This window comes from Heptranchias perlo, unplaced genomic scaffold (assembly GCF_035084215.1).
Source record: "Heptranchias perlo isolate sHepPer1 unplaced genomic scaffold, sHepPer1.hap1 HAP1_SCAFFOLD_517, whole genome shotgun sequence".
NCBI lineage: Eukaryota > Metazoa > Chordata > Chondrichthyes > Hexanchiformes > Hexanchidae > Heptranchias > Heptranchias perlo.
Genome location: NW_027139534.1, coordinates 5,774 through 76,643, shown reverse-complemented (window position 1 = coordinate 76,643; position 70,870 = coordinate 5,774). Strand labels below are relative to the sequence as shown.

At 55.3% G+C, this 70,870-nt stretch overlaps 1 protein-coding gene across 1 annotated transcript; it reads left to right on the top strand.

Annotated features, from left to right (window-relative positions):
- Positions 1-34,069: 34,069 nt before the first annotated feature.
- prpf19 (pre-mRNA processing factor 19) lies at positions 34,070-64,922 on the top strand. The gene is made up of 9 exons (XM_067979821.1): positions 34,070-34,167; positions 44,604-44,753; positions 45,071-45,147; positions 52,232-52,373; positions 55,828-55,901; positions 57,392-57,454; positions 62,114-62,155; positions 63,958-64,032; positions 64,914-64,922. Exons 1-9 carry the CDS (start codon positions 34,149-34,151, stop codon positions 64,920-64,922), a joined length of 651 nt encoding a protein of 216 aa, XP_067835922.1. The 5' UTR covers positions 34,070-34,148.
- The last annotated feature ends 5,948 nt before the right edge of the window (positions 64,923-70,870 follow it).

Below are 70,870 nucleotides of genomic sequence, written 5' to 3'. Positions count from 1 at the left end.
GGAGCGTGTGTAAAAGGGTAAAACACTGGGTGGAACCGGGGAGCGTGTGTAAAAGGGTGAGACACCGGGTGGAACCGGGGAGCGTGTGTAAAAGGGTGAGACACCGGGTGGAACCGGGGAGCGTGTGTAAAAGGGTGAAACACCGGGTGGAACCAGGGAGCGTGTGTAAAAGGGTGAGACACCGGGTGGAACCGGGGAGCGTGTGTAAAAGGGTGAGACAGCGGGTGGAACCGGGGAGCGTGTGTAAAAGGGTGAGACACCGGGTGGAACCGGGGAGCGTGTGTAAAAGGGTGAGACACCGGGTGCAACCGGGGAACGTGTGTAAAAGCGTGAGACACCGGGTGGAACCGGGGAGCGTGTGTAAAAGGGTGAGACACCGGGTGGAACCGGGGAGCGTGTGCAAAAGGGTAAAACACCGGGTGGAACCGGGAAGCGTGTGTAAAAGGGTGAGACACCGGGTGGAACCGGGGAGCGTGTGTAAAAGGGTAAAAAACCGGGTGGAACCGGGGAGCGTGTGTAAAAGGGTAAAACACCGGGGTGGAACCGGGGAGCGTGTGTAAAAGGGTAAAACACTGGGTGGAACCGGGGAGCGTGTGTAAAAGGGTAAAACACCGGGTGGAACCGGGGAGCGTGTGCAAAAGGGTAAAACACCGGGTGGAACCGGGGAGCGTGTGTAAAAGGGTGAGACACCGGGTGGAACCGGGGAGCGTGTGTAAAAGGGTAACACACCGGGTGGAACCGGGGAGCGTGTGTAAAAGGGTAAAACACCGGGTGGAACCGGGGAGCGTGTGTAAAAGGGTGAGACACCGGGTGGAACCGGGGAGCGTGTGTAAAAGGGTAAAACACCGGGTGGAACCGGGGAGCGTGTGTAAAAGGGTGAGACACCGGGTGGAACCGGGGAGCGTGTGTAAAAGGGTAAAACACCGGGTGGAACCGGGGAGCGTGTGTAAAAGGGTGAGACACCGGGTGGAACCGGGGAGCGTGTGTAAAAGGGTGAGACACCGGGTGGAACCGGGGAGCGTGTGTAAAAGCGTGAGACACCGGGTGGAACCGGGGAGCGTGTGTAAAAGGGTAAAACACGGGGTGGAACCGGGGAGCGTGTGTAAAAGGGTAAAACACTGGGTGGAACCGGGGAGCGTGTGTAAAAGGGTAAAACACCGGGTGGAACCGGGGAGCGTGTGTAAAAGGGTAAAACACGGGGTGGAACCGGGGAGCGTGTGTAAAAGGGTAAAACACCGGGTGGAACCGGGGAGCGTGTGTAAAAGGGTAAAACACCGGGTGGAACCGGGGAGCGTGTGTAAAAGGGTAAAACACCGGGTGGAACCGGGGAGCGTGTGTAAAAGGGTAAAACACCGGGTGGAACCGGGGAGCGTGTGTAAAAGGGTGAGACACCGGGTGGAACCGGGGAGCGTGTGTAAAAGGGTGAGAAACCGGGTGGAACCGGGGAGCGTGTGTAAAAGGGTAAAACACCGGGTGGAACCGGGGAGCGTGTGTAAAAGGGTAAAACACCGGGTGGAACCGGGGAGCGTGTGTAAAAGGGTGAGACACCGGGTGGAACCGGGGAGCGTGTGTAAAAGTGTAAAACACCGGGTGGAACCGGGGAGCGTGTGAAAAAGGGTAAAACACCCGGTGGAACCTGGGAGCGTGTGTAAAAGAGTGAGACACCGGGTGGAACCGGGGAGCGTGTGTAAAAGGGTGAGACACCGGGTGGAACCGGGGAGCGTGTGTAAAAGGGTGAGACACCGGGTGGAACCGGGGAGCGTGTGGAAAAGGGTGAGACACTGGGTGGAACCGGGGAGCGTGTGCAAAAGGGTGAGACACCGGGTGGAACCGGGGAGCGTGTGTAAAAGGGTAAAACACCGGGTGGAACCGGGGAGCGTGTGTAAAAGGGTAAAACACTGGGTGGAACCGGGGAGCGTGTGTAAAAGGGTGAGACACCGGGTGGAACCGGGGAGCGTGTGCAAAAGGGTAAAACACCGGGTGGAACCGGGGAGCGTGTGTAAAAGGGTGAGACACCGGGTGGAACCGGGGAGCGTGTGTAAAAGGGTAAAACACCGGGTGGAACCGGGGAGCGTGTGTAAAAGGGTGAGACACCGGGTGGAACCGGGGAGCGTGTGTAAAAGGGTAAAACACCGGGTGGAACCAGGGAGCGTGTGTAAAAGGGTGAGACACCGGGTGGAACCGGGGAGCGTGTGTAAAAGGGTGAGACAGCGGGTGGAACCGGGGAGCGTGTGTAAAAGGGTGAGACACCGGGTGGAACCGGGGAGCGTGTGTTAAAGGGTGAGACACCGGGTGCAACCGGGGAGCGTGTGTAAAAGCGTGAGACACCGGGTGGAACCGGGGAGCGTGTGTAAAAGGGTGAGACACCGGGTGGAACCGGGGAGCGTGTGCAAAAGGGTAAAACACCGGGTGGAACCGGGGAGCGTGTGTAAAAGGGTGAGACACCGGGTGGAACCGGGGAGCGTGTGTAAAAGGGTGAGACACCGGGTGGAACCGGGGAGCGTGTGTAAAAGGGTGAGACAGCGGGTGGAACCGGGGAGCGTGTGTAAAAGGGTGAGACACCGGGTGGAACCGGGGAGCGTGTGTAAAAGGGTGAGACACCGGGTGCAACCGGGGAGCGTGTGTAAAAGCGTGAGACACCGGGTGGAACCAGGGAGCGTGTGTAAAAGGGTGAGACACCGGGAGGAACCGGGGAGCGTGTGTAAAAGGGTGAGACACCGGGAGGAACCGGGGAGCGTGTGTAAAAGGGTGAAACACCGGGTGGAACCGGGGAGTGTGTGTAAAAGGGTGAGACACCGGGTGGAACCGGGGAGCGTGTGCAAAAGGGTGAGACACCGGGTGGAACCGGGGAGCGTGTGTAAAAGGGTAAGACACCGGGTGGAACCGGGGAGCGTGTGTAAAAGGGTAAAACACCGGGTGGAACCGGGGAGCGTGTGTAAAAGGGTGAGACACCGGGTGGAACCGGGGAGCGTGTGCAAAAGGGTAAAACACCGGGTGGAACCGGGGAGCGTGTGTAAAAGGGTGAGACACCGGGTGGAACCGGGGAGCGTGTGTAAAAGGGTGAGACAGCGGGTGGAACCGGGGAGCGTGTGTAAAAGGGTGAGACACCGGGTGGAACCGGGGAGCGTGTGTAAAAGGGTGAGACACCGGGTGCAACCGGGGAGCGTGTGTAAAAGCGTGAGACACCGGGTGGAACCGGGGAGCGTGTGTAAAAGGGTGAGACACCGGGTGGAACCGGGGAGCGTGTGCAAAAGGGTAACACACCGGGTGGAACCGGGGAGCGTGTGTAAAAGGGTGAGACACCGGGTGGAACCGGGGAGCGTGTGTAAAAGGGTAAAACACCGGGTGGAACCGGGGAGTGTGTGTAAAAGGGTAAAACACCGGGGTGGAACCGGGGAGCGTGTGTAAAGGGGTAAAACACTGGGTGGAACCGGGGAGCGTGTGTAAAAGGGTAAAACACCGGGTGGAACCGGGGAGCGTGTGTAAAAGGGTAAAACACCGGGTGGAACCGGGGAGCGTGTGTAAAAGGGTAAAACACCGGGTGGAACTGGGGAGCGTGTGTAAAAGGGTAAAACACCGGGTGGAACCGGGGAGCGTGTGTAAAAGGGTGAGACACCGGGTGGAACCGGGGAGCGTGTGTAAAAGCGTGAGACACCGGGTGGAACCGGGGAGCGTGTGTAAAAGGGTAAGACACGGGGTGGAACCGGGGAGCGTGTGTAAAAGGGTAAAACACTGGGTGGAACCGGGGAGCGTGTGTAAAAGGGTAAAACACCGGGTGGAACCGGGGAGCGTGTGTAAAAGGGTAAAACACCTTGTGGAACCGGGGAGCGTGTGTAAAAGGATAAAACACTGGGTGGAACCGGGGAGCGTGTGTAAAAGGGTAAAACACGGGGTGGAACCGGGGAGCGTGTGTAAAAGGGTAAAACACGGGGTGGAACCGGGGAGCGTGTGTAAAAGTGTGAGACACCGGGAGGAACCGGGGAGCGTGTGTAAAAGGGTGAGACACCGGGAGGAACCGGGGAGCGTGTGTAAAAGGGTGAGACACCGGGTGGAACCGGGGAGTGTGTGTAAAAGGGTGAGACACCGGGTGGAACCGGGGAGCGTGTGCAAAAGGGTGAGACACCGGGTGGAACCGGGGAGCGTGTGTAAAAGGGTAAAACACCGGGTGGAACCGGGGAGCGTGTGTAAAAGGGTAAAACACTGGGTGGAACCGGGGAGCGTGTGTAAAAGGGTGAGACACCGGGTGGAACCGGGGAGCGTGTGCAAAAGAGTAAAACACCGGGTGGAACCGGGGAGCGTGTGTAAAAGGGTGAGACACCGGGTGGAACCGGGGAGCGTGTGTAAAAGGGTAAAACACCGGGTGGAACCGGGGAGCGTGTGTAAAAGGGTGAGACACCGGGTGGAACCGGGGAGCGTGTGTAAAAGGGTAAAACACCGGGTGGAACCAGGGAGCGTGTGTAAAAGGGTGAGACACCGGGTGGAACCGGGGAGCGTGTGTAAAAGGGTGAGACAGCGGGTGGAACCGGGGAGCGTGTGTAAAAGGGTGAGACACCGGGTGGAACCGGGGAGCGTGTGTAAAAGGGTGAGACACCGGGTGCAACCGGGGAGCGTGTGTAAAAGCGTGAGACACCGGGTGGAACCGGGGAGCGTGTGTAAAAGGGTGAGACACCGGGTGGAACCGGGGAGCGTGTGCAAAAGGGTAAAACACCGGGTGGAACCGGGGAGCGTGTGTAAAAGGGTAAAACACCGGGTGGAACCGGGGAGCGTGTGTAAAAGGGTGATACATCGGGTGGAACCGGGGAGCGTGTGTAAAAGGGTGAGACACCGGGTGGAACCGGGGAGCTTGTGTAAAAGGGTAAAACACCGGGTGGAACCGGGGAGCGTGTGTAAAAGGGTGAGACACCGGGTGGAACCGGGGAGCGTGTGTAAAAGGGTGAGACACCGGGTGGAACCGGGGAGCGTGTGTAAAAGGGTGAGACACCGGGTGGAACCGGGGAGCGTGTGTAAAAGGGTAAAACACCGGGTGGAACCGGGGAGCGTGTGTAAAAGGGTGAGACACCGGGTGGAACCGGGGAGCGTGTGTAAAAGGGTAAAACACCGGGTGGAACCGGGGAGCGTGTGTAAAAGGGTGAGACACCGGGTGGAACCGGGGAGCGTGTGTAAAAGGGTGAGACACCGGGTGGAACCGGGGAGCGTGTGTAAAAGGGTAAAACACCGGGGTGGAACCGGGGAGCGTGTGTAAAAGGGTAAAACACCGGGTGGAACCGGGGAGCGTGTGTAAAAGGGTAAAACACCGGGTGGAACCGGGGAGCGTGTGTAAAAGGGTAAAACACCGGGTGGAACCGGGGAGCGTGTGTAAAAGGGTGAGACACTGGGTGGAACCGGGGAGCGTGTGTAAAAGGGTGAGACACTGGGTGGAACCGGGGAGCGTGTGTAAAAGGGTAAAACAGCGGGTGGAACCGGGGAGCGTGTGTAAAAGGGTGAGACACCGGGTGGAACCGGGGAGCGTGTGTAAAAGGGTAAAACAGCGGGTGGAACCGGGGAGCGTGTGTAAAAGGGTGAGACACCGGGTGGAACCGGGGAGCGTGTGTAAAAGGGTGAGACACCGGGTGGAACCGGGGAGCGTGTGTAAAAGGGTAAAACACTGGGTGGAACCGGGGAGCGTGTGTAAAAGGGTGAGACACCGGGTGGAACTGGGGAGTGTGTGTAAAAGGGTGAGACACCGGGTGGAACCGGGGAGCGTGTGTAAAAGGGTGAGACACCGGGTGGAACCGGGGAGCGTGTGTAAAAGGGTGAGACACCGGGTGGAACCGGGGAGCGTGTGTAAAAGGGTGAGACACCGGGTGCAACCGGGGAGCGTGTGTAAAAGCGTGAGACACCGGGTGGAACCAGGGAGCGTGTGTAAAAGGGTGAGACACCGGGTGGAACCGGGGAGCGTGTGTAAAATGGTGAGACACCGGGAGGAACCGGGGAGCGTGTGTAAAAGGGTGAGACACCGGGAGGAACCGGGGAGCGTGTGTAAAAGGGTGAGACACCGGGTGGAACCGGGGAGCGTGTGTAAAAGGGTGAGACACCGGGTGGAACCGGGGAGCGTGTGCAAAAGGGTGAGACACCGGGTGGAACCGGGGAGCGTGTGTAAAAGGGTAAAACACCGGGTGGAACCGGGGAGCGTGTGTAAAAGGGTAAAACACCGGGTGGAACCGGGGAGCGTGTGTAAAAGGGTAAAACACTGGGTGGAACCGGGGAGCGTGTGTAAAAGGGTGAGACACCGGGTGGAACCGGGGAGCGTGTGCAAAAGGGTAAGACACCGGGTGGAACCGGGGAGCGTGTGTAAAAGGGTGAGACACCGGGTGGAACCGGGGAGCGTGTGTAAAAGGGTGAGACAGCGGGTGGAACCGGGGAGCGTGTGTAAAAGGGTGAGACACCGGGTGGAACCGGGGAGCGTGTGTAAAAGGGTGAGACACCGGGTGCAACCGGGGAGCGTGTGTAAAAGCGTGAGACACCGGGTGGAACCGGGGAGCGTGTGTAAAAGGGTGAGACACCGGGTGGAACCGGGGAGCGTGTGCAAAAGGGTAAAACACCGGGTGGAACTGGGGAGCGTGTGTAAAAGGGTGAGACACCGGTTGGAACCGGGGAGCGTGTGTAAAAGGGTAAAACACCGGGTGGAACCGGGGAGCGTGTGTAAAAGGGTAAAACACCGGGTGGAACCGGGGAGCGTGTGTAAAAGGGTAAAACACCGGGTGGAACCGGGGAGCGTGTGTAAAAGGGTGAGACACCGGGTGGAACCGGGGAGCGTGTGTAAAAGGGTAAAACACCGGGGTGGAACCGGGGAGCGTGTGTAAAAGGGTAAAACACTGGGTGGAACCGGGGAGCGTGTGTAAAAGGGTAAAACACCGGGTGGAACCGGGGAGCGTGTGTAAAAGGGTAAAACACCGGGTGGAACCGGGGAGCGTGTGTAAAAGGGTAAAACACCGGGTGGAACTGGGGAGCGTGTGTAAAAGGGTAAAACACCGGGTGGATCCGGGGAGCGTGTGTAAAAGGGTGAGACACGGGTGGAACCGGGGAGCGTGTGTAAAAGGGTAAAACACCGGGTGGAACCAGGGAGCGTGTGTAAAAGGGTGAGACACCGGGTGGAACCGGGGAGCGTGTGTAAAAGGGTGAGACAGCGGGTGGAACCGGGGAGCGTGTGTAAAAGGGTGAGACACGGGTGGAACCGGGGAGCGTGTGTAAAAGGGTGAGACACCGGGTGGAACCGGGGAGCGTGTGTAAAAGGGTAAAACACCGGGTGGAACCGGGGAGCGTGTGTAAAAGGGTAAAACACCGGGGTGGAACCGGGGAGCGTGTGTAAAAGGGTAAAACACTGGGTGGAACCGGGGAGCGTGTGTAAAAGGGTAAAACACCGGGTGGAACCGGGGAGCGTGTGTAAAAGGGTAAAACACCGGGTGGAACCGGGGAGCGTGTGTAAAAGGGTGATACATCGGGTGGAACCGGGGAGCGTGTGTAAAAGGGTGAGACACCGGGTGGAACCGGTGAGCTTGTGTAAAAGGGTAAAACACCGGGTGGAACCGGGGAGCGTGTGTAAAAGGGTGAGACACCGGGTGGAACCGGGGAGCGTGTGTAAAAGGGTGAGACACCGGGTGGAACCGGGGAGCGTGTGTAAAAGGGTAAGACACCGGGTGGAACCGGGGAGCGTGTGTAAAAGGGTAAAACACCGGGTGGAACCGGGGAGCGTGTGTAAAAGGGTGAGACACCGGGTGGAACCGGGGAGCGTGTGTAAAAGGGTAAAACACCGGGTGGAACCGGGGAGCGTGTGTAAAAGGGTGAGACACCGGGTGGAACCGGGGAGCGTGTGTAAAAGGGTGAGACACCGGGTGGAACCGGGGAGCGTGTGTAAAAGGGTAAAACACCGGGGTGGAACCGGGGAGCGTGTGTAAAAGGGTAAAACACCGGGTGGAACCGGGGAGCGTGTGTAAAAGGGTAAAACACCGGGTGGAACCGGGGAGCATGTGTAAAAGGGTGAGACACTGGGTGGAACCGGGGAGCGTGTGTAAAAGGGTGAGACACTGGGTGGAACCGGGGAGCGTGTGTAAAAGGGTAAAACAGCGGGTGGAACCGGGGAGCGTGTGTAAAAGGGTGAGACACCGGGTGGAACTGGGGAGCGTGTGTAAAAGGGTAAAACAGCGGGTGGAACCGGGGAGCGTGTGTAAAAGGGTGAGACACCGGGTGGAACCGGGGTGCGTGTGTAAAAGGGTGAGACACCGGGTGGAACCGGGGAGCGTGTGTAAAAGGGTAAAAACACCGGGTGGAACCGGGGAGCGTGTGTAAAAGGGTAAAACACTGGGTGGAACCGGGGAGCGTGTGTAAAAGGTTGAGACACCGGGTGGAACTGGGGAGTGTGTGTAAAAGGGTGAGACACCGGGTGGAACCGGGGAGCGTGTGTAAAAGGGTGAGACACCGGGTGGAACCGGGGAGCGTGTGTAAAAGGGTAAAACACCGGGTGGAACCGGGGAGCGTGTGTAAAAGGGTGAGACACCGGGTGGAACCGGGGAGCGTGTGTAAAACGGTGAGACACCGCGTGGAACCGTGGAGCGTGTGTAAAAGGGTAAAACACCGGGTGGAACCGGGGAGCGTGTGTAAAAGGGTGAGACACCGGGTGGAACCGGGGAGCGTGTGTAAAAGGGTGAGACACCGCGTGGAACCGGGGAGCGTGTGTAAAAGGGTGAGACACCGGGTGGAACCGGGGAGCGTGTGTGAAAGGGTGAGACAGCGGGTGGAACCGGGGAGCGTGTGTAAAAGGGTGAGACACCGGGTGGAACCGGGGAGCGTGTGTAAAACGGTGAGACACCGGGTGGAACCGGGGAGCGTGTGTAAAAGGGTGAGACAGCGGGTGGAACCGGGGAGCGTGTGTAAAAGGGTAAAGCACCGTGTGGAACCGGGGAGTGTGTGTAAAAGGGTGAGACACCGGGTGGAACCGGGGAGCGTGTGTAAAAGGGTAAAACACCGGGTGGAACCGGGGAGCGTGTGTAAAAGGGTGAGACACCGGGTGGAACCGGGGAGCGTGTGTAAAAGGTTAAAACACCGGGTGGAACCGGGGAGCGTGTGTAAAAGGGTGAGACAGCGGGTGGAACCGGGGAGCGTGTGTAAAAGGGTGAGACACCGGGTGGAACCGGGGAGCGTGTGTAAAAGGGTGAGACACCGGGTGGAACCGGGGAGCGTGTGTAAAAGGGTGAGACACCGGGTGGAACCAGGGAGCGTGTGTAAAAGGGTGAGACACCGGTTGGAACCGGGGAGCGTGTGTAAAAGGGTAAAACACCGGGTGGAACCGGGGAGCGTGTGTAAAAGGGTGAGACACCGGGTGGAACCGGGGAGCGTGTGTAAAAGGGTAAAACACCGGGTGGAACCGGGGAGCGTGTGTAAAAGGGTGAGACAGCGGGTGGAACCGGGGAGCGTGTGTAAAACGGTGAGACACCGGGTGGAACCGGGGAGCGTGTGTAAAAGGGTGAGACACCGGGTGGAACCGGGGAGCGTGTGTAAAAGGGTGAGACACCGGGTGGAACCGGGGAGCGTGTGTAAAAGGGTAAAACACCGGGTGGAACCGGGGAGCGTGTTTAAAAGGGTAAAACACCGGGTGGAACCGGGGAGCGTGTGTAAAAGGGTGAGACACCGTGTGGAACCGGGGAGTGTGTGTAAAAGGGTGAGACACCGGGTGGAACCGGGGAGCGTGTGTAAAAGGGTAAAACACCGGGTGGAACCGGGGAGCGTGTGTAAAAGGGTGAGACACCGGGTGGAACCGGGGAGCGTGTGTAAAAGGTTAAAACACCGGGTGGAACCGGGGAGCGTGTGTAAAAGGGTGAGACAGCGGGTGGAACCGGGGAGCGTGTGTAAAAGGGTGAGACACCGGGTGGAACCGGGGAGCGTGTGTAAAAGGGTGAGACACCGGGTGGAACTGGGGAGCGTGTGTAAAAGGGTGAGACACCGGGTGGAACCAGGGAGCGTGTGTAAAAGGGTGAGACACCGGTTGGAACCGGGGAGCGTGTGTAAAAGGGTGAGACAGCGGGTGGAACTGGGGAGCGTGTGTAAAACGGTGAGACACCGGGTGGAACCGGGGAGCGTGTGTAAAAGGGTGAGACACCGGGTGGAACCGGGGAGCGTGTGTAAAAGGGTGAGACAGCGGGTGGAACCGGGGAGCGTGTGTAAAAGGGTAAAACACCGGGTGGAACCGGGGAGCGTGTGTAAAAGGGTGAGACACAGGGTGGAACCGGGGAGCGTGTGTAAAAGGGTGAGACACCGGGTGGAACCGGGGAGCGTGTGTAAAAGGGTAAAACACCGGGGTGGAACCGGGGAGCGTGTGTAAAAGGGTAAAACACCGGGTGGAACCGGGGAGCGTGTGTAAAAGGGTAAAACACCGGGTGGAACCGGGGAGCGTGTGTAAAAGGGTGAGACACCGGGTGGAACCGGGGAGCGTGTGTAAAAGGGTGAGACACCGGGTGGAACCGGGGAGCCTGTGTAAAAAGAGTAAAACACCGGGTGGAACCAGGGACCGTGTGTAAAAAGGTAAAACTCACCAGGTTGAAAGTGTGGCACTAGGGAGCGTGTGTAAAAGGGGAAAAAAACTCGCCACGCTCTGATGTAGAATAAAGGCACGGGAGCAATCCTTCCCGTGTGTCCACTTTCATTCATCTCCCCTTCCCTCCCCCCCCCCCCGCTCTTTTGTGTGTGGGGGCTCAGTACCAGACTGGCCTGCGACGCTCTCCGTGGCCGAATATCCTACCTGGGTGCACACGAGACGAGTGGACCACTTGGGCCTGGGGGGTGACTGGTGCCTCTTGCACCTTCACGTGGCGGGGCGAGTTTGCGGAACGGCCGTGTTTTAATTCAAGCCTGAGGTCGCTCGACGCTGGGTGAAACTAAAATCGGCAAGGGTGAGAGCAGTGGAGTGGTGGGCCCGACCTCACCTCCCGCTGACAAACGCCGGTCGCCGGGCTCGCCAAGGAGCGATTATCAAACAGAATTCGACACCGGGCCCCATACGGAGATATTCGGACAGGTGACCAGAAGCTCGGTCAAAGGGGGAGGTTTTAAGGAGCGTCTTAAAGGAGGAGAGAGAGAGGGGGAAGAGGTTTAGGGAGGGAATTCCAGAGCTCGGGGCCCCAGGCAGCTGAAGGCACGGCCGCCAATGGCAGAGCGATGGGAATCGAGGGGGATGGACAAGAGGGCGGAATTGGAGAAGGGCAGAGATCTCGGAGGGTTGGAGGGTAGCGAGGGGCCATGGAGGGATTTGAAAACAAGGATGAGAATTTTAAAATCGAGGTGTTCCCGGACTGAGAGCCAGTGTAGGTCCAGCGAGCACAGGGGGGTGATGGGTGAACGGGACTCGGCGCGAGGACTGAGGGAGCGCCGCACTGTCGGAGGGTCGGTACTGAGGGAGCGCCGCACTGTCGGAGGGTCGGTACTGAGGGAGCGCCGCACTGTCGGAGGGTCGGTACTGAGGGAGCGCCGCACTGTCGGAGGGTCGGTACTGAGGGAGCGCCGCACTGTCGGAGGGTCGGTACTGAGGGAGCGCCGCACTGTCGGAGGGTCGGTACTGAGGGAGAGCCGCACTGTCGGAGGGTCGGTACTGAGGGAGCGCCGCACTGTCGGAGGGTCGGTACTGAGGGAGCGCCGCACTGTCGGAGGGTCAGTACTGAGGGAGCGCCGCACCGTCGGAGGGTCGGTACTGAGGGAGCGCCGCACTGTCGGAGGGTCGGTACTGAGGGAGCGCCGCACTGTCGGAGGGTCGGTACTGAGGGAGCGCCGCACTGTCGGAGGGTCGGTACTGAGGGAGAGCCGCACTGTCGGAGGGTCGGTACTGAGGGAGCGCCGCACTGTCGGAGGGTCGGTACTGAGGGAGCGCCGCACTGTCGGAGGGTCGGTACTGAGGGAGCGCCGCACTGTCGGAGGGTCGGTACTGAGGGAGCGCCGCACTGTCGGAGGGTCGGTACTGAGGGAGCGCCGCACTGTCGGAGGGTCGGTACTGAGGGAGAGCCGCACTGTCGGAGGGTCGGTACTGAGGGAGCGCCGCACTGTCGGAGGGTCGGTACTGAGGGAGCGCCGCACTGTCGGAGGGTCAGTACTGAGGGAGCGCCGCACTGTCGGAGGGTCGGTACTGAGGGAGCGCCGCACTGTCGGAGGGTCGGTACTGAGGGAGCGCCGCACTGTCGGAGGGTCGGTACTGAGGGAGCGCCGCACTGTCGGAGGGTCGGTACTGAGGGAGCGCTGCACTGTCGGAGGGTCGGTACTGAGGGAGTGCCGCACTGTCGGAGGGTCGGTACTGAGGGAGGCCGCACTGTCGGAGGGTCGGTACTGAGGGAGCGCCGCACAGGGGGGGCAGCAGAGTTTTGGATGAGCTGGAGTTTACGGAGGGGGGAGATGGGAGGCCGGCCAGGAGGCCATTGGAATAGTGGAGTCTGGAGGTAACAAAGGCACGGATGAGGGTTTCAGCAGCAGATGAGCTGAGGCAGGGGGCGGAGATGGGCCATGTTACAGAGGTGGGAGTAGGCGGTCTCGGTGATGGAGGGGAGACGGGGTCAGAAGCTCATCTCAGGGTCAAACAGGAGGCAGAGGCTGCGAACGGCCTGGTTCAGCCTCAGACGGCGGCCGAGGGAGAGGGATGGAGTCGATGGCGAGGGAATGGAGTTTGCGGCGGGCGGGGGGGCGGGGTGGAGATCCAAAGACAATGGAATCGGTCTTCCCAATATTTAGCTGGAGGAAATTCCGGCTCATCCAGATAGCGTGACAGCAAACGGGAGATGGTGAAAGTGTGAACGTGCGAAGGGACGATTGTGACCACAAGTGTGTGTGTGTGTGTGTCAGTGAACGTGTGTGACAAGTGGCCGGGCTAATTCTCCTGCGGGGTTGGAGGCAGACAGCCCAGACACGTTGGGAAATTGTCTCAGTTGGTCAACGCCTGCCTCTCGCAGTGCTCACTCATCGTGAAAAGTGAAGCCACAAGGACGAGAGCTTGCTGTAATATCTGTGACACAACACCCACCGAGTGGGCCATTCCCCAGTCACGTGCGTAGATGGGGACAGGGTGTCGACATACGAGACAAGGTTACAGATCATCTTATAGCCAATGTGGTCAACTCTTCCGAGAGACTTTACCATTGGTTTTGCAGATCGAATTTCCCCCCTTGGCGACCTGGGATTTCCCCCGCATCTCCCCCCGCCATTTTTACTGTTTTTTTTCCGGAGTGGGGTTCTCGTTCCCACAAAACCTCGGCTCAGGCCGTCGTTTACTCCGCGTGTAAGCAGCTCGCCAAGGCTTCTTCGACAGCTCCACCCGAACCTGCGACCTCTACCGCCCAGGAGCAGCAGGCACATGGGGACAACACCACCTGCACGTCCCCCTCCGAGTCACACACCATCCCGACTTGGAAATATATCGGCCGTTCCTTCACGGTCGCTGGGTCAGAATCCTGGGACTCCCCGACCGAACGTCACTGTGGGAGAACCTTCACCGCACGGGTTCAAGAGGGTGGCCCATCACCACCTTCTCAAGGGGCAATAAATGCCCTTAAGATAATGGGATTTGTTATAGAGTGACTCCCTTTGGTAACTGGTTTGCGGGTGCCCAATTGTGCATGTCCACCTGCCCTCCGACAGTGCGGCGCTCCCTCAGTACCGACCCTCCGACAGTGCGGCGCTCCCTCAGTACCGACCCTCCGACAGTGCGGCTCTCCCTCAGTACTGACCCTCCGACAGTGCGGCGCTCCCTCAGTACTGACCCTCCGACAGTGCGGCGCTCCCGCAGTACCGACCCTCCGACAGTGCGGCGCTCTCTCGGTACTGACCCTCCGACAGTGCGGCGCTCCCTCAGTACCGACCCTCCGACAGTGCGGCGCTCCCTCAGTACCGACCCTCCGACAGTGCGGCGCTCCCTCAGTACTGACCCTCCGACAGTGCGGCGCTCCCTCAGTACTGACCCTCCGACAGTGCGGCGCTCCCTCAGTACTGACCCCCCGACAGTGCGGCGCTCCCTCAGTACTGACCCTCCGACAGTGCGGCGCTCCCTCAGTACCGACCCTCCGACAGTGCGGCGCTCCCTCAGTACTGACCCTCCGACAGTGCGGCTCTCCCTCAGTACTGACCCTCCGACAGTGCGGCGCTCCCTCAGTACTGACCCTCCCACAGTGCGGCGCTCCCTCAGTACTGACCCTCCGACAGTGCGGCGCTCCCTCAGTACTAACCCTCCGACGGTGCGGCGCTCCCTCAGTACTGACCCTCCGACAGTGCGGCGCTCCCTCAGTACTAACCCTCCGACGGTGCGGCGCTCCCTCAGTACCGACCCTCCGACAGTGCGGCGCTCCCTCAGTGCTGCCCCTCCGACAGTGCGGCGCTCCCTCAGTACTGACCCTCCGACAGTGCGGCGCTCCCTCAGTACCGACCCTCCGACAGTGCGGCGCTCCCTCAGTACTGACCCTCCGACAGTGCGGCGCTCCCTCAGTACTGACCCTCCGACAGTGCGGCGCTCCCTCAGTACCGACCCTCCGACAGTGCGGCGCTCCCTCAGTACTGACCCTCCGACAGTGCGGCGCTCCCTCAGTACTGACCCTCCGACAGTGCGGCGCTCCCTCAGTACTGACCCTCCGACAGTGCGGCGCTCCCTCAGTACCGACCCTCCGACAGTGCGGCGCTCCCTCAGTACCGACCCTCCGACAGTGCGGCGCTCCCTCAGTACTGACCCTCCGACAGTGCGGCGCTCCCTCAGTACTAACCCTCCGACGGTGCGGCGCTCCCTCAGTACTGACCCTCCGACAGTGCGGCGCTCCCTCAGTACTAACCCTCCGACGGTGCGGCGCTCCCTCAGTACCGACCCTCCGACAGTGCGGCGCTCCCTCAGTGCTGCCCCTCCGACAGTGCGGCGCTCCCTCAGTACTGACCCTCCGACAGTGCGGCGCTCCCTCAGTACCGACCCTCCGACAGTGCGGCGCTCCCTCAGTACTGACCCTCCGACAGTGCGGCGCTCCCTCAGTACTGACCCTCCGACAGTGCGGCGCTCCCTCAGTACTGACCCTCCGACAGTGCGGCGCTCCCTCAGTACCGACCCTCCGACAGTGCGGCGCTCCCTCAGTACCGACCCTCCGACAGTGCGGCGCTCCCTCAGTACCGACCCTCCGACAGTGCGGCGCTCCCTCAGTACCGACCCTCCGACAGTGCGGCGCTCCCTCAGTACCGACCCTCCGACAGTGCGGCGCTCCCTCAGTACTGACCCTCCCACAGTGCGGCCCTCCCTCAGTACTGACCCACCCACCAGAGGTGGCGGTACAGTGATATACAGTCAGGAGGGAGTGGCCCTGGGAGTCCTCAACATTGACTCTGGACCCCATGAGATCTCATGACATCAGGTCAAACATGGGCAAGGAAACCTCCTGCTGATTACCACCTACCGTCCTCCCTCAGCTGATGAATCAGTCCTCCTCCATGTTGAGCACCAATTGGAGGAAGCACTGAGGGTAGCAAGGGCACAGAATGTACTCTGGGTGGGGGACTTCAATGTCCATCACCAAGAGTGGCTCGGTAGCACCACTACTGACCGAGCTGGCCGAGTCCTGAAGGACATAGCTGCTAGACTGGGCCTGCGGCAGGTGGTGAGCGAACCAACACGAGGGAAAAACTTACTTGACCTCGTCCTCACCAATCTACCTGTCGCAGATGCATCTGTCCATGACAGTATTGGTAGGAGTGACCACCGCACAGTCCTCGTGGAGACGAAGTCCCGTCTTCGCACTGAGGACACCATCCAACGTGTCGTGTGGCACTACCACCGTGCTAAATGGGATAGATTCAGAACAGATCTAGCAGCTCAAAACTGGGCATCCATGAGGCGCTGTGGGCCATCAGCAGCAGCAGAATTGTATTCCAGCACAATCTGTAACCTCATGGCCCGGCATATTCCTCACTCTACCATTACCAACAAGCCAGGGGATCAACCCTGGTTCAATGAGGAGTGTAGAAGAGCATGCCAGGAGCAGCACCAGGCATACCGAAAAATGAGGTGCCAACCTGGTGAAGCTACAACTCAGGACTACATGCATGCTAAACAGCGGGAGCAACATGCTACAGACAGAGCTAAGCGATTCCACAACCAACGGATCAGATCAAAGCTCTGCAGTCCTGCCACATCCAGTCATGAATGGTGGTGGACAATTAAACAACTAACGGGAGGAGGAGGCTCTGTAAACATCCCCATTCTCAATGATGGCGGAGTCCAGCACGTGAGTGCAAAAGACAAGGCTGAAGCGTTTGCAACCATCTTCAGCCAGAAGTGCCGAGTGGATGATCCATCTTTAACAAGAGAGAGTCTAACCACCTCCCCTTGACATTCAACGGCATTACCATCGCCGAATCCCCCACCATCAACATCCTGGGGGTCACCATTGACTAGAAACTTAACTGGACCAGCCACATAAATACTGTGGCTACAAGAGCAGGTCAGAGGCTGGGTATTCTGCGGCGAGTGACTCACCTCCTGACTCCCCAAAGCCTTTCCACCATCTACAAGGCACAAGTCAGGAGTGTGATGGAATACTCTCCACTTGCCTGGATGAGCGCAGCTCCAACAACACTCAAGAAGCTCGATACCATCCAGGACAAAGCAGCCCGCTTGATTGGGACCCCATCCACCACCCTAAACATTCACTCCCTTCACCACCGGCGCACCGTGGCTGCAGTGTGGACCATCCACAGGATGCACTGCAGCAACTCGCCAAGGCTTCTTCGACAGCACCTCCCAAACCCGCGACCTCTACCACCTAGAAGGACAAGAGCAGCAGGCACATGGGAACAACACCACCTGCACGTTCCCCTCCGAGTCACACACCATCCTGACTTGGAAATATATCGGCCGTTCCTTCATCGTCGCTGGGTCGAAATCCTGGAACTCCCTTCCTAACAGCACTGTGGGAGAACCTTCACCACACGGACTGCAGCGGTTCAAGAAGGCGGCTCACCACCACCTTCTCAAGGGGCAATTAGGGATGGGCAATAAATGCCGGCCTCGCCCAGCGACGCCCACATCCCATGAAAGAATTTTTTAAAAAGAGCCGTCCAGCTTAATCCCATTTTCCAGCACTCGGTCCGTAGCCCTGGAGGTCCTGGCTCTTCAGGTGCACATCCAGGTACTTTTAAAATGAGTTGAGGGTTTCTGCCTCTCCCACCCTCTCAGGCAGTGAGTTCCAGACACCCACCACCCTCTGGGTGAAAACATTTCTCCTCAGCTCCCCTCTAATCCTTCTACCAGTTACCTTAAATCCATGCCCCCCCCCGGTCACTGACCCCTCCGCTAAGGGAAATAGGTCCTCCCTATCCACTCTATCGAGGCCCCTCGTAATTTTATACGCCTCAATTAAATCTCCCCTCACCCTCCTCTGTTCCAAAGAGAACAACCCCAGCCTCTCCAATCTTTCCTCATAGCTAAAATTCTCCAGTCCTGGCAACATCCTCGTAAATCTCCTCTGCATCCTCTCCAGTGCGATCACATCCTTCCTGTAATGTGGTGACCAGAACTGTACACAGTACTCGAGCTGTGGCCCAACCAGTGTTTTATACAGTTCTAGCTTAACCTCCCTGCTCTTATATTCTATGCCTCGGCTAATAAAGGAAAGTATCCCATCTGCCTTCCCAACCACCTTATCTACCTGTCCTGCTACCTTCAGGGATCTGTGGACATGCACTCCGAGGTCCCTCACTTCCTCGACACCTCTCAGTATCCTCCCATTTATTGTGTATTCCCTTCCCTTGTTTGCCCTCCCCAAATGCATTACCTCACACTTCTCCGGATTGAACTCCATTTGCCACTTTTCTGCCCACCTGACCAGTCCATTGATATCTTTCTGAAGTCTACAGCTTTCCACCTCACTATCAACCGCACGGCCAATTTTTGTATCATCTGCAAACTTCTTAATCGTGCCCCCTACATTTAAGTCCAAATCATTAATGCATACCACAAAAAGCAAGGGACCCAGTACCGAGCCCTGCGGAACCCCACTGGAAACAGCCTTCCAGTTACAAAAACACCCGTCGACCATTACCCTTTGCTTCCTGCCACTGAGCCAATTTTGGATCCAATTTGCCACTCTCCCTTGGATCCCATGGGCTTTGACTTTTTTGACCAGTCTGCCATGTGGGACCTTGTCAAAAGCCTTGCTAAAATCCGTGTAGGTTACATCAACCGCGCTGCCCTCATCGAGCCTCCTTGTTACCGCCTCAAAAAATTCAATCAAGTTAGTCAGACGCGACCTCTCCTTAACAAATCCGTGCTGACTGTCCTTGATTAGTCCGTGCCTTTCTTAGTGGCGGTTTATCCTGTCCCTCAGAATTGATTCCAATAATTTGCCCACCACCGAGGTTAGGCTGACTGGCCTGTAAATTACTTGGTCTATCCCTCGCTCCCTTTTCAAACAGAGGTCTGATTAATAACTTATTAATAAACACAATAATGCAACTCATTACATGCAGTGTTTGTGAGATCAACACCACCTATACTCACGAATAAAGAACTCACCTGGTGGGCTGGCTTTTCTGCACCGCTCGAAGTAGCCCTGGATCAGACTACAACAACCTGCATTTATATAGCGCCTTTAACAGAGTAAAACGTCCCAGGGGCGCAACACAGGAACGATTATCAAACAAAAATTTGACACCGAGCCACATAAGGAGATATTAGGACAGGTGACCAAAAGCTTGGTCAAAGAGGGAGGTTTTGAGGAGCGTCTTAAAGGAGGAGAGAGGGAGGCGGAGAGGTTTAGGGAGGGAATTCCAGAGCTCAGGGCCCCAGGTAGCTGAAGGCACGGCCCTAAGCTCTGGAGGAGCGATGGGAATCGGGGGGATGGACAAGAGGCCAGAATTGGAGGAGCGCAGAGATCTCGGAGGGTTGTAGGAGGTTACAGAGATAGGGAGGGGGGCCGAGGGCCATGGAGGGATTTAAAGACAAGGATGAGAGTTTGAAAATCGCGGCGTTCCCGGACTGGGAGCCAACGTAGGTCCAGAACAAGGGGGCAGAATCTTAAAATGAGAGCTGGGCCCGTCCAGGGGTGATGTCAGGAAGCATTTCTTCACACAAAGGGGAGTGGGAATCTGGAACTCTCTCCCCCAAAAAGCTGTCGGGGCCGGGGGTCAATTGGAAATTTCAAACCTGAGATCGATAGATTTTTGTTGGGTGAGGGGATTAAGGGTTTGGGAACCAAGGGGGGGGGGTGGTAAATGGGGTTAAGGTACAGATCAGACATGGTCTAATTGAATGGCGGAACAGGCTCGAGGGGCTGAATGGCCTCCTCCTGTTCCTGTGTGCCTGTAAGAAGGGGAAAGAGACTGAGAGCAGAGATACCTTGCCTTTGAAGAAACGGACGCTGTAGCTGATTTTCGCGGAGAGCAGCCTCGTCGAAACCTGATGAACAAAACATCTCTCAAGCAGTTTTACCAAACACCTTGCTCGAACATCACTCCCATTGTGAGACCCACATGTCCCATTGTGTCCCATTGTGAGACCCACATGTCCCATTGTGTCCCACTGTGTCCCATTGTGTCCCATTGTGAGACCCACATGTCCCATTGTGTGACCCACATGTCCCATTGGGAGATCCACATGTCCCATTGTGTCCCATGGTGTCCTATTGTGAGACCCACATGTCCCATTGTGTCCCATTGTGTGAGCCACATGTCCCATTGTGTCCCATTGTGAGACCCACATGTCCCATTGTGTCCCACTGTGAGACACACATGTCCCATTGTGTCCCATTGTGAGACCCACATGTCCCATTGTGTCCATTGTGTGACCCACATGTCCCATTGTGTCCCATTGTGAGACCCACATGTCCCATTGTGTCCCATTGGGAGACCCACATGTCCCATTGTGTTCCATTGTGAGACCCATATGTCCCATTGTGTCCATTGTGAGACCCACATGTCCCATTGTGTTCCATTGTGAGACCCACATGTCCCATTGTGTCCATTGTGAGACCCACATGTCCCATTGTGAGACCCACATGACCCATTGTGTCCCATTGTGAGACCCACATGACCCATTGTGTCCCATTGTGAGACCCACATGACCCATTGTGTCCCATTGTGAGACCCACATGACCCATTGTGTCCCATTGTGTCCCATTGTGAGACCCACATGACCCATTGTGTCCCATTGTGAGACCCACATGTCCCATTGTGTCCATTGTGTCCCATTGTGAGACCCACATGACCCATTGTGTCCCATTGTGAGACCCACATATTCAATTGTGTCCCATTGTCTCCCATTGTGAGACCCACATGTCCCATTGTGAGACCCACATGTCCCATTGTGTTCGATTGTGTCCCATTGTGAGACCCACATGTCCCATTGTGTCCCATTGTGAGACCCACATGTCCCATTGTGTCCCTTTGTGTCCTATTGTGAGACCCACATGTCCTATTGTGTACCATTGGGAGACCCACATGTCCCATTGTGTCCCAATGTGTCCCATTGGGAGACCCACATGTCCCATTGTGTCCCATTGTGTCCCATTGGGAGACCCACATGTCCCATTGTGTCCCAATGTGTCCCATTGTGAGACCCACATGTCCCATTGTGTCCCAATGAGTCCCATTGGGAGACCCACATGTCCCATTGTGTCCCATTCAGAGACTCACATGTCCCATTGTCTCCCACTGTGCCCCATTGTGAGATCCCCATGTCCCATTGTGTCCCATTGTGAGACCCACATGCCCCATTGTGTCCATTGTGAGACCCACATGTCCCATTGTGTCCCATTGGGAGACCCACATGTCCCATTGTGTCCCATTGGGAGACCCACATGTCCCATTGTGTCCCATTGTGAGACCCACATGTCCCATTGTGTCCCATTGGGAGACCCACATGTTCCATTGGGAGACCCACATGTCCCATTGTGTCCTATTGTGTGACCCACATGTTCCATTGTGTCCCATTGTGTCCCATTGGGAGACCCACATGTCCCATTGTGTCCCATTGTGTCCCATTGGGAGACCCACATGTCCCATTGTGTTCCATTGTGAGACCCACATGTCCCATTGTGTCCCATTGTGTTCCATTGTGAGACCCACATGTCCCATTGTGTCCCATTGTGTGACCCACATGTCCCATTGTGTTCCATTGTGAGACCCACATGTACCATTGTGTCCCATTGTGAGACCCACATATCCCATTGTGAGACCCACATGTCCCATTGTGTCCCGTTGTGAGACCCACATGTCCCATTGTGTCCCATTGTGAGACCCACATGTCCCATTGTGTCCCATTGTGAGACCCACATGTCCCATTGTGTCCATTGTGAGACCCACATGTACCATTGGGAGACCCACATGTCCCATTGTGTCCCATTGGGAGACCCACATGTCCCATTGTGTCCCATTGTGAGACCCACATGTACCATTGTGTCCCATTGTGTCCCATTGTGAGACCCACATGTCCCATTGTGAGACCCACATGTCCCATTGTGTCCCATTGGGAGACCCACGTGTCCCATTGTGTGCCATTGTGAGACCCACGTGTCCCATTGTGTCCATTGTGTCCCATTGTGAGACCCACTTCTCCCATTGTGTCCCATTGTGTCCCATTGTGACACCCACATACCCCATTGTGTCCCATTGTGTCCCATTGGGATACCCACATTTCCCATTGTGTCCCATTGGGAGACCCACATGTCCCATTGTGTCCCATTGGGAGACCCACATGTCCCATTGTGAGACCCACATGTCCCATAGTGTCCCATTGGGAGACCCACATGTCCCATTGTGTCCTATTGTGAGACCCACATGTCTCATTGTGTCCCATTGTGTCCCATTGTGAGACCCTCATGTCCCATTGTGTCCCATTGTGAGACCCACATGTCCCATTGTGTTCCATTGGGAGACCCACATGTCCCATTGTGTCCCATTGTGAGACCCACATGTCCCATTGTGTGCCATTGTGTCCCATTGGGAGACCCACATGTCCCATTGTGTCCCATTGGGAGACCCACATGTCCCATTGTGTCCCATTGTGAGACCCACATGTCCCATTGTGTCCCATTGGGAGACCCACATGTCCCATTGTGTCCCATTGTGAGACCCACATGTCCCATTGTGTCCCATTGTGAGACTCACATGTCCCATTGTGTGCCATTGTGTCCCGTTGGGAGACCCACATGTCCCATTGTGTCCCATTGGGAGACCCACATGTCCCATTGTGTCCGATTGGGAGACCCACATGTCCCATTGTGTCCCATTGTGAGACCCACATGTCCCATTGTGTTCCATTGTGAGACCCACATGTCCCATTGTGTCCCATTGTGTCCCATTGTGAGACCCACATGTCCCATTGTGTCCCATTGTGTCCCATTGTGAGACCCACGTGTCCCATTGTGTCCATTGTGTCCCATTGTGAGACCCACATGTCCCATTGTGTCCCATTGTGTCCCATTGTGAGACCCACATGTCCCATTGTGTCCCATTGTGTGACCCACATGTCCCATTGTGTCCCATTGTGTGACCCACATGTCCCATTGTGTTCCATTGTGAGACCCACATGTCCCATTGTGTCCCATTGTGTCCCATTGTGAGACCCACGTGTCCCATTGTGTCCCATTGTGAGACCCACATGTCCCATTGCGTTCCATTGTGAGACCCACATGTCCCATTGTAAGACCCACATGTCCCATTGTGAGACCCACATCTCCCATTGTGTCCCATTGTGTCCCAATGTGAGACCCACATGTCCAATTGTATCCCAGTGTGTCCCATTTGGAGACCCACGTGTCCCATTGTGTCCCATTGTGAGACCCACATGTCCCATTGTGTCCCATTGGGAGACCCACATGTCCCATTGTGTCCTATTGTGAGGCCCACATGTCTCATTGTGTCCCATTGTTTCCCATTGTGAGACCCTCATGTCCCATTGTGTCCCATTGTGAGACCCACATGTCCCATTGTGTCCCATTGTGTCCCATTGTGTGACCCACATGTCCAATTGTGTCCCATTGTGTGACCCACATGTCCCACTGTGTTCCATTGTGAGACCCACACGTCCCATTTTGTCCCATTGTGTCCCATTGTGAGACCCTCATGTCCCATTGTGTCCCATTGTGTCCCATTGTGAGACCCACATGTACCATTGTGTCCCATTGTGATACCCACATGTCCCATTGTGTCCCATTGTGAGACCCACATGTCCCATTACGTTCCATTGTGAGACCCACATGTCCCATTGTGAGACCCACATGTCCCATTCTGAGACCCACATGTCCCATTACGTTCCATTGTGAGACCCACATGTCCCATTACGTTCCATTGTGAGACCCACATGTCCCATTGTAAGACCCACATGTCCCATTGTGTCCCATTGTGAGACCCACATCTCCCATTGTGTCCCATTGTGTCCCATTGTGAGACCCACATGTCCCATTGTGTCCCATTGTGAGACCCACATGTCCCATTGTGTCCCATTGTGAGACCCACATGTCCCATTGTGTCCCATTGTGTGACCCACATGTCCCATTGTGTCCCATTGTGTGACCCACATGTCCCATTGTGTCCCATTGTGTGACCCACATGTCCCATTGTGTCCCAATGTGTCCCATTGTGAGAACCACATGTCCCATTGTGTCCCATTGTGTGACCCACATGTCCCATTGTGAGACCCACATGTCCCATTGTGTCCCATCGTGAGACCCACATGTCCCATTGTGAGACCCACATGTCCCATTGTGTCCCATTGTGAGACCCACATGTCCCATTGTGTCCCATTGTGAGACCCACATGTCCCATTGTGTCCATTGTGAGACCCACATGTCCCATTGTGAGACCCACATGTCCCATTGTGTCCATTGTGTGACCCACATGTCCCATTGTGTCCCATTGTGTTCCATTGTGAGACCCACATATCCCATTGTGTCCCATTGTGTGACCCACATGTCCCATTGTGTCCCATTGTGTCCCATTGTGTCCCATTGTGAGACCCACATGTCCCATTGTGTCCATTGGGAGACCCACATGTCCCATTGTGTCCCATTGTGAGACCCACATGTCCCATTGTGTCCCATTGTGTGACCCACATGTCCCATTGTGTCCCATTGTGTCCCAATGTGTCCCATTGTGAGACCCACATATCCCATTGTGTCCCATTGGGAGACCCACATGTCCCATTGTGTCCCATTGTGTGACCCACATATCCCATTGTGTCCCATTGGGAGACCCACATGTCCCATTGTGTCCCATTGTGTGACCCACATGTCCCATTGTGTCCCATTGTGTGACCCACATGTCCCATTGTGTCCCATTGTGTCCCATTTGGAGACCCACGTGTCCCATTGTGTCCCATTGTGAGACCCACATGTCCCATTGCGTTCCATTGTGAGACCCACATGTCCCATTGTAAGACCCACATGTCCCATTGTGAGACCCACATCTCCCATTGTGTCCCATTGTGTCCCAATGTGAGACCCACATGTCCAATTGTATCCCAGTGTGTCCCATTTGGAGACCCACGTGTCCCATTGTGTCCCATTGTGAGACCCACATGTCCCATTGTGTCCCATTGGGAGACCCACATGTCCCATTGTGTCCTATTGTGAGGCCCACATGTCCCATTGTGTCCCATTGTGTCCCATTGTGAGACCCACATGTACCATTGTGTCCCATTGTGATACCCACATGTCCCATTGTGTCCCATTGGGAGACCCGCATGTCCCATTGTGTCTCATTGTGAGACCCACATGTCCCATTCTGAGACCCACATGTCCCATTGTGTCCCATTGTGTCCCATTGTGAGACCCACATGTCCCATTGTGTCCCATTGTGAGACCCACATGTCCCATTGTGTGACCCACATGTCCCATTGTGTCCCATTGTGAGACCCACATCTCCCATTGTGTCCCATTGTGTCCCATTGTGAGACCCACATGTCCCATTGTGTCCCATTGTGAGACCCACATGTCCCATTGTGTGACCCACATGTCCCATTGTGTCCCATTGTGAGACCCACATGTCCCATTGTGTCCCATTGTGTGACCCACATGTCCCATTGTGTCCCATTGTGCGACCCACATGTCCCATTGTGTCCCATTGTGTGACCCACATGTCCCATTGTGTCCCAATGTGTCCCATTGTGAGAACCACATGTCCCATTGTGTCCCATTGTGTGACCCACATGTCCCATTGTGAGACCCACATGTCCCATTGTGTCCCATCGTGAGACCCACATGTCCCATTGTGAGACCCACATGTCCCATTGTGTCCCATTGTGAGACCCACATGTCGCATTGTGTCCCATTGTGAGACCCACATGTCCCATTGTGTCCATTGTGAGACCCACATGTCCCATTGTGAGACCCACATGTCCCATTGTGTCCATTGTGTGACCCACATGTCCCATTGTGTCCCATTGTGTTCCATTGTGAGACCCACATATCCCATTGTGTCCCATTGTGTGACCCACATGTCCCATTGTGTCCCATTGTGTCCCATTGTGTCCCATTGTGAGACCCACATGTCCCATTGTGTCCATTGGGAGACCCACATGTCCCATTGTGTCCCATTGTGAGACCCACATGTCCCATTGTGTCCCATTGTGTGACCCACATGTCCCATTGTGTCCCATTGTGTCCCAATGTGTCCCATTGTGAGACCCACATATCCCATTGTGTCCCATTGGGAGACCCACATGTCCCATTGTGTCCCATTGTGAGACCCACATGTCCCATTGTGTCCATTGTGAGACCCACATGTCCCATTGTGAGACCCACATGTCCCATTGTGTCCATTGTGTGACCCACATGTCCCATTGTGTCCCATTGTGTTCCATTGTGAGACCCACATATCCCATTGTGTCCCATTGTGTGACCCACATGTCCCATTGTGTCCCATTGTGTCCCATTGTGAGACCCACATGTCCCATTGTGTCCATTGGGAGACCCACATGTCCCATTGTGTCCCATTGTGAGACCCACATGTCCCATTGCGTCCCATTGTGTGACCCACATGTCCCATTGTGTCCCATTGTGTCCCAATGTGTCCCATTGTGAGACCCACATATCCCATTGTGTCCCATTGGGAGACCCACATGTCCCATTGTGTCCCAATGAGTCCAATTGGGAGACCCACATGTCCCATTGTGTCCATTGTGAGATCCCCATGTCCCATTGTGTCCCATTGTGAGACCCACATGTCCCATTGTGTCCATTGTGAGACCCACATGTCCCATTGTGTCCCATTGGGAGACCCACATGTCCCATTGTGTCCCATTGGGAGACCCACATGACCCATTGTGTCCCATTGTGTGACCCCCATGTCCCATTGTATCCCATTGTGACCCATTGGGAGACCCACATTTCCCATTGTGTCCCATTGGGAGACCCACATGTCCCATTGTGAGACCCACATGTCCCATTGTGTCCCATTGTGTCCCATTGTGAGACCCTCATGTCCCATTGTGTCCCATTGTGTCCTATTGTGAGACCCTCATGTCCCATTGTGTCCCATTGTGAGACCCACATGTCCCATTGTGTCCCATTGTGTCCCATTGTCTGACCCACATGTCCAATTGTGTCCCATTGTGTGACCCACATGTCCCATTGTGTTCCATTGTGAGACCCACATGTCCCATTGTGTCCCATTGTGTCCATTGTGAGACCAACATGTCCCATATTATCCATTGGGAGACCCCCATGTCCCATTGTGTCCCATTGGGAGACCCACATGTCCCAATGTGTTCCATTGTGAGACCCATATGTCCCATTGTGTCCATTGTGAGACCCACATCTCCTATTGTGTCCATTGTGAGACCCACATGTCCCATTGTGTCCCATTGTGTCCATTGTGAGACCAACATGTCCCATATTATCCATTGTGAGACCCACATCTCCTATTGTGTCCATTGTGAGACTCACATGTCCCATTGTGTCCCATTTGTTCCATTGGGAGACCCACATGTCCCATTGTGTCCCATTGTGTGACCCACATGTCCCATTGTGTCCCATTGTGAGACCCACATGTCCCATTGTGTCCCATTGTGTCCCATTGTGAGACCCACAAGTCCCATTGTGTCCCATTGTGAGACCCACATGTCCCACTGTGTACATTGTGAGACCCACATGTCCCATTGTGTCACATTGTGTCCCATTGTGAGACCCACATGTCCCATTGTGTCCCATTGTGAGACCCACATGTCCCATTGTGTCCCATTGTGTCCCATTGTGAGACCCACATGTCCCATTGTGTCCCATTGTGAGACCCACATGTCCCATTGTGTCCCATTTGTTCCATTGGGAGACCCACATGTCCCATTGTGTCCCATTGTGTGACCCACATGTCCCATTGTGTCCCATTGTGAGACCCACATGTCCCATTGTGAGACCCACATATCCCATTGTGTCCCATTGTGTGACCCACATGTCCCATTGTGTCCCATTGTGAGACCCACATGTCCCATTGTGTCCCATTGTGAGACCCACATGTCCCATTGTGTCCCATTGTGAGACCCACACGTCCCATTGTGAGACCCACATGTCCCATTGTGTCCCATTGTGAGACCCACATGTCCCATTGTGTCCCATTGTGAGACCCACACGTCCCATTGTGAGACCCACATGTCCCATTGTGTCCCATTGTGAAACCCACATGTCCCATTGTGTCCCATTGTGTGACCCACATGTCCCATTGTGGGACCCACATGTCCCATTGTGTCCATCGGGAGACCCACATGTCCCATTGTGAGACCCACATGTCCCATTGTGTCCCATTGTGAGACCCACATGTCCCATTGTGAGACCCACATGTCCCATTGTGTCCCATTGTGTCCCATTGTGAGACCCACATGTCCCATTGTGTCCCATTGTGAGACCCACATGTCGCATTGTGAGACCCACAGGTCCCATTGTGTCCCATTGTGTCCCATTGTGAGACCCACATGTCCCATTGTGTCCCATTGTGTCCCATTGTGAGACCCACATGTCCCATTGTGTCCCATTGTGAGACCCACATGTCCCATTGTGTCCATTGGGAGACCCACATGTCCCATTGTGAGACCCACATGTCCCATTGTGTCCCATTGTGTCCCATTGTGAGACCCACATGTCCCATTGTGTCCCATTGGGAGACCCACATGTCCCATTGTGAGACCCACATGTCCCATTGTGTCCCATTGGGAGACCCACATGTCCCATTGTGTCCCATTGTGTCCCATTGGGAGACCCACGTGTCCCATTGTGTCCCATTGTGTGACCCACGTGTCCCATTGTGTCCCATTGTGTGACCCACATGTCCCATTGTGTCCCATTGTGTCCCATTGTGAGACCCACTTGTCCCATTGTGTCCCATTGTGTCCCATTGGGAGACCCACATGTCCCATTGTGTCCATTGTGTCCCATTGGGAGACCCACATGTCCCATTGTGTCCCATTGTGTCCCATTGTGAGACCCACATGTCCCATTGTGTCCCATTGTGTCCCATTGGGAGACCCACATGTCCCATTGTGTCCCATTGTGTCCCATTGGGAGACCCACATGTCCCATTGTGTCCCATTGTGTCCCATTGTGAGACCCACATGTCCCATTGTGTCCCATTGTGAGACCCACATGTCCCATTGTGTCCCATTGTGTCCCATTGTGAGACCCACATGTCCCATTGTGTCCCATTGGGAGACCCACATGTCCCATTGTGTCCCATTGTGTCCCATTGGGAGACCCACGTGTCCCATTGTGTCCATTGCGTCCCATTGGGAGACCCACATGTCCCATTGTGTCCCATTGTGTCCCATTGTGAGACCCACATGTCCCATTGTGTCCCATTGTGTCCCATTGGGAGACCCACATGTCCCATTCTGTCCCATTGTGTCGCATTGGGAGACCCACGTGTCCCATTGTGTCCCATTGTGAGACCCACATGTCCCATTGTGTCCCATTGTGAGACCCACATGTCCCATTGTGTCCCATTGTGAGACCCACATGTCCCATTGTGTCCCATTGGGAGACCCACATGTCCCATTGTGTCCCATTGTGTCCCATTGGGAGACCCACATGTCCCATTGTGTCCCATTGTGTCCCATTGGGAGACCCACATGTCCCATTGTGTCCCATTGTGTCCCATTGTGAGACCCACATGTCCCATTGTGTCCATTGGGAGACCCACATGTCCCATTGTGAGACCCACATGTCCCATTGTGTCCCATTGTGTCCCATTGTGAGACCCACATGTCCCATTGTGTCCCATTGGGAGACCCACATGTCCCATTGTGAGACCCACATGTCCCATTGTGTCCCATTGGGAGACCCACATGTCCCATTGTGTCCCATTGTGTCCCATTGGGAGACCCACGTGTCCCATTGTGTCCCATTGTGTGACCCACGTGTCCCATTGTGTCCCATTGTGTGACCCAGATGTCCCATTGTGTCCCATTGTGTCCCATTGTGAGACCCACTTGTCCCATTGTGTCCCATTGTGTCCCATTGGGAGACCCACATGTCCCATTGTGTCCATTGTGTCCCATTGGGAGACCCACATGTCCCATTGTGTCCCATTGTGTCCCATTGTGAGACCCACATGTCCCATTGTGTCCCATTGTGTCCCATTGGGAGACCCACATGTCCCATTGTGTCCCATTGTGTCCCATTGGGAGACCCACATGTCCCATTGTGTCCCATTGTGTCCCATTGTGAGACCCACATGTCCCATTGTGTCCCATTGTGAGACCCACATGTCCCATTGTGTCCCATTGTGTCCCATTGTGAGACCCACATGTCCCATTGTGTCCCATTGGGAGACCCACATGTCCCATTGTGTCCCATTGTGTCCCATTGGGAGACCCACGTGTCCCATTGTGTCCATTGTGTCCCATTGGGAGACCCACATGTCCCATTGTGTCCCATTGTGTCCCATTGTGAGACCCACATGTCCCATTGTGTCCCATTGTGTCCCATTGGGAGACCCACATGTCCCATTGTGTCCCATTGTGTCCCATTGGGAGACCCACGTGTCCCATTGTGTCCCATTGTGAGACCCACATGTCCCATTGTGTCCCATTGTGAGACCCACATGTCCCATTGTGTCCCATTGTGAGACCCACATGTCCCATTGTGTCCCATTGGGAGACCCACATGTCCCATTGTGTCCCATTGGGAGACCCACGTGTCCCATTGTGTCCATTGTGTCCCATTGGGAGACCCACATGTCCCATTGTGTCCCATTGTGTCCCATTGTGAGACCCACATGTCCCATTGTGTCCCATTGTGTCCCATTGGGAGACCCACATGTCCCATTGTGTCCCATTGTGTCCCATTGGGAGACCCACGTGTCCCATTGTGTCCCATTGTGAGACCCACATGTCCCATTGTGTCCCATTGTGAGACCCACATGTCCCATTGTGTCCCATTGTGAGACCCACATGTCCCATTGTGTCCCATTGGGAGACCCACATCTCCCATTGTGTCCCATTGTGTCCCATTGTGAGACCCACGTGTCCCATTGTGTCCCATTGTGAGACCCACATGTCCCATTGTGTCCCATTGGGAGACCCACATGTCCCATTGTGTCCCATTGGGAGACCCTCATGTCCCATTGTGTCCCATTGTGAGACCCACATGTCCCATTGTGTCCCATTGGGAGACCCACATGTCCCATTGTGTCCCATTGGGAGACCCACATGTCCCATTGTGTCCCATTGTGAGACCCACATGTCCCATTGTGTCCCATTGTGAGACCCACATGTCCCATTGTGTCCCATTGGGAGACCCACATGTCCCATTGTGTCCCATTGGGAGACCCACATGTCCCATTGTGTCCCATTGGGAGACCCACATGTCCCATTGTGTCCCATTGTGAGACCCACATGTCCCATTGTGTCCCATTGTGAGACCCACATGTCCCATTGTGTCCCATTGGGAGACCCACATGTCCCATTGTGTCCCATTGGGAGACCCACATGTCCCATTGTGTCCCATTGTGAGACCCACATGTCCCATTGTGTCCCATTGTGAGACCCACGTGTCCCATTGTGTCCCATTGTGTGACCCACATGTCCCATTGTGTCCCATTGTGAGACCCACATGTCCCATTGTGTCCCATTGTGAGACCCACGTGTCCCATTGTGTCCCATTGTGTGACCCACATGTCCCATTGTGTCCCATTGTGTGACCCACATGTCCCATTGTGTCCCATTGTGAGACCCACATGTCCCATTGTGTCCCATTGTGAGACCCACATGTCCCATTGTGTCCCATTGTGTCCCATTGTGAGACCCACATGTCCCATTGTGTCCCATTGGGAGACCCACATGTCCCATTGTGTCCCATTGTGTCCCATTGGGAGACCCACATGTCCCATTGTGTCCCATTGTGAGACCCACGTGTCCCATTGTGTCCCATTGTGTGACCCACATGTCCCATTGTGTCCCATTGTGAGACCCACATGTCCCATTGTGTCCCATTGTGAGACCCACGTGTCCCATTGTGTCCCATTGTGTGACCCACATGTCCCATTGTGTCCCATTGGGAGACCCACATGTCCCATTGTGTCCCATTGGGAGACCCACATGTCCCATTGTGTCCCATTGTGAGACCCACATGTCCCATTGTGTCCCATTGTGAGACCCACATGTCCCATTGTGTCCCATTGGGAGACCCACATGTCCCATTGTGTCCCATTGGGAGACCCACATGTCCCATTGTGTCCCATTGTGAGACCCACATGTCCCATTGTGTCCCATTGTGAGACCCACGTGTCCCATTGTGTCCCATTGTGTGACCCACATGTCCCATTGTGTCCCATTGTGAGACCCACATGTCCCATTGTGTCCCATTGTGAGACCCACGTGTCCCATTGTGTCCCATTGTGTGACCCACATGTCCCATTGTGTCCCATTGTGTGACCCACATGTCCCATTGTGTCCCATTGTGAGACCCACATGTCCCATTGTGTCCCATTGTGAGACCCACATGTCCCATTGTGTCCCATTGTGTCCCATTGTGAGACCCACATGTCCCATTGTGTCCCATTGGGAGAGCCACATGTCCCATTGTGTCCCATTGTGTCCCATTGGGAGACCCACATGTCCCATTGTGTCCCATTGTGAGACCCACGTGTCCCATTGTGTCCCATTGTGTGACCCACATGTCCCATTGTGTCCCATTGTGAGACCCACATGTCCCATTGTGTCCCATTGTGAGACCCACGTGTCCCATTGTGTCCCATTGTGTGGCCCACATGTCCCATTGTGTCCCATTGTGAGACCCACATGTCCCATTGTGTCCCATTGGGAGACCCACATGTCCCATTGTGTCCCATTGGGAGACCCACATGTCCCATTGTGTCCCATTGTGAGACCCACATGTCCCATTGTGTCCCATTGTGAGACCCACATGTCCCATTGTGTCCCATTGTGAGACCCACATGTCCCATTGTGTCCCATTGGGAGACCCACATGTCCCATTGTGTCCCATTGGGAGACCCACATGTCCCATTGTGTCCCATTGTGAGACCCACATGTCCCATTGTGTCCCATTGTGAGACCCACGTGTCCCATTGTGTCCCATTGTGTGACCCACATGTCCCATTGTGTCCCATTGTGAGACCCACATGTCCCATTGTGTCCCATTGTGAGACCCACGTGTCCCATTGTGTCCCATTGTGTGACCCACATGTCCCATTGTGTCCCATTGTGTGACCCACATGTCCCATTGTGTCCCATTGTGAGACCCACATGTCCCATTGTGTCCCATTGTGAGACCCACATGTCCCATTGTGTCCCATTGTGTCCCATTGTGAGACCCACATGTCCCATTGTGTCCCATTGGGAGACCCACATGTCCCATTGTGTCCCATTGTGAGACCCACATGTCCCATTGTGTCCCATTGTGTCCCATTGTGAGACCCACATGTCCCATTGTGTCCCATTGGGAGACCCACATGTCCCATTGTGTCCCATTGTGTCCCATTGGGAGACCCACATGTCCCATTGTGTCCCATTGGGAGACCCACATGTCCCATTGTGTCCCATTGTGTGACCCACATGTCCCATTGTGTCCCATTGTGAGACCCACATGTCCCATTGTGTCCCATTGTGAGACCCACATGTCCCATTGTGTCCCATTGTGAGACCCACATGTCCCATTGTGTCCCATTGTGAGACCCACATGTCCCATTGTGTCCCATTGGGAGACCCACATGTCCCATTGTGTCTCATTGTGTGACCCACATGTCCCATTGTGTCCCATTGTGTGACCCACATGTCCCATTGTGTCTCATTGTGTGACCCACATGTCCCATTGTGTCCCATTGTGTGACCCACATGTCCCATTGTGTCCCATTGTGAGACCCACATGTCCCATTGTGAGACCCACATGTCCCATTGTGTCCCATTGTGAGACCCACATGTCCCATTGTGAGACCCACATGTCCCATTGTGTCCCATTGTGAGACCCACATGTCCCATTGTGTCCCATTGTGAGACCCACATGTCCCATTGTGTCTCATTGTGTGACCCACATGTCCCATTGTGTCCCATTGTGTGACCCACATGTCCCATTGTGTCCCATTGTGAGACCCACATGTCCCATTGTGAGACCCACATGTCCCATTGTGTCCCATTGTGAGACCCACATGTCCCATTGTGAGACCCACATGTCCCATTGTGTCCCATTGTGAGACCCACATGTCCCATTGTGAGACCCACATGTCCCATTGTGAGACCCACATGTCCCATTGTGTCCCATTGTGAGACCCACATGTCCCATTGTGAGACCCACATGTCCCATTGTGTCCCATTGTGAGACCCACATGTCCCATTGTGAGACCCACATGTCCCATTGTGTCCCATTGTGAGACCCACATGTCCCATTGTGAGACCCACATGTCCCATTGTGAGACCCACATGTCCCATTGTGTCCCATTGGGAGACCCACGTGTCCCCCTGTGTAACCACGTGTCCCATTGAGCCTCCCTGTGTGACCCACGTGACCCTCTCTCGGACCACGTGTCCCTTTAAGCCTCCCTGGGGTGACGCACTCTCGGACCACGTGCCCCTTTCTCTCTTCCCCAAACTCGGCCCCGCCCCCTCGCCGCATGACGCGGCACGCACGGGCGGCGCGGCGACGGTTGACGTCGCTGCGTCAGTTGCCCGGGGAGCCGCCGCCATGTCGCTGCTGTGCTGGAGTGAGTGAGAAAAAAAGGAGGGAGTGAGGGAGGAGGGAGGAAGGAGGGTGAGGGGGGAATGAGGTAGGAGAGGGGTAGGTAGGGAATGAGGGAGGAGAGTGAGGGAGGGAATGAGGGAGAGGGGGAGGGAATGAGGGAGGAGAGGGGTAGGTAGGGAATGAGGGAGGAGAGTGAGGGAGGGAATGAGGGAGAGGGGGAGGGAATGAGGGAGGAGAGGGGTAGGTAGGGAATGAGGGAGGAGAGTGAGGGAGGGAATGGGGGAGGGAATGAGGGAGAGGGGGAGGGAATGAGGGAGGGAGGAGAGTGAGGGGGGGAATGAGGAGAGAATGAGTGAGGAGGGAGGAGAGGGAGTGGGGAGTGAGTAAGGAGAGGGAGGGAGTGAATCAGAGTGAGTGAGGGGAGCGAGGGGGGGAATGAGGAAGAGAGTGAGGGAGGGAAGGAGAGTGAGGGAGGGAAGGGGAGTGAGGGAGGGAAGAGGAGGGAGGGAGGGAAGGGGAGGGAGGGAAGGGGAGGGAGGGAAGGGGAGGGAGGGAGGGAAGGGGAGGGAGGGAAGGGGAGGGAGGGAGGGAAGGGGAGTGAGGGAGGGAGGGAAGGAGAGGGAGAGAAGAGGAGGGAGGGAGGGAAGGAGAGTGAGGGAGGGAAGAGGAGGGAGGGAGGGAAGGGGAAGGAGGGAGGGAAGGAGAGGGAGGGAGGGAAGGGGAGTGAGGGAGGGAAGGGGAGTGAGGGAGGGAAGAGGAGGGAGGGAGGGAAGGGGAGGGAAGGGGAGTGAGGGAGTGTGTGAGGAGGGAATGAGGGGAGGGAGGAGGGAATGAGGGGAGGGAGGAGGGAATGAGGGGAGGGAGAGTTAGGGAGTGAATGAGGGGAGGGAGAGGAGGAGAATGAGGGTGGGAAGGAGGGGGGAATCGGAGAGAGAAACCGAGGGAGAGGGGGGGAATCAGAGGGAGAAACCCGGGGAGAGGGAGAGGGGGTAATCAGAGAGAGAAACCCGGGGAGAGGGAGAGGGGGGAATCAGAGAGAGAAACCCTGGGAGAGGGAGAGGGGGGAATCAGAGGGAGAAACCCGGGGAGAGGGGGGAATCAGAGAGTGAAACCCGGGGAGAGGGAGAGGGGGGAATCAGAGAGAGAAACCCGGGGAGAGGGAGAGGGGGGAATCAGAGGGAGAAACCCGGGGAGAGGGAGAGGGGGGAATCAGAGAGAGAAACCCGGGGAGAGGGAGAGGGGGGAATCAGAGGGAGAAACCCGGGGAGAGGGAGAGGGGGGAATCAGAGAGAGAAACCCGGGGAGAGGGAGAGGGGGGAATTAGAGAGAGAAACCCGGGGAGAGGGGGGATTCAGAGAGAGAAACCCGGGGAGAGGGAGAGGGGGGAGTCAGAAAGAGAAACCCGGGGAGAGGGAGAGGGGGGGAATCAGAGAGAAACCCGGGGAGAGGGGGAATCAGAAAGAGACCCGGGGAGAGGGAGAGGGGGGGAATCAGAGAGAGAAACCCTGGGAGAGGGAGAGGGGGGGAATCAGAGAGAGAAACCCGGGGAGAGGGAGAGGGGGGAATCAGAGAGATAAACCCGGGGAGAGGGGCGAATCAGAGAGTGAAACCCGGGGAGAGGGAGAGGGGGGAATCAGAGAGAGAAACCCGGGGAGAGGGAGAGGGGGGAATCAGAGGGAGAAACCCGGGGAGAGGGGGGAATTAGAGAGAGAAACCCGGGGAGAGGGGGGAATCAGAGAGAGAAACCGATGGAGAGGGGGGGGAATCAGAGAGAGAAACCCGGGGAGAGGGAGAGGGGGGAATCAGAGAGGGAAACCCTGGGAGAGGGGGGAATCAGAGAGAGAAACCCGGGGAGAGGGAGAGGGGGGAATCAGAGAGAGAAACCCGGGGAGAGGGAGAGGGGGGAATCAGAGAGAGAAACCCTGGGAGAGGGGGGAATCGGAGAGAGAAACCCGGGGAGAGGGAGAGGGGGGGAATCAGAGAGAGAAACCAGGGGAGAGTGGGGGAATCAGAGAGAGAAACCCGGGGAGTGGGTGAGGGGGGAATCGGAGAGAGAAACCCGGGGAGAGGGAGAGGGGGGAATCGGAGAGAGAAACCCGGGCAGAGGGAGAGGGGGGAATCGGAGAGAGAAACCCGGGCAGAGGGAGAGGGGGGAATCAGAGAGAGAAACCCGGGGAGAGGGAGAGGGGGGGAATCAGAGAGAGAAACCCGGGGAGAGGGAGAGGGGGGGAATCAGAGAGAGAAACCCGGGGAGAGGGAGAGGGGGGAATCAGAGAGAGAAACCCGGAGAGGGGGGAATCAGAGAGAGAAACCCGGAGAGAGGGGGGGAATCAGAGAGTGAAACCCGGGGAGAGGGAGAGGGGGGAATCAGAGAGAGAAACCCGGGGAGAGGGAGAGGGGGGAATCAGAGAGAGAAAGCCGGGGTGAGGGAGAGGGGGGAATCAGAGAGAGAAACCCGGGGAGAGGGAGAGGGGGGAATCAGAGAGAGAAACCCGGAGAGAGGGGGGAATCAGAGAGTGAAACCAGAGGAGATTCACCAGGATGTTACCAGGGCTGGAGCGCTTCAGCTATGAAGAGAGACTGGGAAGATTGGGTTTGTTTTCCTTGGAGCAGAGGAGGCTGAGGGGGGACATGATTGAGGTGTACAAAATTATGAGGGGCACAGAAAGGAGCTTTTTCCCTTAGTTGAGGATTCTATAACAAGGGGACATAGATTAAAGGTAAAAGGCGGGAGGTTTAGAGGGGATTTGAGAAAGAACTTTTTCACCCAGAGGGTGGTTGGAGTCTGGAACTCACTGCCTGAGAGGGTTGTGGAGGCAGGAACCCTCACAACATTCAAGAAGCATTTGGATGAGCACTTGAAATGCCATAGCATACAAGGCTACGGACCAAATGCTGGAATATGGGATTAGAGCAGACAGGGCTTGATGGCCGGCGCGGACACGATGGGCCGAAGGGCCTCTATCCGTGCTGTATAACTCTATGACTCTATGAGAGGGGGGAATCAGAGAGAGAAACCCGGGGAGAGGGAGAGGGGGGAATCAGAGAGAGAAACCCGGGGAGAGGGGGGAATCAGAGAGAGAAACCCGGGGAGAGGGGATAATCAGAGAGAGAAACCCGGGGAGAGGGAGAGGGGGGAATCAGAGAGAGAAACCCGAGGAGAGGGAGAGTGGGGAAATCAGAGAGAGAAACCCGGGCAGAGGGAGAGGGGGGAATCAGAGAGTAACCCGAAGAGAGGGAGAGTGGGGGAATCAGAGAGAGAAACCCGGGGAGAAGGGGGAATCAGAGAGAGAAACCCGGGGAGAGGGAGAGGGGGGAATCAGAGGGAGAAACCCGGGGAGAGGGGATAATCAGAGAGAGAAACCCGGGGAGAGGGGATAATCAGAGAGAGAAACCCGGGGAGAGGGAGAGGGGGGAATCAGAGAGAGAAACCCGGGGAGAGGGGATAATCAGAGAGAGAAACCCGGGGAGAGGGAGAGGGGGGAATCAGAGAGAGAAACCCGAGGAGAGGGAGAGTGGGGGAATCAGAGAGAGAAACCCGGGCAGAGGGAGAGGGGGGAATCAGAGAGAGAAACCTGGGGAGAGGGAGAGGGGGGAATCAGAGAGAGAAACCCGGGGAGAGGGGGGAATCAGAGAGAGAAACCCGGGGAGAGGGGGGAATCAGAGAGAGAAACCCGGGGAGAGGGAGAGGGGGGAATCAGAGAGAGAAACCCGGGGAGAGGGAGAGGGGGGAATCAGAGAGAGAAACCCGAGGAGAGGGAGAGTGGGGGAATCAGAGAGATAAACCCGGGGAGAAGGGGGAATCAGAGAGAGAAACCCGGGGAGAGGGAGAGGGGGGAATCAGAGAGAGAAACCCGGGGAGAGGGGGGAATCAGAGAGAGAAACCCGGGGAGAGGGGGGAATCAGAGAGAGAAACCCGGGGAGAGGGGGGAATCAGAGAGAGAAACCCGGGGAGAGGGGGGAAATCAGAGAGAGAAACCCGGGGAGAGGGAGAGGGGGGAATCAGAGAGAGAAACCCGAGGAGAGGGAGAGTGGGGGAATCAGAGAGAGAAACCCGAGGAGAGGGAGAGTGGGGGAATCAGAGAGAGAAACCCGGGGAGAGGGGGGAATCAGAGAGAGAAACCTGGGGAGAGGGAGAGGGGGGAATCAGAGAGAGAAACCCGGGGAGAGGAAGAGGGTGGAATCAGAGAGAGAAACCCGGGGAGAGGGAGAGGGGGGAATCAGAGGGAGAAACCCGGGGAGAGGGAGAGGGGGGAATCAGAGAGAGAAACCCGGGGAGAGGGAGAGGGGGGAATTAGAGAGAGAAACCCGGGGAGAGGGGGGATTCAGAGAGAGAAACCCGGGGAGAGGGAGAGGGGGGAGTCAGAAAGAGAAACCCGGGGAGAGGGAGAGGGGGGGAATCAGAGAGAAACCCGGGGAGAGGGGGAATCAGAAAGAGACCCGGGGAGAGGGAGAGGGGGGGAATCAGAGAGAGAAACCCTGGGAGAGGGAGAGGGGGGGAATCAGAGAGAGAAACCCGGGGAGAGGGAGAGGGGGGAATCAGAGAGATAAACCCGGGGAGAGGGGCGAATCAGAGAGTGAAACCCGGGGAGAGGGAGAGGGGGGAATCAGAGAGAGAAACCCGGGGAGAGGGAGAGGGGGGAATCAGAGGGAGAAACCCGGGGAGAGGGGGGGAATTAGAGAGAGAAACCCGGGGAGAGGGGGGAATCAGAGAGAGAAACCGATGGAGAGGGGGGGGAATCAGAGAGAGAAACCCGGGGAGAGGGAGAGGGGGGAATCAGAGAGGGAAACCCTGGGAGAGGGGGGAATCAGAGAGAGAAACCCGGGGAGAGGGAGAGGGGGGAATCAGAGAGAGAAACCCGGGGAGAGGGAGAGGGGGGAATCAGAGAGAGAAACCCTGGGAGAGGGGGGAATCGGAGAGAGAAACCCGGGGAGAGGGAGAGGGGGGGAATCAGAGAGAGAAACCAGGGGAGAGTGGGGGAATCAGAGAGAGAAACCCGGGGAGTGGGTGAGGGGGGAATCGGAGAGAGAAACCCGGGGAGAGGGAGAGGGGGGAATCGGAGAGAGAAACCCGGGCAGAGGGAGAGGGGGGAATCGGAGAGAGAAACCCGGGCAGAGGGAGAGGGGGGAATCAGAGAGAGAAACCCGGGGAGAGGGAGAGGGGGGGAATCAGAGAGAGAAACCCGGGGAGAGGGAGAGGGGGGGAATCAGAGAGAGAAACCCGGGGAGAGGGAGAGGGGGGAATCAGAGAGAGAAACCCGGAGAGGGGGGAATCAGAGAGAGAAACCCGGAGAGAGGGGGGAATCAGAGAGTGAAACCCGGGGAGAGGGAGAGGGGGGAATCAGAGAGAGAAACCCGGGGAGAGGGAGAGGGGGGAATCAGAGAGAGAAAGCCGGGGTGAGGGAGAGGGGGGAATCAGAGAGAGAAACCCGGGGAGAGGGAGAGGGGGGAATCAGAGAGAGAAACCCGGAGAGAGGGGGGAATCAGAGAGTGAAACCAGAGGAGATTCACCAGGATGTTACCAGGGCTGGAGCGCTTCAGCTATGAAGAGAGACTGGGAAGATTGGGTTTGTTTTCCTTGGAGCAGAGGAGGCTGAGGGGGGACATGATTGAGGTGTACAAAATTATGAGGGGCACAGAAAGGAGCTTTTTCCCTTAGTTGAGGATTCTATAACAAGGGGACATAGATTAAAGGTAAAAGGCGGGAGGTTTAGAGGGGATTTGAGAAAGAACTTTTTCACCCAGAGGGTGGTTGGAGTCTGGAACTCACTGCCTGAGAGGGTTGTGGAGGCAGGAACCCTCACAACATTCAAGAAGCATTTGGATGAGCACTTGAAATGCCATAGCATACAAGGCTACGGACCAAATGCTGGAATATGGGATTAGAGCAGACTGGGCTTGATGGCCGGCGCGGACACGATGGGCCGAAGGGCCTCTATCCGTGCTGTATAACTCTATGACTCTATGAGAGGGGGGAATCAGAGAGAGAAACCCGGGGAGAGGGAGAGGGGGGAATCAGAGAGAGAAACCCGGGGAGAGGGGGGAATCAGAGAGAGAAACCCGGGGAGAGGGGATAATCAGAGAGAGAAACCCGGGGAGAGGGAGAGGGGGGAATCAGAGAGAGAAACCCGAGGAGAGGGAGAGTGGGGAAATCAGAGAGAGAAACCCGGGCAGAGGGAGAGGGGGGAATCAGAGAGTAACCCGAAGAGAGGGAGAGTGGGGGAATCAGAGAGAGAAACCCGGGGAGAAGGGGGAATCAGAGAGAGAAACCCGGGGAGAGGGAGAGGGGGGAATCAGAGGGAGAAACCCGGGGAGAGGGGATAATCAGAGAGAGAAACCCGGGGAGAGGGGATAATCAGAGAGAGAAACCCGGGGAGAGGGAGAGGGGGGAATCAGAGAGAGAAACCCGGGGAGAGGGGATAATCAGAGAGAGAAACCCGGGGAGAGGGAGAGGGGGGAATCAGAGAGAGAAACCCGAGGAGAGGGAGAGTGGGGGAATCAGAGAGAGAAACCCGGGCAGAGGGAGAGGGGGGAATCAGAGAGAGAAACCTGGGGAGAGGGAGAGGGGGGAATCAGAGAGAGAAACCCGGGGAGAGGGGGGAATCAGAGAGAGAAACCCGGGGAGAGGGGGGAATCAGAGAGAGAAACCCGGGGAGAGGGAGAGGGGGGAATCAGAGAGAGAAACCCGGGGAGAGGGAGAGGGGGGAATCAGAGAGAGAAACCCGAGGAGAGGGAGAGTGGGGGAATCAGAGAGATAAACCCGGGGAGAAGGGGGAATCAGAGAGAGAAACCCGGGGAGAGGGAGAGGGGGGAATCAGAGAGAGAAACCCGGGGAGAGGGGGGAATCAGAGAGAGAAACCCGGGGAGAGGGGGGAATCAGAGAGAGAAACCCGGGGAGAGGGGGGAATCAGAGAGAGAAACCCGGGGAGAGGGGGGAAATCAGAGAGAGAAACCCGGGGAGAGGGAGAGGGGGGAATCAGAGAGAGAAACCCGAGGAGAGGGAGAGTGGGGGAATCAGAGAGAGAAACCCGAGGAGAGGGAGAGTGGGGGAATCAGAGAGAGAAACCCGGGGAGAGGGGGGAATCAGAGAGAGAAACCTGGGGAGAGGGAGAGGGGGGAATCAGAGAGAGAAACCCGGGGAGAGGAAGAGGGTGGAATCGGAGAGAGAAACCCGGGGAGAGGGAGATGTGGGGATCAGAGAGAGAAACCCGGGGAGAGGGAGAGGAGGGAATCAGAGAGAGAAACCCGGGGAGAGGGAGAGGGGGGAGTCAGAAAGAGAAACCCGGGGAGAGGGAGAGGGGGGAATCAGAGAGAGAAACCCGGGGAGAGGGAGAGGGGGGAATCGGAGAGAGAAACCCGGGGAGAGGGAGAGGGGGGAATCAGAGAGAGAAACCCGAGGAAAGGGAGAGGGGGGGAATCAGAGAGGGAAACCTGGGGAGAGGGAGAGGGGGGAATCAGAGAGAGAAACCCGGGGAGAGGGGGGAATCAGAGAAAGAAACCCGGGGAGAGGGAGAGGGGGGAATCGGAGAGAGAAACCCGGTGAGAGGGAGAGGGGGGAATCGGAGAGAGCAACCCGGGGAGAGGGGGGGAAACAGAGAGAGAAAACCGGGGAAAGGGGGGGAATCGGAGAGAGAAACCCGGGGAGAGGGCGAGGGGGGAAATCAGAGAAAGAAACCCTGGGAGAGGGAGAGGGGGGGATCAGAGAGAAACCCGGGGAGAGGGAGAGGGGGGAATCAGAGAAACCCGGGGAGAGGGAGAGGGGGTCATCAGATAGAGAAACCCGGGCGAGGGGGGGAATCAGAGAAACCCGGGGAGAGGGAGAGGGGGGAATCAGAGAGAGAAACCCGGGGAGAAGGAGAGGGGGGAATCAGAGAGAGAAACCCGGAGAGAGGGGGGAAACAGAGAGAGAAAACCGGGCAAAGGGAGAGGGGGGGAATCGGAGAGAGAAACCCGGGGAGAGGGAGAGGGGGGAATCAGAGAGTGAAACCCGGGGAGAGGGAGAGGGGGGGGAGAGGGAGAGGGGGGAATCAGAGAGAGAAACCCGGAGAGAGGGGGGAAACAGAGAGAGAAAACCGGCCAAAGGGAGAGGGGGGGAATCGGAGAGAGAAACTGGGTGAGAGGGGGAGGGAGGGAATCAGAGAGAGAAACCCGGGGAGAGGGAGAGGGGGGAATCAGAGAGAGAAACCCGGGGAGAGGGAGAGGGGGGAATCAGAGAGAGAAACCCGGGGAGAGGGGGAGTCAGAGAGACAAACCCGGGGAGAGGGAGAGGGGGAGTCAGAGAGACAAACCCGGGGAGAGGGAGAGGGGGGAATCAGAGAGAGAAACCTGGGGAGAGGGGGAATCAGAGAGACAAACCCGGGGAGAGGGAGAGGGGCGAATCAGAGAGAGAAACCCGGGGAGAGGGAGAGGGGGGAATCAGAGAGAGAAACCCGGGGAGAGGGAGAGGGGGGAATCAGAGAGAGAAACCCGGGGAGAGGGAGAGGGGGGAATCAAAGAGAGAAACCCGGGGAGAGGGAGAGGGGGGAATCAAAGAGAGAAACCCGGGGGGAATCAGAGAGAGAAACCCGGGGAGAGGGAGAGGGGGGAATCAAAGAGAGAAACCCGGGGGGAATCAGAGAGAGAAACCCGGGGAGAGGGAGAGGGGGGAATCAAAGAGAGAAACCCGGGGGGAATCAGAGAGAGAAACCCGGGGAGAGGGAGAGGGGGGAATCAAAGAGAGAAACCCGGGGGGAATCAGAGAGAGAAACCCGGGGAGAGGGAGAGGGGGGAATCAAAGAGAGAAACCCGGGGAGAGGGAGAGGGGGGAATCAAAGAGAGAAACCCGGGGGGAATCAGAGAGAGAAACCCGGGGAGAGGGAGAGGGGGGAATCAGAGAGAGAAACCCGGGGAGAGGGAGAGGGGGGAATCAGAGAGTGAAATCCGGGGAGAGGGAGAGGGGGGAGTCAGAGAGAGAAACCCGGGGAGAGGGGGGAATCGGAGAGAGAAACCCGGGGAGAGGGGGAATCAGAGAGAGAAACCCGGGGAGAGGGAGAGGGGGGAATCGGAGAGAGAAACCCGGGCAGAGGGAGAGGGGGGAATCAGAGAGAGAAACCCGGGGAGAGGGAGAGGGAATCAGAGAGAGAAACCCGGGGAGAGGGAGAGGGAATCAGAGAGAGAAACCCGGGGAGAGGGAGAGGGGGGAATCAGAGAGATAAACCCGGGGAGAGGGGCGAATCAGAGAGAGAAACCCGGGGAGAGGGAGAGGGGGGAATCAGAGAGAGAAACCCGGGGAGAGGGAGAGGGTGGAATCGGAGAGAGAAACCCGGGGAGAGGGAGAGGGGGGAATCGGAGAGAGAAACCCGGGGAGAAGGAGAGGGGGGAATCAGAGAGAGAAACCCGGGGCGAGGGGATAATCAGAGAGAGAAACCCGGGCAGAGGGAGAGGGGGGAATCAGAGAGAGAAACCCGGGGAGAGGGAGAGGGGGCAATCAGAGAGAGAAACCCGGGGAGAGGGGGAATCAGAGAGAGAAACCCGGGGAGAGGGGGGAATCAGAGAGAGAAACCCGGGGAGAGGGGGAATCAGAGAGAGAAACCCGGGGAGAGGGGGAATCAGAGAGAGAAACCCGGGGAGAGGGAGAGGGGGGAATCAGAGAGAGAAACCCGGGGAGAGGGAGAGGGGGGAATCAGAGAGAGAAACCCGGGGAGAGGGAGAGGGGGGAATTAGAGAGAGAAACCCGGGGAGAGGGAGAGGGGGGAATCAGAGAGAGAAACCCGGGGAGAGGGAGAGGGGGGAATCAGAGAGAGAAACCCGGGGAGAGGGAGAGGGGGGAATTAGAGAGAGAAACCCGGGGAGAGGGAGAGGGGGGAATCAGAGAGAGAAACCCGGGGAGAGGGAGAGGGGGGAATCAGAGAGAGAAACCCGGGGAGAGGGAGAGGGGGGAATCGGAGATAGAAACCCGGGGAGAGGGAGAGGGGGGAATCGGAGAGAGAAATTCGGGGAGAGGGGGGAATCAGAGAGAGAAACCCGAGGGACTGGAGGGAGGGGGGAAATCATAATAAAGCCAGGGGCGAGGGAGGGACGAGGGAATCAGAATGAAGCCGGGGGGAGGGTCGGAGGAGGGGGAAATCAGTGGGTCAAATCCAGTCAGAATGAGATCGATCATCACAGGAAGATTGTTAGTTCCCGTCGGGTTGCACCCACGGTGTCCGAATATATCGATATCAAGAAATAGTTGTGATCCAGGCATAAATATTCGTGCTGAATAATTGTGATCGATGTGTAAATAGTTGTGATAAATCGTTATATTGAAGACAAATAATTGTGATGAAGACCTAAATAGTCTGTTCCTGAGACCGTGGCCACCCGAACCCCCTCCCGATATGGCACCCCGCCCCCCCTCCCGATATGGTCAGTAACAGCTTGGGAGTCCGGACCAACCCTTTAATTTTTATTTATTTCTTGCCCCGCTCCGCCCTCAAGTTTCGAACGAGGTTCCTGAACATGCCTGCGTCTCCCCCGTCTCAAATCACGTGTTCGAGCGGCGCCTGATCGAGAAGTACATCGCGGAGAATGGGACGGATCCGATCAACGGCCAGCCCCTCTCGGAGGACCAGCTGATCGACATCAAAGGTAAGGTCTCTGGGTCACTCCGGGGGTTTGTGGGGGGGTGGGGTTTATATCACGAATAACAGATACCCGGCAGTGAGTTACAGGCTGGAATTTAATCTCTCCCGTTAGTGGGACTGAGCGCCACCCCCCGCCCCCCCCACCGGGCCGGGAAAGTGCAAGGGTGGATTTCGAGCGCGATGGGCTGTCGCGACGCCCCCCTCGGTCGATTTACCCGCCTCCCCGAAAGAGAGATCGCGCCCCTGTGTGGAGGAGAGAGTCAAAAAAAAACCTGCGAGCACCTCGTTCTAAGATGCACCCTTGTTCGTTTGTCTCCGCAGCCAGTCACCCCATCAGACCGAAGCCTCCGTCAGCTACCAGCATCCCCGCCATCCTGAAGGCCCTGCAGGACGAGTGGGTGAGTCTGCACTTCTCTCCGCCACACCCCCGGACAACCCCTGCTCCCCCCCCCCTCCACCCCGCCCGCAACATTCCTCTGGCAGCTTTGCTCCTCTGAACTCTCGTTCCTCCTGACTCGTCCAGCTTGATCCCCGGCCTGCATCGAATCCAGTGGGGTTTATAGAATAACAAATATCCAGGAGTGAGTTACAGGCTGGAATCTAATCGAGGGGTTCGGGGGGGTTTATATATAGAATAACAGATACCCGGGAGTGAGTTACAGGCTGGAATCTAATCGAGGGGTTCGGGGTGTTTATATATAGAATAACAGATACCCGGGAGTGAGTTACAGACTGGAATCTAATCGAGGGGTTCGGGGGGTTTATATATAGAATAACAGATACCCGGGAGTGAGTTACAGGCTGGAATCTAATCGAGGGGTTCGGGGGGTTTATATATAGAATAACAGATACCCGGGAGTGAGTTACAGACTGGAATCTAATCGAGGGGTTCGGGGGGTTTATATATAGAATAACAGATACCCGGGAGTGAGTTACAGACTGGAATCTAATCGAGGGGGTCGGGGGGTTTATATATAGAATAACAGATACCCGGGAGTGAGTTACAGACTGTAATCTAATCGAGGGGTTCAGCGAGTTTATACATAGAATAACAGATACCCGGGAGTGAGTTACAGGCTGGAATCTAATCGAGGGGTTCAGCGAGTTTATACATAGAATAACAGATACCCGGGAGTGAGTTACAGACTGGAATCTAATCGAGGGGTTCGGGGGGTTTATATATAGAATAACAGATACCCGGGAGTGAGTTACAGACTGTAATCTAATCGAGGGGTTCAGCGAGTTTATACATAGAATAACAGATACCCGGGAGTGAGTTACAGGCTGGAATCTAATCGAGGGGTTCAGCGAGTTTATACATAGAATAACAGATACCCGGGAGTGAGTTACAGACTGGAATCTAATCGAAGGGTTTGGGGGTTTTATTTATAGAATAACAGATACCCGGGAGTGAGTTACAGACTGGAATCTAATTGAAGGGTTTGGGGGTTTTATTTATGGAACAACAGATACCCGGGAGTGAGTTGCAGGCTGGAATCTAATCGAGGGGTTCGAGGGGTTTATATATGGAATAACAGATACCTGGTAGTGAGTTACAGACTGGAATCCAATCGAGGGGTTCGGGGGGTTTATTTTTATAATAACAGATACCCGGGAGTGAGTTACAGACTGGAATCTAATCGAGGGGTTCGGGGGGGTTTATATATAGAATAACAGATACCCGGGAGTGAGTTACAGCCTAGAATCTAATCGAGGGGTTCGGCGGGGATTATATATAGAATTACAGATACCCGAGAGTGAGTTACAGACTGGAATCTAATCGAGGGGTTTGTGGGGTTTTCTTTAGAATAACAGATACCCGGGAGTGAGTTACAAACTGGAATCTAATCGAGGGGTTCGGGGGGGTTGAAATACAGAACAACAGATACCCGGGAGTGAGTTACAGACTGGAAGCTAATCGAGGGGTTTGGGGGGTTTATATATAGAATAACAGATACCCGGGAGTGAGTTACAGGCTGGAATCTAATCGAGGGATTCGGGGGGTTTATATATAGAATAACAGATACCCGGGACTGAGTTGCAGACTGGAGTCTAATCGAGGGGTTCGGTGGGGTTTTTTATAGAATAACAGATACCCGGGAGTGAGTTACAGGCTGGAATCTAATCAAGGGGTTCGGGGGGTTTATATATAGAATAACAGATACCCGGGTGTGAGTTACAGGCTGGAATCTAATCGAGGGGTTCGGGGGGGTTTATATATAGAATAACAGATACCCGGGAGTGAGTTACAGGCTGGAATCTAATCGAGGGGTTCGGGGGGTTTGTATATGGAATAACAGATACCCGGGAGTGAGTTACAGGCTGGAATCTAATCGAGGGGTTTGGGGGCTTTATATATAGAATAACAGATACCCGAGAGTGAGTTACAGGCTGGAATCTAATCGAGGGGTTCGGGGGGTTTGTATATGGAATAACAGATACCCGGGAGTGAGTTACAGACTGGAATCTAATCGAGGGGTTCGGGGGGGTTTATATGTAGAATAACAGATACCCGGGAGTGAGTTGCAGGCTGGAATCTAATCGAGGGGTTCGGAGGGTTTATATTTCGAATAACAGATACCCAGGAGTGAGTTACAGACTGGAATCCGATCGAGTGGTTTGGGGATTTATACATAGAATAACATACCCGGGAGTGAGTTACAGACTGGAATCTGATCGAGGGGTTTGGTTGGTTTCTCTGTAGAATAACAGATACCCGGCAGTGAGTTACAGACTGGAATCTGATCGAGGGGTTTGGTTGGTTTATATACAGAATAACAGATACCCGGGAGTGAGTTACAGACTGGAATCTAATCGAGGGGTTCGGGGGGTTTATATATAGAATAACAGATACCCGGGAGTGAGTTACGGACTGGAATCTAATCGAGGGGTTTGGGGGTTTTTTTTATACAGAATATCAGATACCTGGGAGTGAGTTACAGACTGGAATCTAATCGAGGGGTTCGGGGGGTTTATATATAGAATAACAGATACCCGAGAGTGAGTTGCAGACTGGAATCGAATCGAGGGGTTCGGGGGGGTTTATATATAGAATAACAGATACCCGGGAGTGAGTTACAGGCTGGAATCTAATCGAGGGGTTCGGGGGGTTTATATATAGAATAACAGATACCCGGGAGTGAGTTACAGACTGGAATCTAATCGAGGGGTTCGGGGGGTTTATATATAGAATAACAGAAACCCGGGAGTGAGTTACAGACTGGAATCTAATCGAGGGGTTCGGGGGGTTTACATATAGAATAACAGATACCCGAGAGTGAGTTACAGACTGGAATCTAATCGAGGGGTTCGGGGGGTTTATATATAGAATAACAGATACCCGAGAGTGAGTTACAGACTGGAATCTAATCGAGGGGTTCGGGGGGGTTTATATATAGAATAACAGAAACCCGGGAGTCAGTTACAGACTGGAATCGAATCGAGGGGTTCGGGGGGGTTTATATATAGAATAACAGATACCCGGGAGTGAGTTACGGACTGGAATCTAATCGAGGGGTTTGGGGGGGTTTTTTCCAGAATATCAGATACCTGGGAGTGAGTTACAGACTGGAATCTAATTGAGGGGTTCAGGGGGTTTATATATAGAATAACAGATACCCGGGAGTGAGTTACAGACTGGAATCTAATCGAGGGGTTCGGGGGGTTTATATATAGAATAACAGATACCCGGGAGTGAGTTACAGACTGGAATCTAATCGAGGGGTTCGGGGGGTTTATATACAGAATAACAGATACCCAGGAGTGAGTTACAGACTGGAATCTAATCGAGGGGTTCGGGGGGTTTATATATAGAATAACAGATACCCGGGAGTGAGTTACAGGCTGGAATCTAATCGAGGGTTTCGGGGGGGGGGTTTATATGTAGAATAACAGATACCCGGGAGTGAGTTACAGACTGGAATCTAATCGAGGGTTTCGGGGGGTTTATATATAGAATAACAGATACCCGGGAGTGAGTTACAGGCTGGAATCTAATCGAGGGGTTCGGGGGGGTTCATATACAGAATAACAGATACCCGGGAGTGAGTTACAGACTGGAATCTAATCGAGGGGTTCGGGGGGGTTTATATATAGAATAACAGATACCCGGGAGTGAGTTACAGACTGGAATCTAATCGAGGGGTTCGGGGGGTTTATATATAGAATAACAGATACCCGGGAGTGAGTTACAGACTGGAATCTAATCGAGGGGTTCGGGGGGTTTATATATAGAATAACAGATACCCGGGAGTGAGTTACAGACTGGAATCTAATCGAGGGGTTCGGGGGGTTTATATATAGAATAACAGATACCCGGGAGTGAGTTACAGACTGGAATCCAATCGAGGGGTTCGTTGTGAGTGGGCCTGCGATGGGAACCCTCCTGATCCCAGACCCTTTCCCTGTCTCTCTCTCTCCCCTCCCCCCCGGTGTGAGTGGGCCTGCGATGGGAACCCTCCTGATCCCAGACCCTTGCCCTGTCTCTCTCTCTCTCCCCTCCCCCCGGTGTGAGTGGGCCTGCGATGGGAACCCTCCTGATCCCAGACCCTTGCCCTGTCTCTCTCTCTCTCTCTCCCCTCCCCCCGGTGTGAGTGGGCCTGCGATGGGAACCCTCCTGATCCCAGACCCTTGCCCTGTCTCTCTCTCTCTCTCTCCCCTCCCCCCGGTGTGAGTGGGCCTGCGATGGGAACCCTCCTGATCCCAGACCCTTTCCCTGTCTCTCTCTCTCCCCTCCCCCCCGGTGTGAGTGGGCCTGCGATGGGAACCCTCCTGATCCCGGACCCTTTCCCTGTCTCTCTCCCCTCCCCCCGGTGTGAGTGGGCCTGCGATGGGAACCCTCCTGATCCCGGACCCTTTCCCTGTCTCTCTCCCCTCCCCCCGGTGTGAGTGGGCCTGCGATGGGAACCCTCCTGATCCCAGACCCTTTCCCTGTCTCTCTCTCCCCCCTCCCCCCCGGTGTGAGTGGGCCTGCGATGGGAACCCTCCTGATCCCAGACCCTTTCCCTGTCTCTCTCTCCCCCCTCCCCCCAGTGTGAGTGGGCCTGCGATGGGAACCCTCCTGATCCCGGACCCTTTCCCTGTCTCTCTCCCCTCCCCCCCGGTGTGAGTGGGCCTGCGATGGGAACCCTCCTGATCCCAGACCCTTTCCCTGTCTCTCTCCCCTCCCCCCCGGTGTGAGTGGGCCTGCGATGGGAACCCTCCTGATCCCAGACCCTTTCCCTGTCTCTCTCTCCCCCCTCCCCCCAGTGTGAGTGGGCCTGCGATGGGAACCCTCCTGATCCCAGACCCTTGCCCTGTCTCTCTCTCTCTCTCCCCTCTCCCCGGTGTGAGTGGGCCTGCGATGGGAACCCTCCTGATCCCAGACCCTTTCCCTGTCTCTCTCTCCCCCCTCCCCCCCGGTGTGAGTGGGCCTGCGATGGGAACCCTCCTGATCCCGGACCCTTTCCCTGTCTCTCTCTCTCTCTCTCTCCCCCCGGTGTGAGTGGGCCTGCGATGGGAACCCTCCTGATCCCAGACCCTTTCCCTGTCTCTCTCTCTCTCTCTCTCCCCCCGGTGTGAGTGGGCCTGCGATGGGAACCCTCCTGATCCCAGACCCTTTCCCTGTCTCTCTCTCCCCCCTCCCCCCGGTGTGAGTGGGCCTGCGATGGGAACCCTCCTGATCCCAGACCCTTTCCCTGTCTCTCTCTCTCTCTCTCTCTCTCCCCCCGGTGTGAGTGGGCCTGCGATGGGAACCCTCCTGATCCCGGACCCTTTCCCTGTCTCTCTCTCTCCCCTCCCCCCCGGTGTGAGTGGGCCTGCGATGGGAACCCTCCTGATCCCAGACCCTTTCCCTGTCTCTCTCTCCCCCCTCCCCCCGGTGTGAGTGGGCCTGCGATGGGAACCCTCCTGATCCCGGACCCTTTCCCTGTCTCTCTCTCTCTCCCCCCGGTGTGAGTGGGCCTGCGATGGGAACCCTCCTGATCCCGGACCCTTTCCCTGTCTCTCTCTCTCTCTCTCTCCCCCCCGGTGTGAGTGGGCCTGCGATGGGAACCCTCCTGATCCCAGACCCTTTCCCTGTCTCTCTCTCTCTCTCTCTCCCCCCGGTGTGAGTGGGCCTGCGATGGGAACCCTCCTGATCCCAGACCCTTTCCCTGTCTCTCTCTCCCCTCCCCCCCGGTGTGAGTGGGCCTGCGATGGGAACCCTCCTGATCCCAGACCCTTTCCCTGTCTCTCTCTCCCCCCTCCCCCCGGTGTGAGTGGGCCTGCGATGGGAACCCTCCTGATCCCAGACCCTTTCCCTGTCTCTCTCTCTTCCCCCCCCCCCCGGTGTGAGTGGGCCTGCGATGGGAACCCTCCTGATCCCAGACCCTTGCCCTGTCTCTCTCTCCCCTCCCCCCCGGTGTGAGTGGGCCTGCGATGGGAACCCTCCTGATCCCAGACCCTTTCCCTGTCTCTCTCTCTCCCCTCCCCCCCGGAGTGAGTGGGCCTGCGATGGGAACCCTCCTGATCCCAGACCCTTGCCCTGTCTCTCTCTCTCTCTCCCCTCCCCCCGGTGTGAGTGGGCCTGCGATGGGAACCCTCCTGATCCCAGACCCTTGCCCTGTCTCTCTCTCTCTCTCTCCCCCCCGGTGTGAGTGGGCCTGCGATGGGAACCCTCCTGATCCCAGACCCTTGCCCTGTCTCTCTCTCCCCTCCCCCCCGGTGTGAGTGGGCCTGCGATGGGAACCCTCCTGATCCCGGACCCTTTCCCTGTCTCTCTCTCTCTCCCCCCGGTGTGAGTGGGCCTGCGATGGGAACCCTCCTGATCCCGGACCCTTTCCCTGTCTCTCTCTCCCCCCTCCCCCCGGTGTGAGTGGGCCTGCGATGGGAACCCTCCTGATCCCGGACCCTTTCCCTGTCTCTCTCTCTCCCCTCCCCCCCGGTGTGAGTGGGCCTGCGATGGGAACCCTCCTGATCCCAGACCCTTTCCCTGTCTCTCTCTCTCCCCTCTCCCCGGTGTGAGTGGGCCTGCGATGGGAACCCTCCTGATCCCAGACCCTTTCCCTGTCTCTCTCTCTCTCTCTCTCTCCCCGGTGTGAGTGGGCCTGCGATGGGAACCCTCCTGATCCCAGACCCTTGCCCTGTCTCTCTCCCCCCTCCCCTCCCCCCGGTGTGAGTGGGCCTGCGATGGGAACCCTCCTGATCCCAGACCCTTGCCCTGTCTCTCTCTCCCCCCTCCCCCCGGTGTGAGTGGGCCTGCGATGGGAACCCTCCTGATCCCAGACCCTTTCCCTGTCTCTCTCCCCTCCCCCCCGGTGTGAGTGGGCCTGCGATGGGAACCCTCCTGAACCCGGACCCTTTCCCTGTCTCTCTCTCCCCCCTCCCCCCGGTGTGAGTGGGCCTGCGATGGGAACCCTCCTGATCCCAGACCCTTTCCCTGTCTCTCTCTCTCCCCTCTCCCCGGTGTGAGTGGGCCTGCGATGGGAACCCTCCTGATCCCAGACCCTTGCCCTGTTTCTCCAGGATGCCGTCATGCTCCACAGCTTCACCCTCCGGCAGCAGCTGCAGACCACCCGCCAGGAACTCTCCCACGCTCTCTACCAGCACGACGCTGCCTGCCGTGTCATCGCCCGTCTCACCAAGGAGGTGACAGCTGCTCGAGAAGGTAACATCTGTCTGCGAGAACCCCGTCTGGTCTGGGGTACAGAGAGGGTCATAGGATGGGGATAGGAGAGAGGGGGGGGGGTCACACTGTGGGTTATAGAGTGGGGATAGGAGAGAGAGGGTCAGAGTGTGGGTTATAGGGTGGGGATAGGAGAGAGAGGGTCAGAGTGTGGGTTATAGGGTGGGGATATGAGAGAGAGGGTCAGAGTGTGGGTTATAGGGTGGGGATAGGAGAGAGAGGGTCAGAGTGTGGGTTATAGAGTGGGGATAGGAGAGAGAGGGTCAGAGTGTGGGTTATAGGGTGGGGATATGAGAGAGAGGGTCAGAGTGTGGGTTATAGGGTGGGGATAGGAGAGAGAGGGTCAGAGTGTGGGTTATAGAGTGGGGATAGGAGAGAGAGGGTCAGAGTGTGGGTTATAGGGTGGGGATAGGGGAGAGAGGGTCAGAGTGTGGGTTATAGGGTGGGGATATGAGAGAGAGGGTCAGAGTGTGGGTTATAGGGTGGGGATATGAGAGAGGGTCAGAGTGTGGGTTATAGGGTGGGGATAGGGGAGAGAGGGTCAGAGTGTGGGTTATAGGGTGGGGATAGGGGAGAGAGGGTCAGAGTGTGGGTTATAGGGTGGGGATAGGAGAGAGAGAGGGTCAGAGTGTGGATTATAGGGTGGGGATCGGAGAGAGAGGGTCAGAGTGTGGGTTATAGGGTGGGGATATGAGAGAGAGGGTCAGAGTGTGGTTTATAGGGTGGGGATATGAGAGAGGGTCAGAGTGTGGGTTATAGGGTGGGGATATGAGAGAGGGTCAGAGTGTGGGTTATAGGGTGGGGATAGGAGAGAGAGGGTCAGAGTGTGGGTTATAGGGTGGGGATAGGGGAGAGAGGGTCAGAGTGTGGGTTATAGGGTGGGGATAGGGGAGAGAGGGTCAGAGTGTGGGTTATAGGGTGGGGATATGAGAGAGGGTCAGAGTGTGGGTTATAGGGTGGGGATATGAGAGAGAGGGTCAGAGTGTGGGTTATAGGGTGGGGATAGGGGAGAGAGGGTCAGAGTGTGGGTTATAGGGTGGGGATATGAGAGAGAGGGTCAGAGTGTGGGTTATAGGGTGGGGATATGAGAGAGGGTCAGAGTGTGGGTTATAGGGTGGGGATAGGAGAGAGAGGGTCAGAGTGTGGGTTATAGGGTGGGGATAGGGGAGAGAGGGTCAGAGTGTGGGTTATAGGGTGGGGATATGAGAGAGAGGGTCAGAGTGTGGGTTATAGGGTGGGGATAGGGGAGAGAGGGTCAGAGTGTGGGTTATAGGGTGGGGATAGGGGAGAGAGGGTCAGAGTGTGGGTTATAGGGTGGGGATATGAGAGAGAGGGTCAGAGTGTGGGTTATAGGGTGGGGATATGAGAGAGAGGGTCAGAGTGTGGGTTATAGGGTGGGGATAGGGGAGAGAGGGTCAGAGTGTGGGTTATAGGGTGGGGATAGGGGAGAGAGGGTCAGAGTGTGGGTTATAGGGTGGGGATAGGAGAGAGAGGGTCAGAGTGTGGGTTATAGGGTGGGGATATGAGAGAGAGGGTCAGAGTGTGGGTTATAGGGTGGGGGTATGAGAGAGAGGGTCAGAGTGTGGGTTATAGGGTGGGGATAGGGGAGAGAGGGTCAGAGTGTGGGTTATAGGGTGGGGATATGAGAGAGAGGGTCAGAGTGTGGGTTATAGGGTGGGGATATGAGAGAGAGGGTCAGAGTGTGGGTTATAGGGTGGGGATATGAGAGAGAGGGTCAGAGTGTGGGTTATAGGGTGGGGATAGGAGAGAGAGGGTCAGAGTGTGGGTTATAGGGTGGGGATCGGAGAGAGAGGGTCAGAGTGTGGGTTATAGGGTGGGGATAGGAGAGAGAGGGTCAGAGTGTGGGTTATAGGGTGGGGATATGAGAGAGAGGGTCAGAGTGTGGGTTATAGGGTGGGGATAGGAGAGAGAGGGTCAGAGTGTGGGTTATAGGGTGGGGATAGGAGAGAGGGTCAGAGTGTGGGTTATAGAGTGGGGGTATGAGAGAGAGGGTCAGAGTGTGGGTTATAGGGTGGGGGTATGAGAGAGAGGGTCAGAGTGTGGGTTATAGGGTGGGGATAGGAGAGAGAGGGTCAGAGTGTGGGTTATAGAGTGGGGATATGAGAGAGAGGGTCAGAGTGTGGGTTATAGGGTGGGGATAGGAGAGAGAGGGTCAGAGTGTGGGTTATAGGGTGGGGGTATGAGAGAGAGGGTCAGAGTGTGGGTTATAGGGTGGGGATATGAGAGAGAGGGTCAGAGTGTGGGTTATAGGGTGGGGATAGGAGAGAGAGGGTCAGAGTGTGGGTTATAGGGTGGGGATATGAGAGAGAGGGTCAGAGTGTGGGTTATAGGGTGGGGCTATGAGAGAGAGGGTCAGAGTGTGGGTTATAGGGTGGGGATAGGAGAGAGAGGGTCAGAGTGTGGGTTATAGAGTGGGGATAGGAGAGAGAGGGTCAGAGTGTGGGTTATAGGGTGGGGATAGGGGAGAGAGGGTCAGAGTGTGGGTTATAGGGTGGGGATAGGAGAGAGAGGGTCAGAGTGTGGGTTATAGGGTGGGGATAGGAGAGAGAGGGTCAGAGTGTGGGTTATAGGGTGGGGATATGAGAGAGAGAGGGTCAGAGTGTGGGTTATAGGGTGGGGATAGGAGAGAGAGGGTCAGAGTGTGGGTTATAGGGTGGGGGTATGAGAGAGAGGGTCAGAGTGTGGGTTATAGGGTGGGGATAGGAGAGAGAGGGTCAGAGTGTGGGTTATAGGGTGGGGATATGAGAGAGAGAGGGTCAGAGTGTGGGTTATAGGGTGGGGATAGGAGAGAGAGGGTCAGAGTGTGGATTATAGAGTGGGGATAGGAGAGAGAGGGTCAGAGTGTGGATTATAGGGTGGGGATAGGGGAGAGAGAGGGTCAGAGTGTGGGTTATAGGGTGGGGATAGGAGAGAGGGTCAGAGTGTGGGTTATAGGGTGGGGATAGGAGACAGAGGGTCAGAGTGTGGGTTATAGGGTGGGAATATGAGAGAGAGAGGGTCAGAGTGTGGGTTATCGGGCGGGGATATGAGAGAGGGTCACTAGTTTGTAGGGCGGAGATACATTAAGCAGGCTCTTGCTCAGCTGTGATGCCCTCCACAGTCAAACAGCCGGTCAAAACTCCCCACCCATGCTTAGATGAAGAACAACGACTTGTGTTTAATAAACGTGTGTGTTCAGTTTATAAACGTATCGTTACGAGATGGTGGGGACACTCTGCTCCTGCAGACCCAAAGCTAAATCTGAACACCGGGCAATTTGGTGGGTGGTCTGCGGGGAAACCACACACGGGCAGAGCGCGTGAGCACGCAGCCGGCCGGTCTAACCCGGGTCCTGCGCGTATTTCACCCGCGGGTCACGATCGCATTAACACCTGCTCCTCTCTCTCTCTCTCTCTCTCTCTCTCTCTCTCCGCAGCTCTGGCCACACTGAAGCCCCAGGCCGGCCTGGCCGTACCGCAGGCGGCACCCGTCACTCCCATCGCAGCACCGGTGAGTACCGAACCTCCGCGGGCCGAGGACCCGGCAAATCTAGAGGGAGGCGGGGGGGCGAGCTCTTTGAAGCAAACCCCACACAAGTGGACGATCTTCGCCGTGAGCCGAGACATCGAGTGCCGGCGGCACAGTCGACCGGGTGTGGCTTCACAGCCGGGTCCGATCCGGGCCTGGCCTGACTTCACCCCCTCACACCCCTGACAAACTCCAGCTGGAGTCACTGGATCGGGGCCAGGAGCAGAATCCCTGAGCAATTTAATCCCCCCTAACCTGGATCAGTTCATAGCATCGTAGCACGTTACAGCACAGGAGGAGGCCATTTGGCCCATCGGGCCTGTGCCGGCTCTGTGAAAGAGCTCTCCAATCACTCACTGCTCTTTTCCCCCCGTCGCCCTGTAAATTTTCCCCCTTCGAGTATCTCTCCGATTCTCCCCTTTTGAAAGTTATTATTGAATCTGCTCCCACCGCCCTTTCAGGCAGCGAATTCCAGATCATCGCGACTCGCTGCGTAAAAAAACATTCTCCTCATCTCCCCCTCTGGCTCTTTTGTCCTGTGGTTATCGACCCGTCCTAAAATGTGCGGTTTCCAGGATTGGCCGCAGTGCTCCAGCTGGAGCCTCCCCAATGATTTAGCAACGATCTCCTTGTTTTTGTCCTCTGTGCCTCTTGTTAATAAGACCCATTATGCTCTCTTTTAACATCCTTCTCGATTTGTCTTGCCACCTTCAAAGATTTGTGTACATAAACCCCCAGGTCTCTCTCTTCCTGCACCCCCTTTAAAATTGTACCATTTGTTTATATTGCCTCTCCTCGTTCTTCCCACCAGAGGGCCCAACCGTTAACTCCCATTTATACTCCGCTTTTACCGTAGTAAAACGTCCCAAGGCGCTTCACAGGAGCGTAAATCCGACAGAAATTTGACACCGGGCCACGTAAGGAGATATTAGGACAGGTGACCACAAGCTTGGTCAAAGAGGGAGGTTTTAAGGAGCGTCTTGAAGGAGGAGAGAGAGAGAGAGGCGGAGAGATTTGGGGAGGGAATGCCAGAGCTCAGGGCCCCCAGGCAGCTGAAGGCACGGCCGCCAATGGCGGAGCGATGGGAATCGGGCAGGGGGGGGGGGGATGCGCAAGAGGCCAGAATTGGAGGAGGGCAGAGATCTCGGAGGGTTGGAGGAGGTTACAGAGATTGGGAGGGGAGGAGAGGAGGGCCATGGAGGGATTTGAACACGAGGATGAGGATTTTAAAATCGAGGCGTTCCCGGACCGGGAGCCAATGTAGGTCCAGCGAGCGCAGTGGGGCAATGGGTGAACGGGACTGGGTGTGAGTTAGGATACGGGGGGGGCAGAGCTTTGGATGGTTCTGGAGGGTGGGTCACAAAGGTTTAGCAGTAACTGCCTTGCTATTCTCTCCGGTGCATCTCCCTCCGATTCCTGTCCTGTCCTGACCCCGCCCTAATGTCTTAACGTCTATCCTCGTTTACCCGCAGGGCGCTGGCGAACCAATGGAAGTGGGTGAACAGGTGGGCATGACCCCAGAGATCATTCAGAAGGTGAGTACACGCAGTCGGGGGCTCGTCGGGGTGGGTGGGTGAGAGAGAGCTGAGGACCACTGCCAAATGAGAGGGTGGGGTCACCCCTCCGACCTTTCACCCTCTGGGACCTGGGGTCAAATCCAGCCCCAGACAGAGGGGGTGAAGGGCTCCTCTCTCAGGGGGATTGTGTGGCTCTGTATCTAACCCTGTACCTGACCCTGGGAGTGTTTGATGGGACAGTGTAGAGGGAGCTTTACTCTGTATCTAACCCTGTACCTGACCCTGGGAGTGTTTGATGGGACAGTGTAGAGGGAGCTTTACTCTGTATCTAACCCTGTACCTGACCCTGGGAGTGTTTGACGGGACAGTGTAGAGGGAGCTTTACTCTGTATCTAACCCTGTACCTGACCCTGGGAGTGTTTGATGGGACAGTGTAGAGGGAGCTTTACTCTGTATCTAACCCTGTACCTGACCCTGGGAGTGTTTGATGGGACAGTGTAGAGGGAGATTTACTCTGTATCTAACCCTGTACCTGACCCTGGGAGTGTTTGATGGGACAGTGTAGAGGGAGCTTTACTCTGTATCTAACCCTGTACCTGACCCTGGGAGTGTTTGATGGGACAGTGCAGAGGGAGCTTTACTCTGTATCTAACCCTGTACCTGACCCTGGGAGTGTTTGATGGGACAGTGTAGAGGGAGCTTTACTCTGTATCTAACCCTGTACCTGACCCTGGGAGTGTTTGACGGGACAGTGTAGAGGGAGCTTTACTCTGTATCTAACCCTGTACCTGACCCTGGGAGTGTTTGATGGGACAGTGTAGAGGGAGCTTTACTCTGTATCTAACCCTGTACCTGACCCTGAGAGTGTTTGATGGGACAGTGCAGAGGGAGCTTTACTCTGTATCTAACCCTGTACCTGACCCTGGGAGTGTTTGATGGGACAGTGCAGAGGGAGCTTTACTCTGTATCTGACCCTGTACCTGACCCTGGGAGTGTTTGATGGGACAGTGTAGAGGGAGCTTTACTCTGTATCTAACCCTGTACCTGACCCTGGGAGTGTTTGATGGGACAGTGTAGAGGGAGCTTTACTCTGTATCTAACCCTGTACCTGACCCTGGGAGTGTTTGACGGGACAGTGTAGAGGGAGCTTTACTCTGTATCTAACCCTGTACCTGACCCTGGGAGTGTTTGACGGGACAGTGTAGAGGGAGCTTTACTCTGTATCTAACCCTGTACCTGACCCTGGGAGTGTTTGACGGGACAGTGTAGAGGGAGCTTTACTCTGTATCTAACCCTGTACCTGACCCTGGGAGTGTTTGATGGGACAGTGTAGAGGGAGCTTTACTCTGTATCTAACCCTGTACCTGACCCTGGGAGTGTTTGATGGGACAGTGCAGAGGGAGCTTTACTCTGTATCTAAACCTGTACCTGTCCTGGGAGTGTTTGACGGGACAGTGTAGAGGGAGCTTTACTCTGTATCTAACCCTGTACCTGACCCTGGGAGTGTTTGATGGGACAGTGTAGAGGGAGCTTTACTCTGTATCTAACCCTGTACCTGACCCTGGGAGTGTTTGACGGGACAGTGTAGAGGGAGCTTTACTCTGTATCTAACCCTGTACCTGACCCTGGGAGTGTTTGATGGGACAGTGTGGAGGGAGCTTTACTCTGTATCTAACCCTGTACCTGACCCTGAGAGTGTTTGATGGGACAGTGCAGAGGGAGCTTTACTCTGTATCTAACCCTGTACCTGACCCTGGGAGTGTTTGATGGGACAGTGTAGAGGGAGCTTTACTCTGTATCTAACCCTGTACCTGACCCTGGGAGTGTTTGATGGGACAGTGTAGAGGGAGCTTTACTCTGTATCTAACCCTGTACCTGACCCTGGGAGTGTTTGATGGGACAGTGTAGAGGGAGCTTTACTCTGTATCTAACCCTGTACCTGACCCTGGGAGTGTTTGACGGGACAGTGTAGAGGGAGCTTTACTCTGTATCTAACCCTGTACCTGACCCTGGGAGTGTTTGACGGGACAGTGTAGAGGGAGCTTTACTCTGTATCTAACCCTGTACCTGACCCTGGGAGTGTTTGATGGGACAGTGTAGAGGGAGCTTTACTCTGTATCTAACCCTGTACCTGACCCTGGGAGTGTTTGATGGGACAGTGCAGAGGGAGCTTTACTCTGTATCTAACCCTGTACCTGTCCTGGGAGTGTTTGACGGGACAGTGTAGAGGGAGCTTTACTCTGTATCTAACCCTGTACCTGACCCTGGGAGTGTTTGATGGGACAGTGTAGAGGGAGCTTTACTCTGTATCTAACACTGTACCTGACCCTGGGAGTGTTTGATGGGACAGTGTCGAGGGAGCTTTACTCTGTATCTAACCCTGTACCTGACCCTGGGAGTGTTTGATGGGACAGTGCAGAGGGAGCTTTACTCTGTATCTAACCCTGTACCTGACCCTGGGAGTGTTTGATGGGACAGTGCAGAGGGAGCTTTACTCTGTATCTAACCCTGTACCTGACCCTGGGAGTGTTTGATGGGACAGTGTAGAGGGAGCTTTACTCTGTATCTAACCCTGTACCTGACCCTGGGAGTGTTTGATGGGACAGTGTAGAGGGAGCTTTACTCTGTATCTAACCCTGTACCTGACCCTGGGAGTGTTTGATGGGACAGTGTAGAGGGAGCTTTACTCTGTATCTAACCCTGTACCTGACCCTGGGAGTGTTTGATGGGACAGTGTAGAGGGAGCTTTACTCTGTATCTAACCCTGTCCCTGACCCTGGGAGTGTTTGATGGGACAGTGTAGGGGGAGCTTTGCTCTGTATCTAACCCTGTACCTGACCCTGGGAGTGTTTGATGGGACAGTGTGGAGGGAGCTTTACTCTGTATCTAACCCTGTACCTGACCCTGGGAGTGTTTGATGGGACAGTGTAGAGGGAGCTTTACTCTGTATCTAACCCTGTACCTGACCCTGGGAGTGTTTGATGGGACAGTGTAGAGGGAGCTTTACTCTGTTTCTAACCCTGTACCTGCCCTGGGAGTGTTTGACGGGACAGTGTAGAGGGAGCTTTACTCTGTATCTAACCCTGTACCTGACCCTGGGAGTGTTTGATGGGACAGTGTAGAGGGAGCTTTACTCTGTATCTCACCCTGTACCTGACCCTGGGAGTGTTTGATGGGACAGTGTAGAGGGAGCTTTACTCTGTATCTAACCCTGTACCTGACCCTTGGAGTGTTTGATGGGACAGTGTCGAGGGAGCTTTACTCTGTATCTAACCCTGTACCTGACCCTGGGAGTGTTTGATGGGACAGTGTAGAGGGAGCTTTACTCTGTATCTAACCCTGTACCTGACCCTGGGAGTGTTTGACGGGACAGTGTAGAGGGAGCTTTACTCTGTATCTAACCCTGTACCTGCCCTGGGAGTGTTTGACGGGACAGTGTAGAGGGAGCTTTACTCTGTATCTAACCCTGTACCTGACCCTGGGAGTGTTTGATGGGACAGTGTAGAGGGAGCTTTACTCTGTATCTAACCCTGTACCTGACCCTGGGAGTGTTTGATGGGACAGTGTAGAGGGAGCTTTACTCTGTATCTAACCCTGTACCTGACCCTGGGAGTGTTTGATGGGACAGTGTAGAGGGAGCTTTACTCTGTATCTAACCCTGTCCCTGACCCTGGGAGTGTTTGACGGGACAGTGTAGAGGGAGCTTTACTCTGTATCTAACCCTGTACCTGACCCTGGGAGTGTTTGACGGGACAGTGTGGAGGGAGCTTTACTCTGTATCTAACCCTGTACCTGACCCTGGGAGTGTTTGACGGGACAGTGTAGAGGGAGCTTTACTCTGTATCTAACCCTGTACCTGACCCTGGGAGTGTTTGATGGGACAGTGTAGAGGGAGCTTTACTCTGTATCGAACCCTGTACCTGACCCTGGGAGTGTTTGACGGGACAGTGTGGAGGGAGCTTTACTCTGCATCTAACCCTGTACCTGACCCTGGGAGTGTTTGACGGGACAGTGTAGAGGGAGCTTTACTCTGTATCTAACCCTGTACCTGACCCTGGGAGTGTTTGATGGGACAGTGTAGAGGGAGCTTTACTCTGTATCTAACCCTGTACCTGACCCTGGGAGTGTTTGATGGGACAGTGTAGAGGGAGCTTTACTCTGTATCTAACCCTGTACCTGACCCTGGGAGTGTTTGATGGACAGTGTAGAGGGAGCTTTACTCTGTATCTAACCCTGTACCTGACCCTGGGAGTGTTTGATGGGACAGTGTAGAGGGAGCTTTACTCTGTATCTAACCCTGTACCTGACCCTGGGAGTGTTTGACGGGACAGTGTAGGGGGAGCTTTACTCTGTATCTCACCTTATACCTGACCCTGGGAGTGTTTGATGGGACAGTGTGGAGGGAGCTTTACACTGTATCTAACCCTGTACCTGACCCTGGGAGTGTTTGATGGGACAGTGTCGAGGGAGCTTTACTCTGTATCTAACCCTGTCCCTGACCCTGGGAGTGTTTGATGCTGACCCTGTGTTCCATCCTGCAGCATTAACATCCCTCATCTTCGAGGGTGAATATTTGTACCTGTTGTGTTCCATCTCCCCACTGTCAGCAAACCCCATGTTGTGCTAAACTGTCATGTCTAATGGTCACCTGTTCTTGCTGTCTCTCTCTCTCTGCAGCTTCAAGACAAGGCAACTGTACTGACAACAGAGCGGAAGAAGGTACATGATGAATGTGGCCATTTACCTGCAGCGCCTGTGTGGCACTGAGTGTGTTCGATATGGAGTTTGCACTCTCTCCCTGTCAGGGAACGAGTCCCACTCACCTAAACCCACACAGGGAGAGTCTCCCTTTACCCCGATATGGAGTGTGCACTCTCTCCCTGTGGGGGGAACGAGTCCCACTCACCTAAACCCACACAGGGAGTGTCTTCCTTTGCCCCGATATGGAGTGTAGACTCTCTCCCTGTCGGGGAACGAGTCCCACTCACCTAAACCCTCACAGGGAGTGTCTCCCTTTGCCCCGATATGGAGTGTAGACTCTCTCCCTGCAGGGGAACGAATCCCACTCACCTAAACCCTCACAGGGAGTGTCTTCCTTTGCCCCGATATGGAGTGTAGACTCTCTCCCTGTAGGGGAACGAGTCCCACTCACCTAAACCCTCACAGGGAGTGTCTCCCTTTGCCCCGATATGGAGTGTAGACTCTCTCCCTGTCGGGGAACGAGTCCCACTAACCTAAACCCTCACAGGGAGTGTCTCCCTTTGCCCCGATATGGAGTGTAGACTCTCTCCCTGTAGGGGAACGAGTCCCACTAACCTAAACCCTCACAGGGAGTGTCTCCCTTTGCCCCGATATGGAGTGTAGACTCTCTCCCTGTAGGGGAACGAGTCCCACTAACCTAAACCCACACAGGGAGTGTCTCCCTTTGCCCCGATATGGAGTGTAGACTCTCTCCCTGTGGGGGGAACGAGTCCCACTCACCTAAACCCTCACAGGGAGTGTCTCCCTTTACCCCGATATGGAGTGTGCACTCTCTCCCTGTGGGGGGAACGAGTCCCACTCACCTAAACCCTCACAGGGAGTGTCTCCCTTTACCCCGATATGGAGTGTGCACTCTCTCCCTGTGGGGGGAACGAGTCCCACTCACCTAAACCCACACAGGGAGTGTCTCCTTTTGCCCCGATATGGAGTGTGCACTCTCTCCCTGTAGGGGAACGAATCCCACTCACCTAAACCCTCACAGGGAGAGTCTCCCTTTGCCCCGATATGGAGTGTACACTCTCTCCCTGTCGGGGAACGAGTCCCACTCACCTAAACCCACACAGGGAGAGTCTCCCTTTACCCCGATATGGAGTGTGCACTCTCTCCCTGTGGGGGGAACGAGTCCCACTCACCGAAACCCTCACAGGGAGTGTCTCCCTTTGCCCCGATATGGAGTGTGCACTCTCTCCCTGTAGGGGGAACGAGTCCCACTAACCTAAACCCTCACAGGGAGAGTCTCCCTTTACCCCGATATGGAGTGTACACTCTCTCCCTGTGGGGGGAACGAGTCCCACTAACCTAAACCCTCACAGGGAGAGTCTCCCTTTACCCCGATATGGAGTGTACACTCTCTCCCTGTGGGGGGAACGAGTCCCACTAACCTAAACCCTCACAGGGAGAGTCTCCCTTTACCCCGATATGGAGTGTACACTCTCTCCCTCTCAATGGGGGTCTAGGCGGGGCAGACCGTTTTATAATTGGGGTTCGGGGTGGGGCTGACCATATTATAAATGGCGGGGGGGGTCGGAGATGGACAGACCAGTCTATAAATGGGGGCCTTGAGGGCTAGACCATTTTATAATTGGTGTCGGGGAGGGATAGACCATTTTATAAACGGTGGGGGGGGTCTCAGGGGGTCGGGAAGGGGCCTGAGGATTACCGGGGAATTGCCTCCTGCTACAGTGCAGCGCGGGAAGGGGTGGCCATTGTATCTGCTGGTTCTCCCCTTGACGATGCCATTGCCCTGGCTTGTGTTACAGCGAGGCAAGACTGTCCCCGAGGAGCTGGTGAGGGGTGAGGACCTGAGCAAGTACAGACAGGTGGCGTCTCACGTGGTAAGTAGCCTCTCGGAGTTAACTCAGTACTGGCGGGGGGGGGGGGCAAATACAGCTCCCTGGTGTGGGACTGAGCCCCTCACACTCAGCAGGAAAGGTCCAGGCTGCATTCCCGGCCTGGGGGTGTGTGTGTACACAAATCTCTGAAGGTGGCAGGACAAGTTGAGAAGGTTGTTAAAAAAGCATATGGGATCCTGGGCTTTATTAATAGAGGCACAGAGTACAAAAGCAAGGGAGTTGTGCTAAACCTTTATAAAACACTGGGGTAGACCTCAGCTGGAGTATTGTGTCCAATTCTGGGCCCCGCACTCTTTAGGAAGGATGTCCAGGGTCTTGGAGAGGGTGCGGAGGAGATTTCCCAGAATGGGACCAGGGATGAGGGACCTCAGTTACGTGGAGAGACTGGAGAAACTGGGAATTGTTCTCCTCAGAGCAGAGAAGGTTAAGGGGAGATTTAATCGAAGGGTTCAAAATCAGGAGGGGTTTTGAGAGAGTCAATAAGGAGAGAGTGTTTCCCAGTGGGCAGGAGGGTCGGGAACCAGAGGACGCAGATTGAAGATAATCGGGGAAAGAGGGGGAGATGAGGAGAATGTTTTTTTACGCAGCGAGTTGTGATGATCTGGAATTCACTGCCTGAAAGGACGGTGGGAACAGATTCAATAATAACTTTCAAAAGGGGGGAATCGGAGAGATACTCGAAGGGGGAAAATTTACAGGGCGACGGGGGGAACGATTGGGACTGATTGGAGAGATCTTCCACAGGGCCAGCACAGGCACGATGGGCCGAGCGGCCTCCTCCTGTGCTATAACGTACGACGATGCTATGAACTGATCCTGGTTAGGGGGGATTAAATTGCTCAGGGATTCTGCTCCTGGCCCAGATCCAGTGACTCCAGCTGGAGTTTGTCAGGGGTGTGAGGGGGTGAAATCAGGCCAGGCCCGGATCGGACCCGGCTGTGAAGCCACACTCGGTTGACTGTGTCGCCGGCACTCGCTGTTTCGGCTCACGGCGAAGATCGGCCACTTGCGTGGGGTGCTGGAGGGCAATCGAGATCTTAATATCATCCAGAGCAGAAGGAAGACAGACTGGGAGGAGGAGGAGGGATGAGTGCGTGGGGGTGAGGAAGAGGGAGGCAGGGGGCGATTGTGGGGGAAGGGAGGAGGGGAGAGTGTTGGGTTGAGAGAGAGAAGAGGGGCGTCAGACAGTGGGCAAGACTGAGGAGGTGAGAGGACAGAGTGTCCATTATGGTGAATTGAGGGATAAGGAGAGAGGTGTGTGAGAATCGGGCTGGAGTTAGTGACTGTTTCTGAGAGAGAGATATCCAGGGTGAGGTGTGTGAGAATCAGGCTGGAGTTAGTGACTGTTTCTGAGAGAGAGATATCCAGGGTGAGGTGTGTGAGAATCGGGCTGGAGTTAGTGACTGTTTCTGAGAGAGAGATATCCAGGGTGAGGTGTGTGAGAATCGGGCTGGAGTTAGTGACTGTTTCTGAGAGAGAGATATCCAGGGTGAGGTGTGTGAGAATCAGGCTGGAGTTAGTGACTGTTTCTGAGAGAGAGATATCCAGGGTGAGGTGTGTGAGAATCAGGCTGGAGTTAGTGACTGTTTCTGAGAGAGAGATATCCAGGGTGAGGTGTGTGAGAATCAGGCTGGAGTTAGTGACTGTTTCTGAGAGAGAGATATCCAGGGTGAGGTGTGTGAGAATCAGGCTGGAGTCAGTGACTGTTTCTGAGAGGGAGATATCCAGGGTGAGGTGTGTGAGAATCAGGCTGGAGTTAGTGACTGTTTCTGAGAGAGAGATATCCAGGGTGAGGTGTGTGAGAATCAGGCTGGAGTTAGTGACTGTTTCTGAGAGAGAGATATCCAGGGTGAGGTGTGTGAGAATCAGGCTGGAGTTAGTGACTGTTTCTGAGAGAGAGATATCCAGGGTGAGGTGTGTGAGAATCAGGCTGGAGTGAGTGACTGTTTCTGAGAGAGAGATATCCAGGGTGAGGTGTGTGAGAATCGGGCTGGAGTTAGTGACTGTTTCTGAGAGAGAGATATCCAGGGTGGGGTGTGTGAGAATCAGGCTGGAGTTAGTGACTGTTTCTGAGAGAGAGATATCCAGGGTGAGGTGTGTGAGAATCGGGCTGGAGTTAGTGACTGTTTCTGAGAGAGAGATATCCAGGGTGAGGTGTGTGAGAATCGGGCTGGAGTTAGTGACTGTTTCTGAGAGAGAGATATCCAGGGTGAGGTGTGTGAGAATCGGGCTGGAGTTAGTGACTGTTTCTGAGAGAGAGATATCCAGGGTGAGGTGTGTGAGAATCGGGCTGGAGTTAGTGACTGTTTCTGAGAGAGAGATATCCAGGGTGAGGTGTGTGAGAATCAGGCTGGAGTTAGTGACTGTTTCTGAGAGAGAGATATCCAGGGTGAGGTGTGTGAGAATCGGGCTGGAGTTAGTGACTGTTTCTGAGAGAGAGATATCCAGGGTGAGGTGTGTGAGAATCAGGCTGGAGTTAGTGACTGTTTCTGAGAGAGAGATATCCAGGGTGAGGTGTGTGAGAATCAGGCTGGAGTTAGTGACTGTTTCTGAGAGAGAGATATCCAGGGTGAGGTGTGTGAGAATCGGGCTGGAGTTAGTGACTGTTTCTGAGAGAGAGATATCCAGGGTGAGGTGTGTGAGAATCGGGCTGGAGTTAGTGACTGTTTCTGAGAGAGAGATATCCAGGGTGAGGTGTGTGAGAATCGGGCTGGAGTTAGTGACTGTTTCTGAGAGAGAGATATCCAGGGTGAGGTGTGTGAGAATCAGGCTGGAGTTAGTGACTGTTTCTGAGAGAGAGATATCCAGGGTGAGGTGTGTGAGAATCGGGCTGGAGTTAGTGACTGTTTCTGAGAGAGAGATATCCAGGGTGAGGTGTGTGAGAATCAGGCTGGAGTTAGTGACTGTTTCTGAGAGAGAGATATCCAGGGTGAGGTGTGTGAGAATCAGGCTGGAGTTAGTGACTGTTTCTGAGAGAGAGATATCCAGGGTGAGGTGTGTGAGAATCGGGCTGGAGTTAGTGACTGTTTCTGAGAGAGAGATATCCAGGGTGAGGTGTGTGAGAATCGGGCTGGAGTTAGTGACTGTTTCTGAGAGAGAGATATCCAGTGTGAGGTGTGTGAGAATCAGGCTGGAGTTAGTGACTGTTTCTGAGAGAGAGATATCCAGGGTGAGGTGTGTGAGAATCAGGCTGGAGTTAGTGACTGTTTCTGAGAGAGAGATATCCAGGGTGAGGTGTGTGTGAATCAGGCTGGAGTTAGTGACTGTTTCTGAGAGAGAGATATCCAGGGTGAGGTGTGTGAGAATCGGGCTGGAGTTAGTGACTGTTTCTGAGAGAGAGATATCCAGGGTGAGGTGTGTGTGAATCAGGCTGGAGTTAGTGACTGTTTCTGAGAGAGAGATATCCAGGGTGAGGTGTGTGAGAATCAGGCTGGAGTTAGTGACTGTTTCTGAGAGAGAGATATCCAGGGTGAGGTGTGTGTGAATCAGGCTGGAGTTAGTGACTGTTTCTGAGAGAGAGATATCCAGGGTGAGGTGTGTGAGAATCAGGCTGGAGTTAGTGACTGTTTCTGAGAGAGAGATATCCAGGGTGAGGTGTGTGAGAATCAGGCTGGAGTTAGTGACTGTTTCTGAGAGAGAGATATCCAGGGTGAGGTGTGTGAGAATCAGGCTGGAGTTAGTGACTGTTTCTGAGAGAGAGATATCCAGGGTGAGGTGTGTGAGAATCGGGCTGGAGTTAGTGACTGTTTCTGAGAGAGAGATATCCAGGGTGAGGTGTGTGAGAATCAGGCTGGAGTTAGTGACTGTTTCTGAGAGAGAGATATCCAGGGTGAGGTGTGTGAGAATCAGGCTGGAGTTAGTGACTGTTTCTGAGAGAGAGATATCCAGGGTGAGGTGTGTGAGAATCAGGCTGGAGTTAGTGACTGTTTCTGAGAGAGAGATATCCAGGGTGAGGTGTGTGAGAATCGGGCTGGAGTTAGTGACTGTTTCTGAGAGAGAGATATCCAGGGTGAGGTGTGTGAGAATCGGGCTGGAGTTAGTGACTGTTTCTGAGAGAGAGATATCCAGTGTGAGGTGTGTGAGAATCAGGCTGGAGTTAGTGACTGTTTCTGAGAGAGAGATATCCAGGGTGAGGTGTGTGAGAATCAGGCTGGAGTTAGTGACTGTTTCTGAGAGAGAGATATCCAGGGTGAGGTGTGTGTGAATCAGGCTGGAGTTAGTGACTGTTTCTGAGAGAGAGATATCCAGGGTGAGGTGTGTGAGAATCGGGCTGGAGTTAGTGACTGTTTCTGAGAGAGAGATATCCAGGGTGAGGTGTGTGTGAATCAGGCTGGAGTTAGTGACTGTTTCTGAGAGAGAGATATCCAGGGTGAGGTGTGTGAGAATCAGGCTGGAGTTAGTGACTGTTTCTGAGAGAGAGATATCCAGGGTGAGGTGTGTGAGAATCGGGCTGGAGTTAGTGACTGTTTCTGAGAGAGAGATATCCAGGGTGAGGTGTGTGAGAATCAGGCTGGAGTTAGTGACTGTTTCTGAGAGAGAGATATCCAGGGTGAGGTGTGTGTGAATCAGGCTGGAGTTAGTGACTGTTTCTGAGAGAGAGATATCCAGGGTGAGGTGTGTGTGAATCAGGCTGGAGTTAGTGACTGTTTCTGAGAGAGAGATATCCAGGGTGAGGTGTGTGTGAATCGGGCTGGAGTTAGTGACTGTTTCTGAGAGAGAGATATCCAGGGTGAGGTGTGTGAGAATCAGGCTGGAGTTAGTGACTGTTTCTGAGAGAGAGATATCCAGGGTGAGGTGTGTGAGAATCAGGCTGGAGTGAGTGACTGTTTCTGAGAGAGAGATATCCAGGGTGAGGTGTGTGAGAATCAGGCTGGAGTTAGTGACTGTTTCTGAGAGAGAGATATCCAGGGTGAGGTGTGTGTGAATCAGGCTGGAGTTAGTGACTGTTTCTGAGAGAGAGATATCCAGGGTGAGGTGTGTGAGAATCGGGCTGGAGTTAGTGACTGTTTCTGAGAGAGAGATATCCAGGGTGAGGTGTGTGAGAATCGGGCTGGAGTTAGTGACTGTTTCTGAGAGAGAGATATCCAGTGTGAGGTGTGTGAGAATCAGGCTGGAGTTAGTGACTGTTTCTGAGAGAGAGATATCCAGGGTGAGGTGTGTGAGAATCAGGCTGGAGTTAGTGACTGTTTCTGAGAGAGAGATATCCAGGGTGAGGTGTGTGTGAATCAGGCTGGAGTTAGTGACTGTTTCTGAGAGAGAGATATCCAGGGTGAGGTGTGTGAGAATCGGGCTGGAGTTAGTGACTGTTTCTGAGAGAGAGATATCCAGGGTGAGGTGTGTGTGAATCAGGCTGGAGTTAGTGACTGTTTCTGAGAGAGAGATATCCAGGGTGAGGTGTGTGAGAATCAGGCTGGAGTTAGTGACTGTTTCTGAGAGAGAGATATCCAGGGTGAGGTGTGTGAGAATCGGGCTGGAGTTAGTGACTGTTTCTGAGAGAGAGATATCCAGGGTGAGGTGTGTGAGAATCAGGCTGGAGTTAGTGACTGTTTCTGAGAGAGAGATATCCAGGGTGAGGTGTGTGTGAATCAGGCTGGAGTTAGTGACTGTTTCTGAGAGAGAGATATCCAGGGTGAGGTGTGTGTGAATCAGGCTGGAGTTAGTGACTGTTTCTGAGAGAGAGATATCCAGGGTGAGGTGTGTGTGAATCGGCTGGAGTTAGTGACTGTTTCTGAGAGAGAGATATCCAGGGTGAGGTGTGTGAGAATCAGGCTGGAGTTAGTGACTGTTTCTGAGAGAGAGATATCCAGGGTGAGGTGTGTGAGAATCAGGCTGGAGTGAGTGACTGTTTCTGAGAGAGAGATATCCAGGGTGAGGTGTGTGAGAATCAGGCTGGAGTGAGTGACTGTTTCTGAGAGAGAGATATCAGGGTGAGGTGTGTGAGAATCGGGCTGGAGTTAGTGACTGTTTCTGAGAGAGAGATATCCAGGGTGGGGTGTGTGAGAATCGGGCTGGAGTTAGTGACTGTTTCTGAGAGAGAGATATCCAGGGTGAGGTGTGTGAGAATCAGGCTGGAGTTAGTGACTGTTTCTGAGAGAGAGATATCCAGGGTGAGGTGTGTGAGAATCAGGCTGGAGTTAGTGACTGTTTCTGAGAGAGAGATATCCAGGGTGAGGTGTGTGAGAATCAGGCTGGAGTTAGTGACTGTTTCTGAGAGAGAGATATCCAGGGTGAGGTGTGTGAGAATCGGGCTGGAGTTAGTGACTGTTTCTGAGAGAGAGATATCCAGTGTGAGGTGTGTGAGAATCAGGCTGGAGTTAGTGACTGTTTCTGAGAGAGAGATATCCAGGGTGAGGTGTGTGAGAATCAGGCTGGAGTGAGTGACTGTTTCTGAGAGAGAGATATCCAGGGTGAGGTGTGTGAGAATCAGGCTGGAGTTAGTGACTGTTTCTGAGAGAGAGATATCCAGGGTGAGGTGTGTGTGAATCAGGCTGGAGTTAGTGACTGTTTCTGAGAGAGAGATATCCAGGGTGAGGTGTGTGAGAATCAGGCTGGAGTTAGTGACTGTTTCTGAGAGAGAGATATCCAGGGTGAGGTGTGTGTGAATCAGGCTGGAGTTAGTGACTGTTTCTGAGAGAGAGATATCCAGGGTGAGGTGTGTGAGAATCAGGCTGGAGTTAGTGACTGTTTCTGAGAGAGAGATATCCAGGGTGAGGTGTGTGAGAATCAGGCTGGAGTTAGTGACTGTTTCTGAGAGAGAGATATCCAGGGTGAGGTGTGTGAGAATCAGGCTGGAGTTAGTGACTGTTTCTGAGAGAGAGAT

Excerpts from the sequence above, each read along its gene's own strand:
- prpf19 (XM_067979821.1), top strand. Across the intron at positions 45,148-52,231 it reads AGGCCCTGCAGGACGAGTGG|GATGCCGTCATGCTCCACAG; the intron begins GTGAGTCTGCAC and ends CTGTTTCTCCAG. Across the intron at positions 57,455-62,113 it reads CCCCAGAGATCATTCAGAAG|CTTCAAGACAAGGCAACTGT; the intron begins GTGAGTACACGC and ends CTCTCTCTGCAG.